Below are 70,713 nucleotides of genomic sequence, written 5' to 3' on the forward strand. Positions count from 1 at the left end.
AAATAGACCAAAGTTATAATTGTGTGAAAAATTCGTGACCATTGTCCATCATGGGTGCAGCCTCTGGGAGGCCTCTGACTGCCCAAGGTGCATCTACTGAAGGTTTTTAATAAATAACTGCTTTTATTCTCTAAAATCTGTTCTGGGCAGCCACTCCAAGGCACCAACAGGGTGGCACAGCAGCACTGCACGATTCCTGCAGAGGATGAAAAGGAGGGACAAGCCACGCAAACGCTGCTCACATTCCTTTTCCCTGCTGTCTCCCAGTGGTTCGGTTTGTGCCTGGTGAGAGCACAGCTCTGAGCTGGAGGATGGCTCCACTGGGGATGAAAGAGCTCTCATTATCGGCACGGAAAGCTCCGAGCTGTCACAACATGCTGAGCTCCAGGGATTCCTGGGAGAGCTGGCCTGACACATCTCATCCTGATTTGCACGGATTCACGAATCTCACACGGTCTTTTTTGTCCAGAGGTTCTGAAGATGTTTAGTCAGTACATACCTGGTGTTAATTCGACAGAAAATCTGTCACATACAGTGCCATGGGACAGGTGATGCCTTTTGGGCTACCAAAAAACAGAGGCCAGACTAAATTAAAGGGATAAAAAGCAGTTCTATTTATTGAAGGGCCTTCAGGAACATTTCGGGATGAGCACACCCAAAATGGACAATGGGTCAGGGGTTTTCACACTTTTATAAGTTTGGTCCATTTGCACATTGGGGTTAATCTCCCAATTACAGCTTCAGGTAATGAAGTCATTTACCCCAAATTTGCTCCCCCCAATCACTTTTGTTTCCATCTCTCAGTGCCTGAGGCAGTGAGGTGTCCTTGATTGCCAGCCTGGAGAGGAATTGTTGTGTGTGCCCAAAATGGGAGAGCAGCAGCTCACACTGGGTGTGGAGTTCAGAGTTCTACACTGAAGAGCTGCAGGATTACAAATATATAAAATATAAAATCCTAGGGCATCACAGGCCCTGCAATCCTGGCAGCCCTGACCCGTTAAACACCCAGGGCAGGGGCAGCAGCAGGATCTCATCACAGCATTTAATGAGTTATCAATAAATACCAACACACTCCAACCCCGTGGAAATGTTACAGCTCTGAAGGTAAATACCAGAGCCAGCAGGGTCCTGAGATCACAGCCTGCTGCCACTGCAGGGATGAGAAGGGCAGAAATGAACTCCAGAGAGCACTGGGAGAAAGCCTTGGAGAATTGGAGATAAATGCTCTAATAGAGCTCCGGTGTTGGCTCTAACTAGGATAAATCAGGGCTTCTCTAATTGCTTTGAATCCTTTATTTTCTTGCTGACAGGAGTGACCATGCCCAGAATGTGGAGAAGAGCCTGGGGGGATCCTCTGTATCCCACTGCCATTCCCAGAGCCTGATTCCCCCATGGGATCAGAGGGAAAAGGGAGGAGGCAAGGACCCCCCTGAGCCCCAGGAGCCCAAATTTCCACCAGCACAGCCTCTGCACGGCAAAAATTGGGACATTCTGCCTTCTCCCAGGGAATTTTCTGCTTCCCTTCTCCAACTGTGCCACTGCAATCTCCCCAAATTCTGCAGACAGGGATTCTGTCTTTTTATTTCAAATTATCATTTGAAATAAATGCATTCGTACTGCTCCATGCTTCTGTTCACTTCATTTTTTTCTTTAAAGCTTTCCTTCTCGTTCTTTTTTCATTTAGCTGAGGTGTTTTTATTGGAGCACAGGCATCTCTTGCCAGAGTCTCCAGCAGAAGGCAGGATGGAATTCCCTCTGTTTCCATCCCAGAGGAATCCTGAGTTACCTGCAGCAACCAAAGCTCTCTTGCTCTAGGTGTAAACAGAGAAAAATGCCAACTTTTGATCTGCTTCCACCTTTCCAGCAGAAGTGAAGGCAGTGCGAGTATCAACATGGGGAAAAAAAGGGGGGAAAAAGGTTTTTTGGGCTGTCTTGAGTTCTGAGAGTGCATGGGAAGGATCCCACAGAAATCCAGGGAGCTGCTTTTCCCAAAGGTGACATTCTTCCCTCCTGGATGCAGCAGCCACTGCCCTGTTCCAGAACATTAAAATTCCTCACGAATAGAGCTAAAGCCAAGTTATTTCTCTGGGCAACCTCTGTGCCCCAGGGTGAGATTCAGCCCTGTCATGAAGACCCCGTGCTGCAGAAATCCATCCTTTCCTATTCCACATCAATTAAACCCCACTAATGAGTTCAGAGCAAGCAGGACCTGGGAGTTGATGAGTCCTGGGCAGCACCAGCAGCCAGGTCCTTCTCAAAGCTCAATAATCAGGAGATTTCTGAGGTGGTGACCTCAGAGTGCTCGGGTTTGGCGAGTTCTTTATTTAGAGCTGGAGTTTCCAGTGAGCCCCAGGCTGTGTGCATGAAACCCAGGCACAGCCAGGAGGCACCTAGCATGCCTAATTAATGAGCTGCTTTGCATATCAAATGAACTTCACGCACAGCAGGATATTTGTACAAGATTTTTACAGGATAGCTTTTTTAAAAAAATTAGAAAAATAAAAAAATCCTGGAAAGCAAAAGCCTGCAACTTAAGCAGCCAACACATCTCCAGCAGCAGCAGAATTTCCCTGATTTCCCTCCCTCCTGCTGCTGGATGCAAGGAATAACCAGAATTAGGCCAGGTTTGGTCATATCAGACCTAAAACTTAGTTTAGACCTTGGTTCCTGAGTTGAAATCTGGTGAAGCTGGGAGGTGGAGAGAGGAGGGGATCCAACCCCAACCCATCCTGACACAGCTTCCCAACCAGAGGGATTCAGCAGGGATGCCAAAATTTAATAAATATATCATTTCTACAAGTCTCAGTGGAGATTTTTTTAAATAAAATCTGTTGGGGGTTGAAATCCAAGAAGGAAAGGGAAGGGAAGGGAAGGGAAGGGAAGGGAAGGGAAGGAAAGGAAAGGAAAGGAAAGGAAAGGAAAGGAAAGGAAAGGAAAGGAAAGGAAAGGAAAGGAAAGGAAAGGAAAGGAAAGGAAAGGAAAGGAAAGGAAAGGAAAGGAAAGGAAAGGATTTTTAGTTTGAAAGGATAATATAAAATGCATAAATTTCTGGAACAGGTGTGTTTGTCCTGCCCACCCAAAACCCTAAGAAGCAGTTACTTGCATGTGACACCCTGGATTTGCATATTCAAACAAGCTGAAAACATCAGTGTTGGATTACAATCTGTATTTTAGTGAAAAGTTCGGAAGGAGAAAAAGAAAATATGCATTTTCAAGACTTGTATTTAATTTTTATATTCTTCACTTTCCTATAATTTTATTCTTGAATTTTCTATCATTTTCATTGCTTTTTCTTTTCTGATTGGGAAAACTGGTAAAAGAGGCACCAGTTGCTTCACACAGGCATTTTGCAGCACAGGAGCATCCAGCAGCATCACTGCCCGTGTCCTGCAGCTTCCCCACATTTTCTCTGGTGTTTTATTCCCTCTGCCTGGCTTGGGGCAGCACAGCTGGAGCCTGCAGAGCACCTTTCAGCTCAGCTGCATGCAAAGGAGGAGAAAACTTCTGTTCTTGCTCTGCTGGCCACCAGAATCACGGTTTAACTGATGATTGGATTGGTGCTGAGGAGGAGAGGCACTGACAGGAGAGGGTGCTCATGATTTAGGGAAGGGCCAGAGCAGCAGGGAGTGTCCCCAGCCCTGTCCCTGCAGGGAAGGCAGGGCAGAGCAGCGATCCAAACCCAGCCCGGGGATGAGGAGGATGATGATGATGAGCTTTCTAAGAGAGCATTCAATTTGAAAAGTAAACTTGAATGTAAAAATGGGGTCAGGGCTCCACGGCTAAATGGAATTACAGGCTGATAAAAAAAGGTTGGGAAATCAGCAGAGGGGTCAAACCTGCATGGAAATGTTTGATCCCTGTTGGATCTGCACTTGGGAGCTGAGTCAGGGCTCTGCAGCCTCAGCATCTGCCCCGGAGGCCACAGAAATCCGGATTTCAGGGCTCTTGGCGACACCAGGGATGCAGATTACACCCAGCCCCTTCACAAAACACGGGGGATTTCAAGGTGACTTCGCTACTTAATTTTTTAATCCCTTCCCAAATCTTCCACTGTGGTTGCTGATGCTCTGGGTGTTTTCATTCTCCCCTCCCTTCCCTGCTTTTGGAGCTTTTCTTCCATTTCCACCCAAGGCAAGGAATGACCTGGGGGCTCTGCAGTGCCAGGTGTGACCTCAGGAAAGGTCCTGAATTCACCTGGGGCAGATTTTCCTCTGGTCCAAGCCTGGTTTGTGTTATCCCCTGGGAAAGAAGGAGGGGATCACCTTTCCTCCTGCCTTTTGTCGAGGCAGAGAAGGAGCTGTGTGCTAAAGGTGCTCCAGACACCCATAAACACAGCTCAATATCCCCCTCCAGACCCATCTCCCTCCTCTTCACACCCACCGAGCTCACCCTCAAATCATTTTCTTTCCTTTTTTTTTTTTTTTTAATTATTTATTTAGAAATAATAAAATAAGACATAATATATAAAAATCTGTACAGTCCACAATTTGTGCAGTACATTAGGAAGACTTCGATACAAAAAGGCTGCAAACAGGAAAATAGTCATGGACAATTGTCAGATGCCGAGATTGTTCGTCTCACAGGAGCTGCAGGCCAAAAAAAAAAAAAAAGTCCTTACAAAAATCAGCTTCTGCTGGGCTGTGGGGTGGCAGCTTTGCAGCACCTTCAACTCCACAGCGTGGTGAGCAGCCACAATTAAAGACATTACAGTACTTCTCAGTTTTACCTTGTAATCCATCGTGAGAAAGAAAACCTAAGAGAACAAATTAAATATTCCCAACCCTTTGTCTTTTTCCGTGGGTTACACAGCAGCGTTTCACAGCTGGGAGAGGGTAATTAAAGCCTGCTAATGAGTGAGGATTCCTACCCTGGCCCAATTAACCCAGGACAACTCAATTAACCCAGGACAACTCGCACGGAAGAAGCAGAGGGAGGGCAGCATCCCCACCTGCCTCTGCTCCTGCCACTGTACACAGAATTATGGGTCAGACAATGTGTCTCATTCAAGTATTTTCAGGGAAGGGCAGAAATAACATATTCCCCCCCAGCCCCTAAGCAAAAGACAGGATAAAATCTTCTGTGCGAGCCAATTTATCCAATTTATCCAATTTATCCTGGATAAAGAGGCTGAACCGAGGCCTGGGGGACGCTGTGGGTAGAGCTCCATCAGTTTAAAAGAGTTTAAAGTTTAAAGAAGTTTAAAGTTTAGCATAAGCTTGGCCCAGGATCAACGGGCACTGAAGGAAAGCTGTCAGTCGCTGTCTAGTCCTCAAAAATATCTTTTTTTTTTTTTTTTTTTAATGATTCCTCCAATTTGCTGCTGAGAAAGCCAAAATTGATGGCAAAAAGAAGAAGGGGACCACTGGCAGGGCTTTTCCCAGAGCCAGGGCTGAAATGTGGGATTCCCCGGGCAAAGACAAAGGGTTGTGGAAGAAAGAAGGAGCAGAGATTAGCAATGGATTACACTCGACACACTCCCCTCCACACGGCTCCGGGAGCTCTGCAAACACGACAGTAACTAGAACGTGTTCTCAAATGAAAAGTCCATGCTTGAAAAATAAATAAAGAGAAGTTCAGAGCATTAGGAATCCTATAAGGCTTGCAAGTAATTTGCTAAAAATCATGCTAACCTGTAGCATCTAGTCCTAGCGAGCCGAGACTGCTGAGCTGAATTGATACTTTTTTTTTTTTTGTGGCCTTTTCGTTGTCTTCTCCTTGTCCTCCTTTACAGACTTCTATTTACATTTGGCTTTAAATATGAAAATACTTGATAAACTTTATAAAATGTACAATTTTTAAAAATATTTCTTGAAAAACCGACTTGAAAAACAAAACAAACAAACAAGAAAAAAGAAAAAAAAAAAAAAAAAACAAAAACAAACCCAAAACCTCTGCACCAGAAACGTTAAAGGGGGAGGGGATTTTGTTTTGTTTTTTAAACTCTCTGGATTTCTTGTGTGTCAAAGAAATGAGACAAATCCTGCATTTTGCATCCCCCCCTGTCTCTCATCCCTCCCTCAAATATCTCAAGTATCATTGAGTGGGAGCACTGTGCAGCTGAGGGATGCTGATCTGGGATCAGGTCCCCTTGCTCCTGCTCAGCCTCCCTTTCCCCGTTGTGTTTTCGTGCCCCCTCTGTGTCACTGAATACTCTTTGGTTTAGTTTTTCCTCCTTTTGCAAGAAACATCACCCATAGCAGCACTAGCAGCACCCAGAAACTGCGACCAGACCTCGGAACCTCCACCCTTCCCTTCCTTTTCCATCCTCCCACCCCAGCAACAGCCTCAGTACTTGCACTTCATCCTCTGCCCTCTCCAGGAGCCAAATCTGTGTTTACAACATGGAATTCCCCCAGTTCCCAACCCTCATCTTATCAGAAACCAGTTCATTGCAGGCATTTCTTCCAGGCAGGGCTGGCAGGGGCCAGAGCCCTTTGCAGACATCCATGTGCAGAAGACACCAGACCTAGAACAAGCTGTTTTTTAATGGCATACAGTGATCCAATACTGCAAGAGTGCTCTGGGATTGCCATCCCCACTTCCCCCAGGGAGCAGGGGCCAAGCTTTGCTGTCTCCTTGAGCTTAGAGGCACAGAGAATTTAAAGCCTTTCTGGGTGAAGGAGCCAAAACACCGCCAAGAGCTTTGCTGAAGGTGACCAAACCTGCCTGGTGACGAGTGATGGGTGGGTGTCACCAGCTGGGGCTCGCCAGGGAGGGATGGAGCTCCCTTGGCAGCCTCACCCTCCCCAAGGAATCCCTCTCTCCACGAGATGGAATCCACCTCCCTTCACAGCCCTGCCCTGCCGAACAGAAGCACCTTTGCACAAATCGCTGCCATCCCTCTGCCACTCCCGGGTGCTGTGCTGCCAAGGCTTTTTCCTCCTCTTCCTTCCTCCTCAAAAAATCTCTTCCCGGGGATTTCTCTGCTGCTTGGCCAAACTCCAGCAGCCTCTGGCATCGGCCAGCAGCTCCATGGCACCGTTTTAAGGGAAAGCTCCTCTGCTCAGAGCTGGGGCAGGCCAGGGAGGACACACAGATGATGCTGGTTTGCTTCCCCCAGCTGAAGTTCCCCTACAAGAAAAGAGGGGTTTTATTCCCCACACAGGGGGAAAGAGGAGGAGGCCCAGCTCGCTTTAGATCCCAGCCTTAAGCCTTTAGAATAAGGTGCAAAATAAAGGTCTTAAAAAGAAAAAAAGAGAAAAAAAAAAAAAAAAGAAAAGAAAAAAGTCAAAACCAAAAAAGTGTCTGAGGTTTGATTTTTTTGTTGTTGTTTAAAGCAGCCTGTTTCTTTTTTTTTTCCTTTTTTTTTTTTTTTTTTAAATAAACTCCACTGTGCAAAACTGTGCATTTTCTTTGGTATCCACTTAGGTAGTTTGAACTTAGTACTTTTTCCTATGTATACATATCTTTTGTCTCACTTTTCCTTTAGACAGAGAATTAAATTCTCCCCCCAAAAAAATCATAATTTTGCTGGAGGCTACTGATTGGCCTGATATTATATAATGCCCCTTATGTAATTGGAAAGAGAGAAATTGATTCTAGCTATCAACTACTGGCCTCAAAAGGAGTTTAAACTTTCTGGCAACATTGGCCTCTCTGAACTGATCATGAGCTTTTCAACCCAAAAGTTCAACACTGACTTTTTTTTTTTTTTTCTTTTTAAATTACACAAGAGAAAATAAAAACTACACTGCAACAAAAATAACCATTTGTGTTCATGTAGTTAGCAGCAGCTTTTTAAAAAATAATTATAATAATAATAATAAGGCAGATTCTTGCCTTTGTTATGCCATTAAAAACATTCTTGTTCCCTAGAGAGAAGCATTCTGGAAAAAGTTGAAAAAAAAAAAATAATAATAACCCAACCAAAGCTTGCCTGCAAGTTCAAGTTTTGTAAAAAAATATATACATAATTTATTCTACAACATATGTGCCTTCTGTTCATACTTAGACATGTTTAGTGCTTTGTGTTTAGAGTCCATTTCCTGTCGTCCCTCCTCTGAGGACAGCCCTAAAACCAGCCTGGGTTCCTCGGGTCTGCTGCCTTCACGCCACTCTTCCACAGTACCGTTGTCTGCAAACTCTTCTGGGCCAACTTCTCAGGTCAACGAGCCCTTGCCCCATGGGCACGGTGGGGATTTCGCCTGCCAGAGCCCGCCAGTCATATCTCGGACTCGCGCCGCAGCGGCCGCGGCTCCAGGGGCACCCCCGCCTGGTTGTGGTGCTCCATGTCCGGGTGGGTGTCCGTGCTCATGCTCTCAGGCACCCCCGTGTCGATCTCGTCCTCCTCCTTGCTGCTGAGGGCCACCTCGTTCTCGTAGCAGAAGGAGTTGGCGTTGGAGAGGATGTATTTCTTCTCCGCTAAGTCCCTGGCACTGCAGATGGGCGTGTTGGGCACTTCGTAGGTTTTGTGGAACCTCGAGTAGTCCACCTTGTAGTAGTTCTTCTCCTCGAAGAGCACGGGCTCGTAGCGGTGGCCCCAGAGGATCTCGTTGGCCAGGTAGGAGCTGCGGCACTGCGTGGTCATGGCCGTGGCCTCCACCATGCCCTCCAAGATGACCACGATCTCAAAGTCGGCATTGTCCATGTCCTGCTTGCTCAGGTCGTACAAAGGACTGTCCTCGTCGATCTCGTGCACGATGGTGATGGGGGACACCAGGAAGATGCGGTCGATGCCGCTGTCGAAGCCCACGTTGATGTCGATTTGATCCAGGGGGATGTACTCCCCCTCCGACGTGATCCTGGATTTCAGCAGCTGCGCCCGCACGTGCGCCTCCACCAAGTGGCTTTTCCTCAGGTTCCCCACGCGCCACATCAGGCACAGCTTCCCGTCCCTCATGGCCACCACGGCATTGTGGCTGAAGACCAGAGTTTCGTTCCTCTTTTTTGGCTTAGCCATCTTTGCCATGACGGCTCCGATGATGAAGGCATCGATGATGCAGCCCACGATGGACTGGAAAACCACCATGAACACGGCGATGGGGCACTCGTCGGTGACACACCTGAAGCCGTAGCCGATCGTGGTCTGGGTCTCGATGGAGAACAGGAAGGCTGCGGTGAAGCTGCTCACCTGAGACACGCACGGCTTGCTGTTCTCCTGGTCCTCCAGATCCCCGTGCAACAGCGCAATCAACCAAAACACACAGCCAAAAAAAAGCCAGGAGAGGATGAAAGTCAGGCAGAAGATCACCAGCATCCACCTCCAGCGGATGTCCACGCACGTGGTGAAGATATCGGCCAGGTAGCGCTGCCCCTTCTCGCCCACGTTGATGAACTGCACGTTGCAGTGTCCATCCTTCTTGACGAAGCGGCTCCGGCACTGCTGCCGGGTGTGGACCTTGCCCTTGCCGTTGCCGAAGCCGTTGGCCACGGCCATGGTGGACAGCTTCATGCCGTCCTCCTCCGAGGACACGATGCTGTAGCGGTTGGTTCGCACGCTGCCCATCACTACTGCCGGGGACTGAGGTGCTTCTGCTTTAGAAAACAGTCTGAGTTTCTGCAAAACCCTTTGGAGAAACAGTTTTGAAAGTTCTACAGGAACACACACAGGCGGAAAAGCCGGGCGGAGGCCGGAGTCCCCAGAAGCCCTCGGATCAACCAAGGACAGTCTTCTGGCATGCAGGGTGAGCTCAGCAAGCCACCGTCATAGAGAGGGCATGGTCTGCAAGAGAAAGAGAAATGGAGCTTTAGGTCCTGGAGGAAAAGCATGAGGAATCAAGGAAAATGGCACCTGTGGACCCGCAGGAAGTTTCCTCTTTCTTAATTTTCGGCGTTTTCAGCCACGCTCAATGTTCACAGCTGTGCATGGGCAGGGGTCACGCATCGTTACTGCAAGGAAGGAATTGTCCTTCCCGAAGGAAAGCACTGAAGGGATCGTGTCACACCACTCTGAGCCACATTCACTTCAAAGCTGGGCACGCAAAGGATCTCTCTGCTATTTATAACTGTGAGTTCTCCTTATTTTGAAACAAACAATTCCCTTTAACATCCTTCTGTTCAAGCACGAATACTGAAGTGGTTTGCAGCGAGTTATGATGTGTCTCGTGGACTGTCTGACCCATGACAAAGCAAAAGGGAAGGTGGAGACAGGGAATAAACTCGAGAAGTGCAGATAGCGGTGATTCTGTGAAATTAAAGCACATACAATTGTTTCAATTAAGCTAAAAGAAGGAGTTGTGTATTCTCAGCAAATTTCAAGAATAAGGGCTCCCTAACTCCATAAACTCATCGGGATCTCTGTAGTTTTTATGCTCAAGTTTGGCCTAAGTTGTACAGAAATTTAAACCCTTTAAACCTCTCACCTGCTCCTGCTAAAGCCACCAGTAAAATGTAGCAGAATCAGCTGAGTGCCTTCCTAACACCTTCAGGAGCCAGTCCCAGCACCTTCCCCTCGGGAGCCCCTTCCATCTCCAGCAGGTGACAGCCCCAAGGGTCCCGTGGGTCTGAAATGTCACCGATCAAGACTCGGCAGAAAGGCTACAAAACCCTCTCCCTGAGGGGAGAAGCCACCAAAAACTTGTTTCAGGGAGGTCTGGCTTAGACCCAGGTCTAGCTTTTAACAAATGCGTCATCCATTAAGTCATGTACTGCATATCAGGAAATGGAACTGAAATACTGCAGAGGAGAAGGGATGCATTAAAGCGACTGCTCCAGCCACACATGGCCCACGGAGGGAATAAAGCTAAAGCCGGGTGGAGAGGAATGTCTGCTGTCCCTTTGGCACAGCAGGGGAGGCTCCAGAACCATTTACAGTAGCAGGGGATCAAATCACGGTGCTCTTCCTAAATTAATGTTATCAAAACTCATCCGAGTTTGTCCAAAAGCCAACAAAACTGCAGCCACCGTGGAGCACAAACCCCTGCCCGGCAGGACCTCTGCTCTTCCTCTGACTGGAATCTCACAACAGCTGGAGATGTTATCTCCTTATCTCCTTTCCCAACCACAGCAGCCCCTAAAGCCCTGCTGAAGTGCTCCAAAAACTTGAGTGATTTCAAACAACTCCTCAAGCCCTCCCACATCCTCCAGCCGCATTACAAAGGCTTGAGCTCAGCAAACACTTGTCAGGAAAAGAGCAGGTGACAAACAGCAACATCATCAGCCTGGTGCAGGCTGCTTTTCCCTCCAGGATCTCCTCAGAGTTTGCTTTCACCTCCTCTTTTCCCCTCGCTCCTGTTTGTTGTGCAAGAATGTGTCCCCATGCCTCCTTGCCAAGATTAGTCATCTGTGACTTCAGCTCAGACAAGACATTTTGGCAGCTCTTGGCGGGTTCTGCAATGCCCCTTTGAGTGCAGCTCTCAGCACTGAACACATTTCTGCTGGAGCTGCCCTCCTACTTACCCTGGGAACTTATTCTTACTTTTACAACTGTCTGGCCTCCACTGTGTAAGGATCCACCTTTTCTCCCCCCCTCACACCTTTTTGTTCCCGGGGTTTCTCATTCCCGTCAGGATATCATGCTCAAAAATACAAAAGAATTCTTCTAATGCTAACTTAAATGATTTGTTTTGGCCAAAACCCCACTATTATTAGAAACCTGAACACAGCGGGGAAGTGAAATTACTGTTAATACATCCCACATAAAAAAAACTTCTTGAAAAGCCATTGCACTGCTCTGCAAATCGATCACTTTCATAAACCACATCCTATAATCACAGTCATGTTCGACTTCCACAGTCAAAGCCTGTTTTGTTCCAAGCTGATGGAAACACACAGCCTAGGAAACAGTTTCTTCTGGAGTTTGGAGGTTTTTTTTTCTTTTCTTTCCTGGATTTCGGGGGAAAACTTTTGGTGGGGGGAAAGATAAGCTGTAACATTTAAAGTGTCTGAATACGCAGCCTGTCCCACAGAAGTCTCGACCTGAGGACACTTGTTTGAATTCCACAAATCCCCGAAATCCTAACGCCAGCGTCCTGTGGCTGCATTTAGAAGTTTGGGACCCGAATTTGTCCTATTCCTCCCCTGGGGGACTGAGCACCTCTTCCCTCCCATCCCTTGCCCGGATTCCTCCTCGCTGCCTGTGCTGGGGGAGTGGAGCTGCATCCCTTTAGTGTTCCAAGGACCCCAAAAGCTGGGGGTGAGCCTGGGGGCAGCTTTGCAGCGTGCTGGGAGCTCAGAGCACAAAGCTCTGGCACGCTCCAGGGCAGCAGAGCTCTCTGCCTGCTTTTCCAGCACAAACTGCCTCTCTCCCTGCGAGTGCTCAGTGGGGAGGAGGATGGGATCAGCCAGAGGGGCTGATCTCACCCCTGCTCATGGAAATACAGGTCCTGTGAAATGCCCTGTGGGTCCCCTGGCTGCCCCAGCACCCGCTCCGTGCTCATCCTGACCCCCACAACCACCTCCACCAAAAGTTCCCCAAAAAAACCCAGAAACAAAGCAGCAGGAAAACCTGATGCTTCCTCTCATTGTGCCAATCCACCTGCTGCTCAAAGGCTGGGGAACACTGCTGCCCCTCACTCCACCCCAGCACAAGTTGCTGGTGGCACCAAAAATTCCAGGCTGGTGTGGGAGCAGCCCTGCAATCCTCACTGGGCAGAGGGAACCGACCCAGTATCACCAACCCAGCCCAGTATCTGCCTGACTGGGCCCAGTGCAGTGCAGCCAGACACACACAGAGCTGTAAATTCAATCATCACCAAGTGTGTTGTTATGATGATGATGATTATTATTATTATTAATAATAATCAGGTGACCTTTCCTCCCGGAAGGGAAGACAAGCAATGCAGTTTGGAATTACGAGCAGTGCAGGGACACGAGATTACTGGGAAGGGATGAGATGGGAGAGCCCGGCTGGCTCTGCTGCGAGGGGATGCTTGGAAGAAGGAGGCAAACGGGGCTGTGCTGCATCTGCAGCAGTTCTGAGCCAGCATTTGGGGAAATGCCACAACGAAGAGCCCAAAGCTTCACCTTCCCCTGAGCATCCCCCTCCAGACCTTCCCCGGGGTCTCACACTGCAAAGCAGAGCAGGAGGGGAATTCGTGCAAAGGTTAAAGACTGAGGGCTAACTCCGGAGTGCAGAGGAGCAGGGCAGCGGCAGAGAGGAGCAGCAGGGAGCGCTTGGAGCGATTATTCCCCGGCTGACGCCACCGAGCCCTGCGGAGCGAGCCGGGCACATGTTGCCAAGAGAGCACCAGCACCGGCTCAGCCAAGCCGAGCAGCCCTCGGAAAGCAGAACAAAGCAGCTTCTCGCCCCAGCCAAGGCTGTTCCCACATTCCTGCTCCCTCGCTGCCGGGCACGGCCACCCCTGTAACCTTTCTCCTTAAAAGTCATTCCCCAGGGCTCCTCCGCGGCTCCGGGCACGACTCAAGTTACACCGAGTGGCGAGCTGCCTTCGGGAGAAGGATCTGACCTTCAGGGACAGGCAGCGCGGGGGGAGAAAAAATTAAAAGAAGAGCACATGATGCAGAGAAATGGGTGCGAAGAAATAGGAGAAAGGGAAGGACAAGTGGCGCTCGCATCTGCTGTCCTGCCAAGGAGACGGGCTCGGGGTATTTGTAGCTGGTGACAAAATAACTCCGAGCGGAGCAGCCATCACCAGGGGGTGTACGCGGCGCACCGGCTGCGAGGATGGAAAAGCAAACAAGTGTAAAGGTAAGGCTGAGCCACGGAGACAAGTGCGGGCAGCCTGCGGGGTGGGGACGCGGCGGGGACAGAGCTGTGGGTCCGGATCAAGCCGGGCCAGTGGCACCTGCGGGTCCCCCAGTGGCACCTGCGGGTCCCCCAGTGGCACCTGCGGGTCCCCCAGTGGCCCCCGCCCCGGTCACTGACCCCCAAATCCATCTCCCTTTGCTTATCAGTATTTTTTCCTTTCACTGTCATGAGCTAAGCTGAAACAATACCGTTCTTCGCTGCCTTCCCAGATGCTGTTTTGGTTTTTTTTTTTTTTCTTTCCTGCTTCCCATTTTTTTGGCAGGATGGTCAAAAAGAAAGAAGCCCTACCGTTTGCATCACGCCGATGAATGAAGCTACAGGTCCATTCCACACCCCTCTAAACCATTCCGGACGCTCAAACCCACGCATCCCAGAGCCGAGACTCGCTCCTTCCGTGCACGAAACAACAGGCGAGAAGAAGGCGAAGGGATGGAGCGGTGCGCTTTGTGCGAGTTGTCATGCGAACTTCCAGCCCTTCCCCAGGATAAAATATCCCGAGGGGGGGAAAAAAGGGGGGAGCAGCTGGTGCATGGAAAGTTATGAGCACAAACAGATGCTGCAAGCAGATGCTCGGGCGCTCCAGCCATACCTATCGAATTATTTTAGGCGCTGAGAATAGCTCCGTGAGAAACGCAGGAGTTCCCCCTCTTCTCCAAGCCGGAGGCAGCGGCCGCTTTATCGCGGGGGGTATCGCGACAGCGCATCGCCTCGGCCGCTCGGAGAGGCGGGCAGGGACGGGGGGAAGGAGGCGATCCTTACCTGCGGCGGCCGCGAGGGAGGTGCCGGTGCGGAGAAAGGGTAAAAGATCCGTGGCGAGGCCGTGCCCGCTGCTCGGTGCCCGCTCCGCTCGCACTGCGCTCCCGCCCGCCCGCGGCCCCTTTTTGCGGGCGGCCATGGCACGTTTAATACGGCCCCGCCGGCCACGCCCCCCGGGGGCTCGCGGCCAATCACAGCACGGGGCGGGGCCGTGTGGGCGGGGTTTCGGAGGGACCGGGCAGCGGCACCGGGAGCGGCACCGGGAGCGGCACCGGGAGCGGAGCGGGGATGGATGGATGGAGAGAGCGGGGATGGATGGATGGATGGATGGATGGATGGATGGATGGATGGATGGATGGATGGATGGATGGATGGAGAGGGGATGCTCCGGAGCGGTGCACCGAACCGGGGTTCCCGCTGCCAGGACGGGCCCGGGAGAAGGCGCTGAGTTTCCCGGTCCCCGCTGCGGAGGCTCTTCGAGTTCCTGGTGTGGAGGGTCCCGGGAGAAGGCGCCGGGTCCCTGGGTCCCGGGATCCCCGGTGCGGAGGGTCCCCGGGTTCCCGGTGCGGAGGGTCCCGGGAGAAGGCGCCGGGTCCCGGGATCCCCGGTGCAAAGGGTGCCAGCAGAAAGCACCGGCTCCCCGGGTCCGCGGTGCAGAGGAACCCCGGGTGCCCGGTGCAGAGAGTCCCGGGAGAAGGCACCGGTTCCGTGGATCCCCGTGCGGAGGGTCTCCAGGAGAAGACGCCGGGACCCCCGGTGTCCTGTGTAAAGGGTGCCGGGAGAAGGCGGCGGGTTCCCCGGTCCCCGCTGCGGGAGAAGCCGCCGTGCAGAACGGGCACGGCCGCGCTCTCTCGGCTCTGCGGGGACGCAGCGCCCGTGCGGTTTCGTGTCCCCGCTCCGGGACGCTCCGGTTGCGCCCTCGGGCACCCGGCACCTGCCGCCGGCATCCCCTCAGCCTCCTCGGCAGCGATAAAGGCTTTTCACGGGGAGTTCGGGATGCTCCCGTGCGGGAGCTGGCTGCCCGTTCCCCTGTTCCCGTGTTTTGGGCTGATGTCCGAGGCCCCGGGCAGTGAGAAAAAAATACCGGAGACGGAAAAGTTTCGCTCTTTTTGTCCCTTTCTTTATTTTAGTGAAAGGAGATGCTAAGGTGCAGGGTGTCCCGTCCCAAACTCCCGAGCCCAGCAGGCACGAGAAGCCAGGCAAACACAGCACAACACCGCTCCTAAACCCAAAATCATTCTTTGTAACTAAATGAAACATCCCTTCCAAAAAAAGAGCTTTGATCCCCGGACTAAAATCTTTTGGAAACAAGGAAGGACGAGCCTGGCTGCAGTGCGTGGGATCCACGGCTTTGTTCCCTGAGTCACCTGTGGCAGCTCGGTCAGGCTGGCCAGGGTTGAAATATGCAGAAATCCAAATGATTTTTAACAGCTTGTCCTCCCTACAGTGGACGTGGCCTAAGACAAAGAAAATAAGGATGAAATGCCTGGCCGGGAGCCTTGCAGGAACAAAAACAGCCTTGTAAGCACAGCCTGAAGTTTGCCAAGCTCCGGCTCTGATGGACAGTGCGGGGCTGTTGGGTTCCAGGGCAGGTGTCAGCAGCAGGACACTGTCCCTGCCCTCGGGAACGGACAACAGCTGAAATCCACGGGGGAGCCCGTGCTGTGCTGGAAAAATAAGGTGACTGCTGAGTGCAGGGGGGGCAGAGCATCCCAGGAATTTAGGAATTGCCGTGAACACCTTGAATTGCACCCAGCACTGCGACAGCAACCCCTGAAACACCCAAAAATGAGAGCTGGGGATGCTCCGGGGAATCAGCAGCAGGTCAGCCTGGACACTGCTCCAAGCGGGTCGGCCTCCAGAGAGCTTCTTACAATGTCCAGAGCAGGCTGTAAATATGATTCCTTACTTTCCACAGCAATGCCAGTGCCTGCAGGCGCTCCTCGTTGCTTAAACTCTCCTCCTCCTCCTCCTCCTCATTTGTTTGCTAAGTTTCCAAGTCTGCCGTGAGCTGTCTTTAAACTCCCGGTGGAAAAGCCTTGCCCAAAGGCTCTCTCCGGGCGCAGAACAGGCTCCCCGCGCTGCCGCTGCTCCATCCCACCGAGTGCCGTGCCTGGCACCGCCGGTGTTTGCCGAGTTCCCCGGATCCCCAATGAGGAAGTGCCGCATTGTTGCAGCAATAAACACGGCGGCCGAGGGCAGCTGGTTCACAAAGCGCCACATTTGTGAGCGCAGGAGGCGCAGAATTGGCGTGGTGGGGAGGGGGAAGCAGGGACGAGCGCTTCTGTTCGTTGGGCAATCTGGCAAGTTGGGCAATCGCGCTGTTTGTGAGCTGTTCTTGGGTGGTTCTGTTCGTTTGCAAGGGGGAAGAGAAGTCCAGAGCTCATGAGTGATGGATCTGGAAAGCAAAATCTATAAGGGGGCATGACTGCAATCAATTTATCCATTTAGTGAGAGGAAGATAAGTAAATCCACAGGATTTGAGAGACACGGGCACAGTTCATGTACCTGTGTCAGAGAAAAACTATCCCTCATGTTTCTCTTTGTGCACTTCCCATGAACTGCTAAAATAGCAACAATCTGAGGCACCTTGAAGTGTTTGCTACGTGTCAGTGAAATAAAGAGCTGTGACCCACTCCTGCTAAGAGATGCTTTGCTGGGGGATGGGTGCAGCAATTCCCTGTGCAAAATCTCCAAGATATTTCAGATTGCAGCCCGGCTTTGGAGCCTCTTACTCAGCCTTTACTCATGCGAAGCGGCTGATAAAAAATACAGCCCCACTACAGATTTATCTGCCCAGATGAGTAAGGCTTACTCAGCCATTCAGCATTTCACACGAGGCAGGGGAGAGCAGATACATCACCACTGCTTCACAGCTCTCTCAAAGCCGGGGCAGCTCTGCCCAGAAAGCTCTTCTTCCAATGAAATATCGATTCTAAATCTATTGCACAGATAATGAAAACCATAACGGAGCCGCCTGCCCGGGCTCCAGCCAGAGGAGCCCTTCCAAACTTCCAAACAGGGAAGCTGAAGTTACAAGAAAAGTTTCTAAAAAACCCTTTCCTGTTGCAACAAGCCAGGACAAAGAGGGTGAGACAGCTGAAAACTTAACCCTCGGCGCCGAGCGAGGGGCTCGTTTTCCTTCTCTCCATGAGTGCTTTTCCAATCTGATGTGGCCTTGCCTCGGAAATCTCTCACTGAAATATTAGAAAAGAGACGTGAAGTGATCATGGGCTGAGAGATTTTCAAGGCAAGACCCTTTATCTGCAGAAAAATTGGTAACAAGGGAGAGGAAGGGCTCTGGGAAGGAAGAACATTGGAGAATTTTTCTCCCTTTTTTTCTGTCACAGTTCTCCCCTCTGTTGTCACCACAGCCACCCTGTCCCTCAGCTTGCAGATTCCCCCTGGAAAGAAATTTGGGAGTTGTGTTGCAGGCCCAGACCTTGGACCAGAAGCTTCAGCCCCTGTCTCGCTCCATGGGAGATGTTATTAAATTGCTTTTTCTGTCTTGGCGCTGAAAGGACCTAATTATCAGATTGCATTAGTCCTCATCTCTTCAAGTGGCCAAATCTGCTTTGGTTCTCAAGGATTTTATTGCCAGCTGAAAATGGCTTAATTGTATTGTACTTGCAAAGAAAACACGGGCTGGGGGAATCAAGGCTTTCCACAAGAGGAGAAGAAATGCCATCAATAACACGCTGGGCTTTTATTTTTTTGGGTCTCACCATTTCCATGCATGTAAACTGGCATGAGTTTGCCTTTCTTCCCTAACCATGAAGTCAACTGGAAAAAATTCCTCAGGAAAAGGTGGTTTCCCCATTCCCAGCAACCTCCTGGGGTTTAGGCATTAACTGGACCTTCATAGGTCCAATGCTGGGATCTCCAAGGGAAAATGAACCCGTGTTGGTAACAGAAGGAGTAGGGAAATCCAATGAAAATCCCACAGAGAGAAGCTTGCACGTTTGATAAGACTGGAGAGAGCAAATAAATAGATCTGCAAGCAAATGGGATCTACAGGCGTGCAGTTCTGCTGGATAAAAATGGGTTTGTCCCTGGGAGGGATGAAATTGGACAGAGGAAATTGAATTTAGGCTTTATGTACATGAGAAGAGTGGAACTCACACCCCCCAACCACATTTGTTTTCTTAACTGTGTCCAAAATCTTCATTTAAGATTTTAGGCTGCCTTAGTTAGGCTTATCCTAAAGGGAAATCACCAGCCAGTCACTGTATTTTGCAAAAAAAAAAAAAAATATATATATATTTTCAGTCCTTGCTGCTGCAGGAGGGGGATGTGGGGTGCAAGGTGAAGAAATCTTGAAATACTGAATTCCAAACAGAAATCCACTTCTAGCAGGAGCTGTATCTAACTCCCAATCCAACAGCAACCCACGAATTCTGCCAAGGAAAACTCCTTTCCAGTGCTATATTCCATGTGGCTGGGTTCTCACCAAATTAAGGCGCTTAATTTAAATCATCTTTAGCTCCCAGCTGAACTTTCAGACCCAATAAAATGTGGTGTTGCTAAAAAGAGAGCTCTGAGTTCTCAATGCAGGGTCAAAGGCCTTCAAATGATCAGGAAATGTACAGCTGATATTTCATGTACACCTGGCACATCCCATATTTTCTCCAAGCAGGCAGGTCCAGCACCTTTCAGGGACCTGTTCCCACAATCCAGGATTTAGGATAATCTTCCAGAAATGCAGAAAATGTAAAGGACATCTGGCATTGTTTGTGACACTGCAATATTCTGTATTTTTCCTTCTCGAGCCATCAGTCAGCTGGGACACTTTGTGCTCAAAGACAGCAGTGGGGAGGTGTTTTCAGATTAATGAGAAGGAATTTTCAGATTAATGAGGAGGAATTAGTGTGAGTGATCAAAGTGACCAAGCAATGACATCTTCCTAAAGCTAAGATTTTCCTGTTAATCTCCCAGTTACTGCTGATCTCCCACAGCTCCCATTCTTTGGATATCTCCAGGGAAAGGGAGTCAATGGTTAATAAAACTTGCCAGAGGGGTGAGAACATGCTTGTGGAGCTGCCATGGGGATGTTGACAATTGCTGGAAGGAAAAGGGTTAAGAGCCAGCAGCACACACACACACAAGTGTGGGACTGACTGCACTTCCATTCTCTCCCTCCCAGCTCCACTTGTTCAGTGCCAGCTTTTCCAAACTCGGGACAGGCTCCTGCTCAGCCCAGCACAGCAGCCTCAGCACGTCTTGGTGTTTCTCTGGTTTTAAATCCTCTGGTTATGGATGTTGCCTGTGGAGCAGGAGGTTCTCAGGACATCCATGAGTTTTTTTAGTGGTTCCCGGCTGTGGGCAGAGTCATAAAATCCCAGAATCTGGGTTGAAAGGGAGGTTGAAAGGGACTTTAAACTCATCCCAGCCATGGCAGGGACACCTTACACTGTCCCAGGGTGCTCCAATCCCATCCAACCTGGCCTTGGACACTCCAGGGATCCATGGACAGCCACAGCTTCTCTGAGAATTCCATCCCAGCCCCTCCCCACCCTCACAGGGAAGGAATTTTTCCCAATATCCCAATATCCCATCCATCCCTGCCCTCTATCAGTTTTGTACCATTCCCCTTGTCCTGTCTCTCCATCCTTTGTCCAAAGTCTCTCTCCATCTCTCCTGGCAGCTCCTTCAGGCACTGCAAAACCACAACGAGGTCACCACGAAGCTTTGCTTCTCCAGGCTGAACAACTCAAATTCTCTCATCTTTTCCAGCCCCAGTTCTTCTCTTTTAGGAGAAAAGGCAAAGAGAATTGGGATTATTCAGCCAAGTCAAGTCACCTGCTCACTCCAAAGCCCTCGTGGTGCTCAGACAACTTCCAAACTTCCCCTGCAGAGCCTGAGAGGCTCAGAGAGAGGGGCTGGGTTGTGTTTTTGTAATTGCACCAGGCAGGGATAAAGCAGAGACCTGAGAGTGCCACCATGGGCAGAGACGTGGAAAGCTTCCAATGGGAAAGGGAGTGGCAAGAAAGAACAAGAACTGGGTTACAACAGAAAGAGCTGGAAAGTTTCTGTCTTTTCTGAGCAAAATTATTGCAAATCACCTGCTTTTCCTGCATCTCTCCTCCTGTTTGTGTTCACACCTGGGGCACCAAGGACCTGGGAGAGCAGCTTCACCTTCCCAGGTGGTTCCTGAGGGGGAATGGGATGGTGTGGGATGTGTGCCACAGGGTGGAACCTGCTCCCAGCAGTGCCCCGGGGAGCCTCTGGTGTCCCTGCACCCTGCCTGCTGCATTTCTGCTGCTGAGCATTTATTACCACTGTAATTCATCACCTATCAGGGGATCCACTCCAGTGAAAACTGCATTTATAAACCTGAAAGCATCTGATTTCTGCTAACACCACATAAATGACTGTTCTCCTCTCTTTCTCACACTTTTTATTCCAGTAGATTAGCTGAGATCAAATGTCCTCAGTGTTTTCTATCACTTTGTACCAGAGCCTCAGAATTCGCCTGGGGTCTGTGGCCACAACATAAATGACAATATCAGCGTTTATTTTCCCTCCTGGAAAGCAAATAAACTGTGCTAAAAACAGAGGGTTAGATCACTGGCCATTGTGGAAGGAAAACCACAGCAGAAAACAAGCCGGAGTTTCCTGAGGAGCCAGCACTGGGGTTTTTAGATCCAGTGGGAACTTCCATCCCCATGGCACTGCAGGACAATGTCCCCGAGAGGGGCTGGGCAGGTTTGGGTGCTTTGTGCTGGATTCTGCCCGTCAACAACAATTGGATTTCTCTACCAGGTGCACCAGGGATAGTCCTGGAGATGCTGGAGCTGGTGGGGAGCAGTCCCAGCTTTTTTTGGAAGCCTCAAGCCCTTCCAGAGCCCTCACAGCATCTTTTCCCCCCTTTGCCTGCCCTTCCCTGCTCAGGAAGCCAAGGAGATGCTGGCCAGGACACCCAGAGCTGGTCCCTGGCACATGTGGAGCTCAGCCCTTCCCAGAACTCCTGCAGGGCTGGGAAGGAGGAGCACAAATTAAATCAGCTGGCACCTCTCAAAATGTCCCTCCAAACTAAAACTGAACAGATGAGCACAACCAAACCGAGCTCAAAAGTGTTGCTTAAACTTCCTGAGATTGTTTTGGGCTGATTACTTGGACCAGCCCTCCAAGGCCCACCCGTTAAAACACCTCTGCCACTTGAAAAGTCTGTCGTCAGAGGGGAAATTATCCTCAGCAAGTCACCGCCACAGCTTCCTTTCCCCTGCTATCACGATCTTGTGCTGCTTGTTTGCTTTTCTGATGCCATTTTGTGCCTCCAGGCCCAGCTCTGCCTTTCACTTACGCACAGGGGAAGGATTCCCCACCCACCCCAGGGCATCCTGAGCTGGAATTTGGGCCATACTGGATGTCCTGTGCCCTGGCCCAGCCTGATCTGGGTGCCAGGAGGGGAAGGATGGTGGCAGGAGGAGCCTCTCTCCTGGTTTGCACTGGGAAATTCTGCTCCTCAGCGTGAGCCATGAGTTTCTTTGTAATCTCCCTAATTCTTCAGGAGGTGGCTTTGATCCCCTGCTAATATTTGAGCTGATGCCCAAACCCTATTAAACAACCTTGTGACAGAGACTGCAGGGGGAAAGGTTGTGCTTTTTCCCATCAGATGTTGAGCAATCAGCCTGGAAAGCTGATAAATGTCAGAGCTGGTGACATCCAGACCTGGTGACATCGTGGTGCTGGGGTGGCACGGCAGGTCCCAGGATTGCTGTGGTTCCACAGGGCTGGGATTGCTCCCCACAGGTGAGATGGAGCTGCAGGAGCATCCTGGGTCCCTTTCCTGGGTCCCTTCCCTGGATCTCTTCACTGAATCCCTTCTATGAATCCCTTCTCTAGATCCTTTCCCTGCATCCCTTTCCTGTGTCCATTCCCTGAATTCCTTCCCTGGATCCCCCCATGAATGCCTTCTCTGAATCCCTTCTCTAAATACCTTCCCTGGTTCCCTTCCCTGGTTCCCTTCCCTGGATCCCTCCCCTGCTGCCCTCTGGGCTGGCACCCAGAATTTTGGGCAGGTGTCCAGAATCCCACCACAGCTCTGTGGCTCTGAAGCAGCCAAGGCTGATCCAAGAAGTTCCCATCCCTCCCCAGAGGCCTCAGAGCACAAACCTCTATTCTCAGCTGTGCTTTGATAGATATTTCATTTTAATCCCAGCACATTTTGGGGGCCAAATGCCCCCTGATGTCACCTGTGCCAGGCAGAGGGGACAGCCAGCACCCGGGCTGGGACTGTCTTGGTTTGTCAAAGGGCAGGGATCACATGTAGGGACAGCCAGAGGCACAGGGGGAGACAAAGAGAGAAAGAGAATGAGCAGGGGCTTGTCATGTCACCTGTGACAGTACTGGAAGGTGCTTGTGCTCTCTGCCACCAAAGGTGACATAAAAAAACCTGTGCAGAACAGACCAGAGCAGGGAACAACGGGCTGGCCTTGTTCCCCTCGCCTGGTGGGGTGACTCCAGAGCTCAGGATCAATTGCCAGCCATGCCAATCAATTCTGGCTCTTTTTGTTAAAAATAAAACAAAAAACCCAACCCACAAATCCATCCTCCAGCTTTCCAGAAGTCAGAACTCCCCCACCAGCTCCTCTTTCCTTCACCCTCGCTGTGCTGCTTCTCCCAGGGCTCCAGGGAAGGCAGGATGGGTGCACAGGGCAGGATTTCACACTGGAGGCTGCACAGAGCTGTTTGCTTTGCATTATTCACACTCCTCAAGCCCTGGCAAATTGCTTCGCCTCTGACCCTACTCCGCTGTAATTTTTTCAAGCTGAAGAAGTGTCTGTTCTGAATCTTCATCTGAAATGGCAATTGACTTTGAGACTTTTTGGAAGGCCCAGAAAGGAATGAAAGGCTTCCAAGCATCTTTGTGCTGTTTGGTGTCTGGAAGTGGCTCCTCTCACGGGGGAGCAAAGACAAGAAGCAGATCTGGGTGAGTAATTTAATCTGCACCAGGTAATTTACTGAGAGGCAGCACCTCAGCCCTTGATGCTTTCGGTTCCCAGCACAAAACATCCTCGACCTCGCTCTCCTCTGCCCTCAGCTGTGCTTCAGATAACTCTGGGAAGGAGAAGCCTCCCCAAGGAGCAAATCCACGAGTCCAAGCCGTGACTTCCTCTGCTCAAACAAGGCCCAGGAGGCTGGGGCAGGGCGTGGATCCTCCCTCTGTGTGGAGAGGCTGTTCCAGGGCTTTCATCATCTCAGGTAAAATTAGCACTGTAGTAATTAGCCTGGGCCAAACACACGGCTGGGGAAAGCGCAGATATTTCACTTTCCAGGGGTGAAACTGGAGCTGGAATTGGCAGGGACCATCCCCTTTTATCAATGAGAGGAAAGGGATGGGAGCTGCTTCAGTCCCAGTCCACATGTGCAGATGTGTTCACATGTGACACTTCCCTGCTGGAGCTGCTCACCTCAGATCCTGAGGACTGTTATCACCACAGCTTTGCCAAACCATTCTCCCACATTTTTGTGGGAGAATCCTTCTGTAGCAAAGGATTTCTGTGGGTTTGGGAGTTCTGTACTAGCAGGGTTTGCTGGAGGGTGTTGGGAAATGCCTCGTGGCTGGTGCTGTGTGGGATTATGAAGAACAACATCTGTCTGCTTTACCTGGGGCTTCTCCAAAAAGGATAAAATGGGAGGAAAGACAAAAACCACCTTCTAACAGAGTGGGAAAAGGGACCACTGGAGAGAAGTTTAATCAGTGCAGTGAGTAATTGCAGGAACTGCCATGAAACACTTCCCAAATTTCACTTCCCACTTCACACCCCAGCACAGGTCACTCTGGAAAGCCTCCCATGGAATTGGTGGGGTCACAATTACTTGCCATGAGTAAGGGCAGGGGAGGTTTCCCTTTGGAGACACTCCCTGGGCTCTTCCTGATTTCCACTTGGAGATCTGAAAGCATTGATGCATAATTCCTATTTTCCCTGCCCCGCTCAGAGCATGGCTACCCCAATGAGACATTTAGCAGCCAAAATCCTTGCTGGGGACACCCAAGAAAGCCGTTGCAGCGAGCCCCAGCGCAGAGCAGGGATGGGGAGGCTCTGGGGCAGCCTCCCCCCTTGCTGCTGCTCTGCACCACGGTCACACAGAGGCCACCAGCTCCTTTTGGCACCTGGGCCAAGCAGCGATCGTGACAGACCAAAAATAATCCCTCCCCCGTCAGGCAGGGCTGGGAGACACCCTGTGATCAAAGATGGGGAAGCACGAGGAGCGAATGCACTGCCCAGTAGTCGCAGCAGAGCAGCTGCCTGACACTTGTGGAGCTTCCTAGAGCCCGGAGAAAGGATGTGAAGGAGGAGGAGGAGGAGGAGGATGATATGGAGGGCTCAGCAGATGTTCCATTGGAGCTCCTCCCGTGCGTGAGAGAACGCACGGAGCCGCTCGACGGAAAATGTGCATCCAGAAGTGGACATGGCACTGGAGATGAGATAATTATTAAGGCATTTCTATTCCGGAGCTTTTCTGCGTGGAGTTTTACACAATAATAAATGTCAGCGTTGCCTTTCTACACGCACACACGTTCCCTGGCCCAAACAAACAGGCGGCTCTCGGTCACTGATATGTCCCCAAGTGTGTCCCTTTGGCCACAAATAGCTCATTGCCCTATTTGAAAGGTTCCTGGTGGAGTGCAGCCAGGTTTGCCCGGCTATATTTACCTAAGCTGGCAAATCGGGCCAGCTCCCTCCCAGCTCTGCTGCTATGTATAAAGGGGAAGGATACAAAATAAACCAGCGAAATAAACCAGGATCGATTCCATAACGAAACGTGTCCTGCGCTGATCGACGGCGCCGAATCCGAGAGCTGTGCCCACACTGGCACACTGGAATGGGAATACTGGGGATACTGGGGATACTGGGGATACTGGGCATTCACTGGCAGCAGGTTGGCCGGTTATAACGCCGCTTTTTGGGGGTGACACTTGGGGACGGGTGGGGGTCCCGTCCCGGGTGGTGCAGAACGGCCCCGAGGGGAGGGGAGGGGAGGGGTGGTCGGGAGTGTCGCGTCCTCTGCTCCGCTGTCGCCGCTGTCGCCGCTGTCGCCGCTGATGCTCCGGTGACCGCTCGGCGCCCGCCGCAGCTCCGGGCGCTGCCGCCAGGTGGCGGCCGAGGGAACGGGATCGGGATGGGATTGATCGGGATTGGATTGATCAGGATCAGATTGATTGGGATCGGGATTGATCGGGATGGGATAGAACAGGATTAGGATTGATCGGGATTGGATTGATCAGAATCGGATTGATCGGGATCAGATTGATCAGGATCGAGATCGGGTTGATTGGGGTGGGATTGATCGGGATTGGGATCGGATTGATCAGGATCAGGATTGGGATCAGGATTGGATTGGTCTACATCAGATTGATCAGGATCGAGAGCGGATTGATTTGGATTGGGATCAGGATCGGGACTGGGATTGGGATCGGAATTGGGATTGGTATCGGGACTGGGATCAGGACTGGGATTGGGATTGGTCCAGACTCTAAAGGGGGATGGCAAAAAATAGGGAGAGTGGCTTGTTACATGGAAAGACAGTGATAGGAAAAGGAGTAATGGTTTTAAACTGAAGGAGGGGAGATTTAGATGAGATAATTGGGAGAAACTCCCCCATGAGCTGCAGCTGCCCCTGGATCCCTGGAAGTGTCCAAGGCCAGGCTGGAGCACCCTGGGACAGTGGAAGTGTCCCTGCCCATGGCAGGGGTGGCCCTGGATGAGCTTGGAGCTCCTTCCCATCCCAAACCTTTCCAGGATCCCATGACACACCCGGGTGGGAAATTCTTGTGCATTTTTGACACTCCAAGGTAACTTTGTGCTGCTTGGCCTGAAGAAAACATTGAGAGGTGTCGAGGTCAGGGTTCCAAACCCTCCAGGCTTTCCCAGACCAGAACTGCCCAGCCTCACTCTGCCTTTGCTCAGTGCTCATCCCCAGCAGCTCCTCAGCCACCAGGACTGACCTCACAAAACCTCTGACTCCTGGAAGCAGCTCCTGCACTGTGATTTTTAAGCTCCATGAAAATACAATTTTCAGCCCGGATGGAAACTTCCAACTTCTTGTTTCAGCCTGGTTCTGTCACACTTCCCCTTGTCTGCCTGGAAGTGACTCTGCTGTCAGATGCTTCTTCCTTTTCCCTGCTCTGGGCTTCTCCTGCCCACCACAGACACCAACTCCTTCTGTTTGCAGGTTCCCAGCTCCAACTAGCAAAGATTTAAGAGATAAAATAAACTTACAAGCCATTTTTTTCTCCTCCTGCACAACATTTCTGATGCCCTGAAGGGTACCTGTTCTTTCCTGAAGTGAGCTCAGACCTCCTGCACAGCGTGTGAGAAACAAGGGATAAACAAGGGGATAAGGTCCTGTCCCACATCTGAAACCCAACTTCACAAAAACTATGCACCAAATGACACATGATAACGGGGAAGGAGATGCCAGCTGCCCTAATGAATGGTGGTGAGCAAGGCTGGAAAAATAAATTATATAATAATCTCTTATTATATCCCCTTTGACATAAATTAATCTTGACCTGGAACAACGGTGCTGCTTTCCAAGGGAAAATAACCAGGGTGAAGTTTAAATCATGAGTCAGGAGGCCAGTGCAGGGTGGTTTGTGTTTGCTCTCTGTTGTTTAGAATTTTGCTTCAGCTGGTAAATTTTGTGGAAAAGTCAGGGACGGGGTGAGCAACTTTCACACAGAAATTCCAATTCCTGCCTCTCAGTGGTGGCTGGGAAGGAGCTGCTGAACCTCAGCTTCAGGAATTGGTTTTTGGAAGCCCCAAGGCTCTGAAAGAGCTGGAAGGTCCTGTCGTTTCACCATGGAACTGCCCAAAATATATCCAGTTCTTCCCTTTGGGCTGGTGGGGATTCTCCTCCAGTGGACTGGGAATGACTGGAGGCTCAGGTGTGTGCTCCTGCTGGGGGATGCACGTGTTGTTACTTTGCTTGGGTTTCCAGGAGCTTTGTTTGCTTTCTTATTGCTCAGCCCTACAGTGGGGATGGAAAAAAAATCCCTGGGAAATCCTCACTGAGAAAGAGCAGATGGGAGAGGAAGAGTCTCCCTCTCATTTATCCAATTAATTTCTTCTATTTCTCGTATTTATTCTATTTATCCTATTTTTTCCATTGTTCAATGTCCTGCAGGAACTTTTCCTAGGGAGGAAGGATTAAGAACTGGCTCTAGCCAGAACACAGTCAGGGCCCACCTAAATATAAACCTGCAGTGGAGAAAGATCCAGGGAGAGCTCAGAGCCCCTTCCAGGGCTCCAGGAGAGCTGGAGAGGGACTGGGACAAGGCATGGAGGGACAGGACACAGGGAATGGATCCCACTGCCAGAGGGCAGGGAGGGATGAGGAATTAGGAAGGAATTGTTCCCTGTGAAGGTGCTGAGGTCCTGGCACAGGTTGCCCAGAGAAACTCGATATGGAAGCTTAAAACTTGTAGTTGAAGAGAAGAAAAGCCCAATGTGCTCTCACAAGGTGTGTGGCAGAGGAATGTTCTTTATTCTGATGTCTTTATTCATTTAAAAAAAAAATAAAGAAGAACTGCATGCTTTGTTATTCATCATTATTATACATAGTGTTGGTATTGGGGTAAATGAAATTAAAGAAGCAAACAGAAAAAAAGCCAGGCTGGTTGAGAGCTGTGGTTCCTCAGCATCCTGTCTCCAGGACAGGCTGGGATCAGAAGCTGGATATCAACATAGGAGAAAATATTAACCAGCTTTTTATTAATTAATATACCCAGGAGAGAAGTTCCTTCCTGACCCTCCCAGCTGACCCAGGCACAGCTCACCAGCCATGCTCATGTGTTTGTATTTATTATTTGTACCTCTCTGTGCCAAAAAACACAGGACAAATCCCATGATCAGCCTCCTGGTACTTTCACTGCCAGCAAAGCCATTCCAAAGGAAGAATTTTTTTTTTCCAGAGGGTTCACAGGGAAGAGAACTTGGGGAGGGAAGGCAGCTGAGCTCCCCAGCTTCACTGGGGGAGCAGCTTTGGCACCTGGAGCACCTGGAATTGGCCCCTTGGGAAGGAATGTGGGGGTGTGGTCACGGATCTCAGGAAATCTCACCTCTCTGAGTGCCTCCATGGTGGGTGAGCTCCTGCAGTGCAGCCGTGTCCGTGGGGACATTCCCTGGGGAGGGAATCACAGAGCTTGCCAAGTCCCAGGCTGGCCTTTCTGCCCCACTCCTGACCCTGTTTCCTCCTCCATCAGGTTTGCCAGAGCCACCACAGAGGTCACAAACCCTCACCTCTGTCACCCTCACCCTTGTTGAGAGTTTCCTAATTATTCTCCCTCCCTTTTTCCCCCCAGTTTAATCCCATCTTTTCCTGTCCCATCCTCACCCAGATTTCCCCCTCTCCAAATGCAATTTCTGTGTTTGAGAGCTCTTTGCCTCCCAACCCTTTGGAGGCATTTCCCTCCTTCCTCACTGACAGCTTTTCCACATCTCCCAATCCCTTTCCAATTGCTTCACATCTTTCCCAAAAAAAATGGGTGCCCAGCATTAAATAAAAGCATCCCAGGCAGGACCTGAGGGCAGTGGAAGGGTTAATTCCCATGTCTGGAAGGTGATATTCTATTTTATTCAAACCCAATGGTGTTTTTTTCCAACACCACAGAAGTACTGAGACCCTTCCACATTTTCCTACATTTTCCTACATTCCTTTCCATTTTTTTCTACACTATTTCCCCCATGTCTGCCAGTGTTTAAATCCAGGATACAAGAAGATGGTTTTTACTGCACTAATAAGTGGTTGCTGCTGATGAATCAGCACATAAAACAGGCTAATTAATGACTTTTGGAATAAGTAACACCCCCCAGGCTTCAGTTTTATCTAAAGGGATCGTGTTTACCCAGAGACAAGCGCTAGCAAAAGAGAAATACATTAAAATAATCCAGCAATCCTACTACTACTACATGGAGTAAATTGCAGGAGAAAAACAAAAAAAAAAAACCAAAAAACAAACCAACACTCAGCAGGCTATTTTTTCTTCATTAAACGTGATGAGCTCATAAAAACCCAATTAATTAGTCAGAATGATGTGAATGACTCGTCAGACCTAATTTTAGCAGCCTAAAGTTAGCCAGCATTTCCACAGCAGTCGTTTCATCTCCTCCAGCAATAAATGGAGAGGGATGAACATTTCCAGGATAAACTCATCCTGCTGCCCTCAGCACCCTAAAAACCCGAGGAAGGTGGGGTGAGCTCCCCTGTGGAGACAGAAGAGCTCCAGAAACCACAGAGAGCAGGCAAACACTGAATTCCTTTGCTGCTAAGGTCGGGTGAGATCAAGCCCACAAACTCCAATATGATTGTTTTATGTTTGCAGGATAATTAAACGCAATGCAAATGAACTGCAATCATCAGGGGCAAGAAGCACGATGAGGCATTGCTCACTAAATAATTACAGAGATGTGCAGAGCACGGAATTTGCACGTCACAGGCACCTTCACAGCATCAACGTTTTCCTTTTTTTCCCAGTTTGAGCCAACAGAGGAGTTGTTGGGTTTCTCTGTGAGGGATCATTTTTACACAGCCATCTGAGACAAGCGTTTTTCATTTTGACAAAATCACCCTGTTTGTTCTCCAGATTGATCTTTGTCTTTGCAAGGAAGTGCAACAAGCTAAAAAGAAAAGCAAAATGAAATGAAAGAGGATTTGATATAAAATATTGCACAGCTCACTCCAGACATGATCTTCTCCTCAAGGCTCAGCCTGATTTTGCTGATTTAAAACTGGAGGTCTTGTTTTGAATTTTTTTTTTTAACCTTCTGCATCCCTCCAGCTGTGAGGAGCAGGGAGTGGCACCTCAGGGAATTGCTGACGATTAGGGAATGAAAACTCTCCAGGATCCCACTGTGGATCCCACAGGACTGGGCAGGGTGTGAACAGGTGTCCAAAGCCACCCAGGGCCACTTATTCCTTTTCTTACAAAGAACAGCCCCATGGATTCCCCAGAGGAGCTCTGGGATGAGGAACCATTTGTTGGGATAATGAAGCTTCAGAGCCTCGTGGAGGGACTGGGAATGAGCTTTCCAAACCAATGAGGCAGCTTTGAAACCCTCCCCAGAGGGCACAGGGCATGGTTTGTGTGCCCTGCCGAGGTCACTCTGAGTCTCTGGGCACGGCCAGCCCTGCTCCCTGCAGGGGAAGGAAGGTCACTCAGGGTCTGCCCAAGGGCAGGGACATCCCAGGTGGAAGCTGCTGCCTTGTGCCCACAGCACCCAGCAGGGTGTGACACTGTGTGACCAGCGAGGGCTGGGATATGAACACTGCTGCACACGAGATCATTGCTGCATTCGAGGAGCTACGAGGGGAGGATTTGCTGGGAGGGGTTTCAGAGGCAGGAAAAGTCAGATTTGGGACTCTATGGAGAGCCTGCTCAAGGTCACAGCTGCTTTCCTGTAGGAAACCTCTTCGGGAGGCTGGCTGGAAGCTGTCACCGGCTCCTCAGGATCCTCACAGCTGGTGACGAGGGCAACAGCGCTGAAGGACTTTTGGTTAGGCTTCATTTCCAGGGCTGACTTCTCCTCTTGCTTCTCCCTCGCCTTCTCGGCGCGGTTCCACTCCTGCTCCTTCCTGTCCAGCTGCATGGCGCTGCAGTGGGGGGCGTACACCTCCGTGGTCTCCTCAAACTGCAGGCAGTCCACCTTGTAGTGCTTCTTCTTGACGTGCAGGACATCGTTGAACCGGTGGCCCCACAGGATCTCCCTGGGCACGTAGGAGCTCCGCGACTGGTGGGACGTCCCCGTGGAGTCGCCGGTGTAGACGAACGTCACCAAGATCTCAAAGTTGTCCTTGGCCAGGGCTTTGCGGTCCAGGCCGTACAAGGGGCTGTCGCCGTCGATCTCGTGCACCACGGTGACGGGTGTGACCAGGATGATCTGGTCGTTGAGCAGCTTGAGGTCCCGGTACTCCATGGTCATCCTGCCCTCCTTGTCCTCCCTGTAGCGCAGCAGCTGCGCGCGCACCGAGCCCTCCACCATGTGGTTGGGCCGGAAGTCGCCGATGCGCCACATCAGGCAGAACTTGTCGTCCCTCAGCCCCACCACGGCGTGGTAGCTGAAGCGGATGGTCTGGGCCCTCTTGCGGGCCGTGGCCATCTTGGCCAAGGCGGCGCCGATGATGAAGGTGTCGATGACGCAGCTGAGCACGGACTGCAGGATCACCGTGAGGATGGCGAGCGAGCACTCCTCGGTGACGCAGCGGTAGCCGTAGCCGATGGTGGTCTGCGTCTCCAGAGAGAACAGGAAGGCTCCCGTGAAGCTGTGCACGTTTGCCACGCAGGGGGTGACCTCCTCGTCCCCAAACAGGTCGCCGTGCTGGACGGCAATCAGCCAGAACACCAGGCCGAAGAGCAGCCAGGACAGCACGTAGGACAGCGAGAAAATCACAAACATGTGGCGCCACTTGATGTCCACCAGCGTGGTGAAAATGTCCACCACGTAGCTCTCCCACTCCCCGAAGATGTGCTTGAAGTAGACGTTGCAGCTGCCATCCTTTTGGAGGAATCTCTTCTGCAGCCTTTTCACCTCCTTTCCCGGGCTCTCCCGACAGGCGCCGCGGTAACTGACCTTGTTTCCCTGGATATTGACGGGCCTGTAGCAGCCACTTTGGTCATTCATCTTCCTCATCTCTGCCTCAGCTCACACAAGGTCCCAGGGCTTGTTTTCTTTGGTCATTGGAAATCTGTGAAATAAAGGAAGAAGTCTGTTTGTATTTGGATTTCCAAATCTGATCCCATTTACTCTCTGGCCATCCCAGGTAATTTTTGGAAGGGTACAGGCTGTGACATCCATCACACAATTCTGCTCTAAACCAGGCCTGGAAATATGAGACAGTTACAAATTCAACTAGTTGGAAATGTCCTTATCCACCCCAAAATTTTGTCTGTAGATGAAAAGAGAAATCAAAACCTTTGTGGTGACCCTGTTGTGAGCAACTCCTTTAATGATCCCATGAAGCAACATTAAAAGCAGTCACATATGGCACAAACCACTTAAATTTGGCCAAATATTGGAGGTAATTAATTGGTTTTTTGCAAATTTCCTTATTTTCCTCCATTAGTAAAAACAAATGGGAAACCCCCCCCTTATTTAGAGCTAAAACTTCAGTCACATGAGCAGGGAAATTCAATGCTGGCAAGTTTTAACTAAAAAATGTATCAAACACATGATCATCCATCATTATTTATGTTCTAGCATTGCCTAGAAAAACCTGCTCTAGTGAAGTGAACTTGACCGAGCTGGTGCTACAGAGACATGTTTGTTCAATTTGGAGAAAATTATTTACATTTCAAATGAAAAAAAAAGAAACCCCTCTGAGGTCCTGGAAAACCTCTGAAATCCTTCCTTAAAGCAAACAAAAAAATATCCGGCTGCCAAAAATATTTAAATCTTGATTAATGAGTTTGAAACAAACATGGAGGGTGTTAATGGAAGTTGTGGGTGACACAAATTTAGGAAGTGATGTGGATTAGGAGATTCCTCTGTCAGAGCAGAGAAAAACTGAGTTGTGCCAGTCCTGGGCCATATTTAGTGACCAAGAAGAAGAATTAGAAATTCAGACCTCATCACCTGGAATCCAATAAAAACCACAACATTTAAAAAGGCAAATCTTTTTCCTGCAGGTCTCCAGCTCATTCCATGACACCCCAACCATTAACACACAAACCAATCAGAAGTGATGGGGACACAGCAGAAAAATTCCAATTTTTTTGCTAATTTCATGCTTCTAACTGATATTTCTAAAGGGAAAAAAAACCAAACTAATATTTTTGTAGGAAACCTGTCATTATCCTTCCAGAAACTGCAAGTTTTTGATGGAAAAGTGACAAGCTCTTTTCCCATTTTCAAGCTGGTTTCAGAGTTCGGATGTAAGTTTTCAATGGAGCCAAGAAATCCATGGAAAATGAATTTAAGAAAAGCGAATTTCAGAAAAAAAAACAACTTTCCTAGGGGAATTCTTTTCCTCAGGTCTTCACTCCCTTTGCCTGAGCAGAAATGACTGCACACACTTCCAGGCAGAGGAGAGTCAGGCCCATGGAGTATAAAATATATTGGATGGACTGGATTAACAGCCCAAGAACTCTCCCCTCATCCAAGGAACAATGACAAGCATGCAGACACATTCATCCAAAAACACTTAAAAGCCAAACATAGTTTCCATTTCTTTTTTTTTTTTTCTCTTTTTTTTCCCTCTTTTTTTTTTTTTTTTTCCAGTCCAGAAATGAATGTGACATATGGTGTCGTAGCCTCAGAATGTGGCCTTCATTAAAAAACACAACATTAATGTTTCCAAAAATACTTCTTGGAATAGGGTCTTTGGAAACATTCATAGGACTTGCTTTACTCAGAGTTTTAAACAAACAGTGCAGCCTGGTCGATTGAAGATGCTTGACCCAACATTTTCAAAGCCATATTTAACAACAAACAAAAACTGGAAACTGTTGAGGGTTGGGGGTTTTTTTGGGGGGGTGTTTTTTAAAGGACCTCATAATGTGAGGTGTGAAAATGGAGTGAGCTGTAATCAGGAGCCAATGTGATCTTAAATAAAAACATTTGGAGGACTTTGTGTTGAGGGGCAGCTCTGATCTCAGCTCTCTGACAGGGACAGGGAATGCTGGAGCTGGGCCAGGGGAGCTTTGTTGGATTTTAGGGAAAGGTTCCTCCCCCAGGAGGTTTGGGCACAGCCCCAAGAGCTCCAGGAAGGTTTGGACAGCACTGCCAGGGATGCACAGGGTGGGATTTTGGGATGTCAGGGCCAGGAGCTGGACTGGAGGATCCTTCATCCCTCCCAACCCAATATTCCATGATTCTACTGATTACTGACTGCTTCAAACCAGAGCTCCTTGAAAACACTCCCAAAACATCCCAGGTCTCTAAAGGGGACCCAACTTCATGAATCAAAGACTCCTGAGTGGATCCCACTCTCTGCTGTCACCATCAGGAAATCTTCACATTCCCAAAATTGTGTTTTGCTGGCACCACCTTCGGATTTTGGTGGGGAGAACCTTGGGTGGTGACACAGATTGTGACTCTGATTTCCTGGGCACCTGCCACAGCCAGGAGACAGCTTCGATGTGCAGTGACTTGTCTTGGGAACTCTGGCTCTGTACAGGATTTCTCCTAAGTACAAGATGGGATTATGGAAATGCTCCCGTGCATGTCTGAGATGAGTTTTTGGTATAGGAAGCCATGGAACAGGTTGGGATTTCCCAAAATAATCCAATGTCTGCAGTAAGAAAGGGAATGTGCTGCAGAGCTCCCTAAACCAAAATCAAGTATCAGCCCTGGAGCTGGATGGAGCAAAAAAGAACCAGGGCAGGGCTACCAGACAAGGATTGCTCCCAGGACCTGAGTTCAGCTTTCTTGGTTTTGTTAAAACTTGTTTTTCTCAGAGGCATTTGGCATTGCACAGTGCAGACTGCCCCAGGTTACCTAAACCCCAAAATGCACAGTGGGGACTGCCCCAGGTGACCTAAAATCTCTGGAAAGAACCTCCTCAGCCACTCCAAAGCATGGAAAAATGTTGCCCAGTATTTTGGGAGTGCTTGAACACAATCCAAGCCTGCACTTTCCAAGGCCACCTCTTCAAGTCTATCTCGAGTGCAATAATAATCATAATAATAAATAATCATGCATCGTGATTAATAACTCTCTGACATTGATGTGCTCAGGACATTCAGGTCCAATGAACCCTTCAGTGTTCCTGGATTATGTAAATCAGGATTAGGATCTGTCCCTCATTCCTGGGGACACCACGGAGCAGACTCGTGATTTCCCTGTTCCAGACAAGCTCAGGGAATTTGGGAGCCCAGATGTTTCTTCCTCCCTCTGCTGAGGCACTCTGACTCCTGCAGAACACTCAGAAGAATCTGATTATTACCAAATTATTACCAAATATCAGAGAGTCCCAACCAGACTGATGACCTTCAACCCTAGAGTCATTTCAAAAATCTGATTTTCTGAGATGGAAATATTTGACACATCCCTAAGAAAGCCCCACGATTCCATGAGAGGTTCTATTACCTGGTAAAGATTAACAAAGGGAGAGGGGAGGATTTAAAAACATTCTCTACTCACTAAAGCTCAGGGATCTGTTGTTGCAAATAACTCTCAGATGTTGCCAGGAAGCATTTTCACCTTCCTCTAACACTGACACAAAAACCCTCCCCTTCTTCTGTCTTGCTTTTACTTTCTGTGGGTTTTTTCCTGGATTGCTGGGCATGTTTGTGCACATCGTGAGCCTCCCCTTGCATTGCAGCACAGCTGAAGTTCACAGGATTTTTTTCTGCCTATTCTTATAAATAAAATTGTGATTTCATTTACAAATACAAATGCGTATTCCCCCCCTTTCAACTGAAAGTTTGTCAGAGATAAAAATAAAGCAGCAAAGCCAGGCAGGGTGGTAGGAAGGCAGAAACAGAGAAACCTCAAAGGATTTCATTAGGGTAAATTGCAGAGTTGTTCTAAAGAATAAATGTATTAGAGTTCAGAAATCAGAATAATTCTTAATTATCTAAGCCAAGGCCAGGATTTTGCTGACCTGCTCATGGAGCTCCAGAGATCTGTGTTCAGGGGCCTCCACACTGAACCCCAAATTCAGAACCTGTTCTTTAACAGTTTTCACCCCAATCAGACGTGGGAGGAAATTCCTGTATTTCAAAGCTCATGAAGGAGTGCAGTGGCAGAACCAGGAACAAACCCAGCACCTGCTTTTACCCAGAGCAGAGCTGCCACAAAGCAAACACCAGCAGGAGCAGATTTTCTTGTCATATTTCTATTTTATATTTATATTTTCATGTAGCTCCTCTCGAGCAGAGCAGCTGTGCCAGAACAACTCCTGATCGTCAGCTCGCTCAGAGCACTCACTTCAAAGCCTCGAGCATCAAGCTGAGCCTTTCAAAGACTCTCAGTGGATGTAATTGTCAATTTAATCCCGATATTTGGAGTTTAGGGCTCTGTGTTTTGTGAGGATAATCCCTCTTGCACCGTAACCTAATACCTAACAAATTGCTGCTACACCCCTTTTATGACTCCCTTTTCCCATTGTGTAAACAATAGGGGTGAATTTTTGTTCGGTGACAACTCCACTCAACAGCCTGTTTGTAAAACATTAAGCAAAACAATGTGAAGATCTGGGTCCCAGGATAATTCTGTTCTGAGATCAAATCGAAAAGAAAACAACCCCAAACTTCCAAATTAAACTGGGCGCTCACTCTCACCCCCACGCACAGAAGCGGTGTCTGTCTCTCCAGGGCTCCTTTAGCAATCACCTCCGTTTCCTGCTTCATTTTGGGAATGATCTGAAAGCTTTCCAGTTTTAGTCATTGTTGTGTAACCCTGGAAGGGTTTCAGCTCAGAGACCAGAAATGTGACAAGTCAGAACCTTTGGAGCTGCTTTGGGATTGGCTCCAACACTTGTTCCCTTAAAAAAATCCACCACCCACAAAAACCTAAATAAATCTATTGTAGGGAAACATTAGGGCTCTTCCTTCTTTCTTTCCTTCCTTCCTCTCACTCTTTTAGTTGCAAAGGGATTTCTCCTGGTGCTTACAGCCAATCTTTCTGTTTCTGATCTGTCCTTCCACTGTCCCAGGCTGCTCCAAGCCCCAAAGTCCAGCCTGGCCTTGGACACTTCCAGGGATCCAGGGCCACCCTGTGCCAGGGTCTGCCACCCTCCCAGCCAGGAATTCCTTCCCAAAATCCCATCCATCCCTGCCCTCGGGCAGTTTAAACCAACACATTTAATGTTTGTCAGCTCAGATCCCCACAGGGCACTGAAGGGCAGCTCTACAAGGGGAAAGGGAACACAAAAATCCCCAAAACTGAACCTGGAGCAGGGATGTAGGACAGGGGTTCCCCAAACACAGCATGACCAGGAGCACCCCAGTTGTGCTGCATTTACAGATGGAGCTCATCCCAATGGAAGCTTCAACCCCAAATCCACTGTGACAGCTTTGATGCCACCAGAGTGAAGCTTTTAGAAGGCTCCAATTTCCCTTGGGAGCAAAAATTTTGTTCTTCTCGTGCTTTCAGCTGAGCCAAATGAGTGCTGCAGGTCACCAAGGGCTCCACCAGCCTGGGGCACACAGCTCTGCAGGCAGATGACACCTGTCCCCTCCAGCACTTTCTGTACAAAACCCTTTCAGCAGAAGAAAATATTGCAAGTAAAAAAAATTAAAAATGAAAAAGAATAAAATAATAAAATGTATATATATATTTGTACATAATATTTATATGTTACATCTATTTTATATAAAAAATAAAATAAATAAAATAAAACACTGGATGATCTTTAAGATCCCTTCCAACCTAAACCATTCTGCTTCTAATACACCAAACCCAGAGCAAAATATTACTTATTTCTTACTCCTTACTCAGTGTCTCCATACAGACAGAGGCCTAAAGTATCAATATCAAAGTGTTTATTGAACATTTTAAAGACCAGACATAGACACCAAGGAGCAGCAGAGCTTTGCAGAGATTTTTGAGTCACGCAATGGTGCCGTGATCCCCACTGGAACAACTCACAGCAACAGATATATTGACATTTAATTCATCTAAGTGAAACCAGATCTGCTGACAACAAAACCAATAAAAACATAAAAACAAAAATGAAGAAGTTTGGCCCCTTAAAGTCAGAGAAGACAGACTGGAAGCTGCTCCTTGGTGAAGGCTGGTTGCCCATTTCAGAGCCACAGGACAGGTTCAAAGGGAAGCAGCTCCCTGATTCCCACTCAGAACAATTCCCAAAATCCGTAGAAAGCTGTGAATGTCTATTTTAATTTATTTGCACTGTATGCACTGCATGGCTCCAGCCAGGAGCCAGCAGTGGAAACACTGAAATACCAGGAGAAATGGAAAGTGCTGGCAACTGGAAGCTCTGGATTTGGGGCCTCGCTGCCATTCTTTGTCCCAGACACTTTGGCAGAGGGGAAACCTAAAACTGTTCCCTCTGGGGAGTCTCTTCCTCCTCTTAACCCTCAGCTCCCAGCAGCTCCTGCACGGAGGGGACTGGACCCAACTGGGACTGGGCACAGCAGGGACTGGGGACAGCAGGGACTGGGGACAGCTGGGACTGGGGACAGCTGGGACTGGGGACAGCAGGGACTGGGGACAGCAGTCCCAGTGCAGCCTCCCCTCATGGAGCTGGGTGCCCCAGGCTCCCCCAGTACAGCTGAACCTGAACTGGGACTGAACTGGGATGGCCCAGCAGGGATCAGGAACACCAGAGGTGACCCTGCTGTGTGTTCCACACGGGAATTGGGCAGCTGGACCCTCCCAGGGCCACTGTCATCCCCTCCTTCTGCCTGGAAATTCCCTGTCCTGGTTCTCTTCCCATCAGATGAGAACCATTTGCATTTTGATCCCTAAGAGTCTCCATTTCTGCTCCAGCCTCCAGCAATTCCAATTCTTAAAGCTGCTACAGCTGGGACACATCCTAGAGCTGAAAATCATGGAATGGTTTGAGGTGGGAAGGACCTTAAAGATCATCTTCTTCCATGGGCAGGGACACCTCCCACTGGACCAGCATGCTCCAACCCCCATCCAACCCAGCCTTGGACACTTCCAAGCCAGTCAGAGATGGAGCAGCTGACAAAATGTATTTTCTATCCAGGCTTCTCCCTTTGGAAATCAGTAACCAACCTATTCCTTAATTCAGCAGGATTTAATGCAAATTAGTTGTGAGGCAATCAAATAGCAGTGCCAGCACTAATTAGCATTTCCTGACTCACGGGTGTCTGTCCTGATGCCCAGGCAAGCCTCATCCCCATCCTTCTGCAGCTTCCACCCCACACTGCACGTCATGGATTTCCCTCAGCCTTCAGAGCCCCAGCAAAATTCCTCGAGGAACTTTTCCCCCCTGGCCCTTGTTGGCCAGGAGCAGGAGAACAGTTTGTTGCAGCTCTGAATAGCCATGATGTAATTAATGAATTAATGCAATCAGCAGTAGGTGAGTGGCAGGTCAGGAACAATGACAGAATGGGATCAGAGAGTGCTGAGCACTCATTTACCAGAGCCAACACCCTCAGCTCCGTTATTTGCTGTTCTGTCCTTTCCCAAAACACAACAGTTATTAATAATCTGGGGATCTGGGGGCGGGCAGGAGCTGATATTCCAAAAGGGCTCTTCCAGGCTCAGGGACAGCTTCCTTAACGTCACCCAGAACAGCTCTGCTTCCTGAGGCAGGCAGAGAACTCCTCTCCTTCCTGTTTGCTGCACCAGGAGCCAGGAAAGGACTGGGACAGCACAGCCTGGAGCTGCTGTGTTCCCAGCTGGGTCCCTTATCCAGGCATAGTCGACATTCCTGTGTCCCTTATCCAGGGGTATTCCAGTATTCCTGTGTCCCTTACAGCATTCTTGTGCCCTTTATTGGAGGATATTCCAATATTCCTGTGCTCCTTATTGGGGGGAAATTCCAATATTCCTGTGCTCCTTATCCAGGGATATTCCAATATTCCTGTGCTCCTTATTCAGGGATATTCAATATTCCTGTGCTCTTTTTCGGGGGCTATTCCAACATTACTGTGTCCCTTACCCAGGGATATTCCAATATTCCTGTGCCCCTTATTGGGGGGAAATTCCAATATTCCTGAGTCTTTTATCCAGGGATATTCCAACATTCCTGTGCTTCTTATCCAGGGATATTCGACATTCTTGTGCTCCTTATCCAGGAATATTCCAATATTCCTGTGCCCCTTATCCATGCCTGTAGATGTGAGATGTGTATACCTAGAAGTTGCCTTTAATTAAAAAAATTTGATGCAGGGATTGTTTTAAACGAGATTTTTGCCTCCCTGTGACTTGCACAGAGGCTGATTTGTGCCCCTCAAGGCCCGGGATTGGAAGTGTGTGGTTTCCCTTTTTTTTGGAGATTTTGCCCCAGCCCTGCTGAGTGAAGGAGCTCCTTGATGGCAATCCAGCCCATTCCAAGCTCTTTGCCACCGAGCTGCTCAGCCAGCCGTGTTTTTCCTGTTTTACTTCTCCAGGCAAACAGTGTGAAGGAGCGAGCAGATCTTATCAGAGCCCATGTTAACAAAAATACATCAAATAAAAACCTGCTACATTGCAAATGTCAACACTCCACACACACACAAAAACGATACTTAAACTGCAGTAGGGTTGATTTTATTGCCAAAGCAATTCCCAAAGATTGTTTTGAGAGACAACTTTTCTGTTTGGCCTCACAGGTGCTGTGAGCCTGTGAAATAAATGTCTCTCATTTATTCCATGTTACCTTTACAGCAGTGCTGTCACCAGAGACAAGAGCATGGCTAAAGAGAATTTCACCCTCTGGTTTGAAATTTACTGCCACTGTCCTCTGATTCACTCCAGAGTAGTTGGGAGTTGGATAAATGATCGGCCATCAGAATTAAATTGAATTCAGGAGTGATGTGCACAGCCTCAGTGGGAGATTTATCCTATTTTGTATCCTATATTTTTCCTGGGTCGTTTTTACTCCTGTTTTCACTGAATAAAATGGAATTACAGCATCACTTGCTCCTGCTCAGAGCCAGGGTCCTTCAAAAGTCACACAAATCCAAAGGTGATTAACGAAACCCCAAATCTCTTTCACTTTCAAGGCCTGCCCAGCCCAAATCCCAAGCTCAGCTCATTCCTCCTCTGGAACATTCCCCATGGTGCTGAGCTCCAGCACCTCGGGGTGAGAGGAACTTCAGGAAGTGAAGTCTTTGAAGAACCCAAAGTGGTGCTTCCCACGGGAAAAAAAAAAACAAAACAACAAAACAAAACCAAAACCAAAAACCAAACAAACATCACTGAGGTGTCTCAATTTGAGCTCAACCACAAGGCTGGTCACCAGAGGGGAAGAAAATTCGGATTAAGAAGAATGAAAAAGTGACCTCAGAGGTGCTGGAACAATGCCAGGAGTGCTGGAACAAAGGGAAAACAATCTGAGAGCAAAAATGGCCAGAAACATCCCTGAGGATGAGCTGATGCCTTTTGGGCTACCTAAAACCAGAGGTCAGACAAAATCAAGAGAATAAAAAGCAGTTCTGTTTCTACATTTAGGGCAGATGAAGCTCCCAAGGGCTACACCCAAAATGGACAATGGGTCACAGATTTTCACACTTTTATAAGTTTGGTCCATTTGCACATTGGGGTTAATCTCCCAATTACAGCTCCAGGTAATGAAGTCATTTACCCCAAATTTGCTCCCCCCAATCACTTTTGTTTCCATCTCTCAGTGCCTGGGGCAGTGAGGTGTCCTTGATTGCCAGCCTGGAGAGGAATTGTTGTGTGTGCCCAAACTGGGAGAGCAGCAGCTCACACTGGGTGTGCAGTTCAGAGTGATAGAATGAAGAATTCCGAATACACGAACGCAGGGATGCAGGGATGTCCCTGCAGGCACCCAGGGCTGCTCCTGCTGTGTGAAGGAGCTGCCAGGGCCTCCAGCCACGCCGTGACGTGTGTTGATGATTATGATAATCATGACCTTATGCCATCGAGCTGCTCTCGGGGTGTTTTTCCAATCAGGCTCCGAGATCTCTTTGTTCTGCCGTGTAAAACCCGGCTTTGAGGTCACTCCTCGCCTTCCACACCCTTGGCTGTTGATGGACGCCCAGCTCCGAGCCCATTTCCCACCGAGGAAGACAAGAAACAGGTTGTGTCATTGTCTGGCTCAATTGTTGTCCAGGACTAATTCCAAGGAGAGGAATTATCGGGGCTTTGTTGTTGCAAAAGCCTCCTATCAACAATGAAAGGATGTGCAGGGTACCAGCCCGTGTGACTGAGAAGAAAGAAAATCTGCTTTTCATATCAAAAAATGAATGGGAAGCACCTCCATTGATTCAAAAGGAAAATTGGTAAAAGGTTCATGGGCCACCCACGTGAAATGAGTGCTAAGGGCCATTTCTGATGCCAGCAAAACAGGTTGCTCTGGGTTTTTATGTGTGACAGAGGTCTGTGGGGACATCCCAGGGATGCCAACCTCCCTGTGCTTTTGGTTCAGGGTAGAGGGACAGTTTTTGGCACCCTAACCTGCATTTCCTTAAAGCTCCAGGCAGCACATTCTCCTGTCCAGGTCCTGGGCATTGTATCCCTGTAGACAGAACCCTGGGATCTTCCAGAATGAAAGGATCCTTATTGCAGGAGTTGGGAAAATGTCCAGGCAGGAGGGATGAAATATTTCCCCTCCCCAGCGAACAGGAAACCTTTTCTTCCAGTGCTGCTTTAGGACTTGCTCCTGCAAGGTCTTGTCTGTCAGCAAATGCAATCAGGTTTAAGAGCCTGAATTACCATCCTGGAAATCACTGGGAATTGTTCTGGTGATATAAAACCCAGCAAGTGCAGAAGGTCTCAAGCAGCTTCGGGCCAGCACCCTGCAGGAAGGAGCCTTTGGTTCTCAGAACCATTGCTGGTGTCCAGGACAGCCTCTCACCAGGGCTCTGTGCAGGGAGCTTGGCTTTCACTGGCTTGGAAGATATTCCTGCCAACCCCCGGGGACACGCAGGATCCGGTTGATTTGGAAAACAAAATGATTAACGGCATTTCCCGAGTTTTTCCGCGGAGCAGATTTGAGCCGGGGGTCTGTCACAAGCTGAAGAATTTGCAGGAATGGTGTCAATCTGATGTCACAGCGGCAATAAATCCTATTGTGCTGGATTACATCCTAGCCATTAAAACGCTCTGACCTATTGTCATCCAAGTGGAACCACATTCCACTGGCTGCTCCGAAGGTTCTGATTTCACTCCCGATTGTTGCCAGGGCAACTGCACCTCCATCCAAAACTGCCCCACCAATCACTGAGCTCCATTTGAACGGGCTGGAGGTAAAGCAAAGCACTAATTACTTATTCCCACTGAAAAAAAAAATCCAAATCAAGCCTTTCTGAGGCCTGGATAACAGAAACTCGCAGGACTTGTTGGAGGGTTATTGGGGTTTTTTTGTATGAGGCACCAATTGCCTCATTTCTTTGTGGAATAACTGGTTGTGGTGACAAAATACCATGAAAAGATTAATATTCAAAGTCTATCCAGAGCAAGAGTGCACTGGAAATCTCACCACAGGCCACTCCTGGAAAGAGTCCTCACTCAGTTGTGGAAAACTGAAAGGATTTTCATGAATAGTCAAACAGCTGGTGAAGGTTTGTGAGTGGAAATAGAAATATTTGAATTTCCCCGTTGAGATTTCTGGTGGAAAGTGGCCTGTGTTTTATGGCCTCCACTTTTATGAAGTGAATATCATCTCCGTGGCTCAGATTTGTCCTAATCTATCTCTGAGTAGGACAGAGCCAGGGAGGAAATTGCTCTTTCTCCCAGGATTGCATTTCCTGGAGAGCAGAAGGGGCCACTTGGCCATGCAGAGCCAGCTCTGTAAAGTCAGGAGGGAGCAGGGCCAGGGGATGCAGCCTCTGCCACTCCAAACCAGTGCCCTGATGCTGATCAGTTGGTGCCAATCTGAAACCACTTCGGGAGAGAATATTCTAAAAGGAACTGGAAACGTTCTGTGAAATTGTCTCAGGAATGGAGATGTCTTTATTAAACATGGAAATTTTCCAGCAAAAAAATTCTTTTATCCAGGTGAGTCCTTTCACACAGCTCTGTGAACCCGTCTTGGTTTTCCCTTGAAGGAAATTTGCCTGAAAAAATGGTTGTTCACCAAAATTACTTTTTTTTTTTTCAGTTGTTTTCCAGACTGTTGATTTTTATCAAATGAGAGTCCTTAGATTTTTATTTGGAAGTGTTGACCCACTCTCCTGTGCCATGACAGCAAGGAGAACCCCAAAATTCAAAGGTTCCCCTGCTGAACCTTTCCACAGGAAATTAAGAGCTGAACTCCTCTCCACCCCACCATGTCACCACAAAGAGCAGCTGAGGAGATGAAGATTATCCACCCCTGTGTGCACCCTCAGAACACGAATTTATCTGCTTTAAAAAGAGGAACCAGTGATGGAATCATGACTGGAAAACACAAGAAATGAACATTGTGAAATGCAGCAGGGCCACTTCCTGAGCTCCAGCTTTGCCTCCTGCCAGGCAGGACAGACAAATCCCCTTTTACAACTGAAGATGGAGAGATGGAGAATCAAATCAAGCCCTCACCCCTGTTTAAAAGCAGGCAGAAATGTGAGGTGGTGTTTGCTTGCTGTGCTCGTTTGCATTTTTCACAGAACAGTTTAATTGCACAATGAATTACTGGAAAAGGTTGTTCTCTTACCAAACTCGATCACCAAAAGCTCGGGGTGAGAATATTGGGCAAGAAAGGTGACTAATAACAGAAAAAGGGACAGAGTATCAGCCAGCCTCCAGAATTTCAGTCACACCAGGGAACATCGAGGTGAGGGAGCAGCATCCTGGTGAAAGGTTTACACAAAACCCCCTCTAAAACACGTCCTATAAACTCAAATTCAACCTGTCTAAGAGAAAATATTTTAGGATAAAAAGATGTCAAGCTATCCATTCAAGCCTCTCATCAGAGCATCTTTGTTAATATGCAAATTTACAAGGTCTATATAATTATATATGCAATGTACCATATATGTGCATTTCAGCATATTTTTAGAAAATTGTTGCACCATAAAAATCCTTATCAAATACCGAAATTAAAGCCCTTTATCCCTTAATTTGAAAGCAGAGGTGAGGGAGCAGCGTTCTGGTGAAAAGCAGGAACTTTCTCACTGTGAAGTGTTTCCCAGCTGACCTTTCCAGGAGCTGCTCTGAACCTCTGCTGGCAGAGGGGCTGCTCAGATTTCAACCTTTTTGTCTGGCACCTCGTCCTTTGCTAAAGTTTATTTCTTTAGGAGAAACTCCCCGAACAAATGACCCATCCATCAGTCCCAGTGACAGGTACAGAAATCCTGGGGAGGGCTTGGCAGGGAATTCCGAGTTGTTGCTGCACTAATGAAGCTCATCAAAAATACGGATTGCCTTGGTATTAGGTGAATTTAGCGAGGTTGCAGCTGGTTAACTCTGATTGATCAGCTGGCATTTGCCGAGTGCTGCCAAACCATCCATCAGCAGGGCCTGTACTAATTCTGGTTTTGTCTGTAATACATGAACTGTCCCAGCTCTGCGGGGCTCGGCTGATTTAACAGCACCGATCCCCTTATATCACTGCATTCACACCTTTCCCAGAGCAGGAATTAGGAGACGGCACCAGAACGTTTCAGAAAAGCCCAGAAACATCTTGGAGTGTGGCGAGAAAGAGAAGAGAAGAGAAGAGAAGAGAAGAGAAGAGAAGAGAAGAGAAGAGAAGAGAAGAGAAGAGAAGAGAAGAGAAGAGAAGAGAAGAGAAGAGAAGAGAAGAGAAGAGAAGAGAAGAGAAGAGAAGAGGAAGAGAAGAGAGAAGAGAAGAGAGAAGAGAAGAGGAAGACAAATGCTGTGAGGTTCATTTGTGAAGTCCTTGCAGACCACGAATGTTAATTTTCCTCCTTCCCTTCTTTCAGTGACTAATTTCTGTTACTGTAACAAGGAGTAAAAAACGTTTATCGCCACCAAAACTTAAATATTCACTTCCTCTTCTCCACCCACTACATTCACTTGAAAAAGCACTTCCCTCTCCAGTCCAGCTCTGGCAAGAAAGCTCACAACAATATTACAGAAAACACTTTAAAAGAAGGTTATTCTGTTTGTTAAGTGTTTATAATCACTCGGTATCACCATCCCCGCAGGGAATGAGTCAGGGCTCCCAGGAGAACACGATCCCAGAAGAAAGGAAAATGATGGAACACCAGGAATTTGCAAAGGTTTTTATCCGGACAGAGCAGCCCTCAGAGCCTGGATCCCCTCTGGATTTCCAGGATGTGGTGGCCACTGCCTGGAAAAGAGCTTTGATCCACAGCACAGGCACAAGGATTTGAGGCAGTTTGATAACAGGGAAGATGCAGGAGCTGGGATTGAGGAAGCAAAGCAGAGGCATTCCAAGCCTTTCAGTGACAGCTGCCTTGTCTTTCCCTGCCACCTTCCAGCTTGCTCTGTGTGCCAGGTGAGCTGCTCTAGACAGGTGAGCTGCACCTTGCATCCAGCAGGAGTGAAAACCCCAAAGAGACAGCAAGGAGGGGAAATCCTGCCCCCACTCTGCCCCTTGTGCCACCTTCCCAGATCCTCAGCCTGCTCAGAAAGGTGTTACAGAGTTTGTGGGACAGTTTAAAAATGTTTGCTCGGGGTTTTGAAATATGGAAATAGAGGGATTTCCAAGGGGGATGAGCAAGATTCTTGCTTTCTCACTTTTTTTTCCTGTGGATTTTCATGGCATAAGAGGGAGGGAAATCTCTCAGCTCCTTGCACAGACACATTTGGGTACAGGTCTGGGGTCACACAGGTGCTCATGCCCTGACCCTCAGATCCGACCAGCTGTGTCCATTCCTGTTCCAATCGTCCCAACAAACCCTGAGCAGGCTCCCGAGGCAGAGTGATCCCTCTGACTCATTCCAAGCACCCTTTCTCACACTCTGCAAGCCTCAGTTTCCTCGGGGTGAGCCGAGAGTGCCTGTGCTGCTCTGCCCTCCTGGCTCAGGAATCCTCAGGGCAGCTCTGGGAGGCTGCTGAGCTCCCCCAGAATGGCACAGAAAGGACAGGAGGAGATGCCCAGGTGGGTCAGGCCCAGGTCTGGGTGGTCCCACAGCCCATCCCCACCGGGGACCCATCCCAGGTGCTCCAGGAGAAGGTGGCAGAGCCCTGCACTTGGCAGCTCTGGCAGGATTTCCCTCCTCTCTGACAAGTTCTCACCCTGATCTGCGGTAATTAGAGCCTGGCTCAGCCCTGCAATTACCCAGCTTAGCACCCTCCCTAAACATGGGCTCGAACAAGCTCTGCCTCTCTTCAATATTCAAATGAACAGGAATTCCAGGCACACAAATCGTGTTTCCAAACAACACCTAAGGAGCTGCCAGGTTACACTCCAAACACCCCTCCAACTGAACCATAAGCAGTTTATTCCCAGCCGGGATGTTTAGTTCGTTTACAGCTCTCTAAGGCAACAGAATTTCTGTTTGCGTGTACAAACACAGGGAAAAGGTTAATTAAGGAAGGGAGAAATGCTTTACCTTAATGTCCCGCTGAGCTTTGAAAGAATCTCTGCTTCACTCCCTCATTTCTTTTGCTCTGTCTCTCTCCCTCTCTTCTTGCATGGCTGGACTGACAGGTTGGCAGAGCTGAGAACGACAGGTTGGGTTTGTTTTTTTAGACACAACTCCTCCCCTTCTCAAAGAGAAGGAGAAAAAAAAAAAAAGAAAAAAAAAAAAAAAGGCAAGACTGTTTGGGAAAAGTTCACAGAAAATCCTGTCCTTTCAGCACATTCAAACTGGTGAGAAAAATGCTGCTTTGGGGAGCCCAGCAGTTTTCCAATTGTTTTTCTGAAAAAGGCTCAAGGTCTGCTTTGCAAGAAGTGTGAAGCAACCGAAGGATTTACACCAGGAACCGACTTGACCCCAAACCTTCCCCATTTCCCTGATAACTGATCCAGAGGTGATTACAGCCCCTGCAGTGCAGCCTTGACTCAGGGCTGCTGGAAAAGTGCAAAGGGCTTTTTGCAGGCAGCACAGGTACCTTTGGGCCTTGGATTTTATCCTGGCATCCCAGCACCAGTCTGGGTAATAAATGTCACCAAGAGGTGTCTGAAAACCTCATTTTTCTCCTCAGAACGCCGTGCTGCTGCTCACCTGCCCTCACTGCAGGTTATTTTAAATTCCTGGTTTACTCCAGGCTCTGAATTGGTCACATAGAGAGCAGCTCAGCTTCTGTCCCTGTCACCTGAGAGGATCCCAGAGAGCTGGGGGAGGTTTTTAACAGGTCACAGTGACCACAAAAACGAGGCCAGTGTAAAAAGCTTCCACTTCCACAGACTTTTCCAGGGATAAAACTCATCCCTGGGAATGCTCTACTACAATGCTTTCAGAACCAGGCACTGATTTTACCCCGGGGTTTATCAATAAATTCTTAATTAGGACTGTGTCAGATTCAGTGCTGCTGGTGCCTGTGCCCTGCTGGCCATGGAGCTTTGCTCCTGGCAACCCAAGGCACGAGCATCTGCCAATAAATGCCAGGAAAGAGCAGCCAAGAGCTCGGTGGCCGGTGATGGAACAACTTCCACCCTCCCAGTCCCCTGAAATCTCCAGCAGAGCTGACAGTCAGACTCTTCCAGGCTCTAAAGCTTTTTTAAGTTGGCACTTTGGGCACAAATCTGCCATTTCCAGGCCTGCTCTCTGCAGAGCCTCTTCCTTACCCAGCAAGCAGAAAAAGAAGCACACAGTAAACTAATGACTTCATCTGCATAAATTTGCATCACAGACTCCTCGAGTAGCACCCCCAGATTTGCACCTGGGCTGGAACCAGGAGGATTCAGAGGCTTCCTTTACCTGCCTCACTGTGCTGAGCACCTGCAGCTCTACAGAGCCAAGAGGGATCCAAAACTCCGGGAAAAACAAAACAAACAAACAAACAAAAAAAAAAAACAGCAAACCAAAACCCAACCAGTTTAATTTAATTAACATTACAGGGAGCTAGAGCAGAGGTGAAACACAGTCAGTGTGACATCACACCCAAAAAATGTCCCTTTGCACTTCGTGCAAGCTCAGCTTTATCTCCTGCACCAGGGGAGGGCCACATCCATCTAATCCAGATTTTCCAGCTATTCCAGGACTGATTCCCAGCCCTCCTGCAGAGCACATTCCCTGCCTCTCTCACCAGGCAGCTGCTCTCAGTTGTGCTCAGCTCCCCACTTCGGATCAGCAGAGATAATGCAAGAAGCTCAGAAATCCTTCCTGCAGGTGGAACAAGTTCCCAAATCCAGACAAAACTGGGCAAAGTTCAGCACTAATGGATGATGCTGGAGGCAGCACTGCCTGCTGAGGGAAGTGAGGAGCTGTTCTTCAGGTTACAGCAGGGTCACAGACTGCAGATTCCTGCCTGAATTTCCAGTGCAGATGGATGGGGATAAGGATCCAGCAGCATTAAGCACACAGCAGGGTCAGCACTGCTGTATCAAAGGCAGATTTCCCAGCAGAGATCCCACTGCAGCTCCCTTTGGCACTGATCTGGATTTTTCTCAGTCCTCCCTCCTCAGCATTATGAGGTTGGAGATTCAAACTCTTTGAAAGATTTACAGCTTGAAGAATCTTTAAGATCTTTTAGCAAAGGGTTTTTTTTTTCTCTTTATTCATTCAGGTTACTTGCTCTGGCACCAAGAAACCACCAAAAGCATGCCCAGCATGATGCTCTTGCTTTTCTTTTGGCATTTTCATCCCACATGGGAGTTGTGGAGAGGGAGAGAAGCTGAACAGCATCACAGGGAGAAGGAAATCTCCAATCTGCAGCTGCAGCTTCCAGCCCTGTCCCAGTCCAGCCCTGGAGTGTGACAGATTTTTGTCAAGGCTGTGTCTGCTCAGGGTGAATTAAAGCCAAGAGCCCTCAGTTCTCAGCAAACACAGTTGCTATAAGAGCTTAAAAGCAGTCAATAAATGCACTTCAATTAAGCACTGCAGTGAGGTCGGATTTCTTGTTTTTCCTGTTTCACCAGCGAGCTCCAAGACAGCCTCATAATGAACCCTGGGAGCACAGCTCGTTACAGCATCAGAAAAGTTGCAAAATTGCACCCAACTTTGGGTTGTTATGTTCTGGTAGTTACACTCCCTAAAGGGAAAAAAAAAAAAAAATCAAAGAGGAAGGAACATGTCTCAAAATGTAGGAACTTAATCCCAAATGCCTTGATGCCAGTGACAAGATTCCCATGGTTTCAGTGGGCTGTGGATCAATACTAATGTGTGGAAAATTAAATGACTCAAACTGCTGTTTGCAAATGGATGGCAGTGGAAAAGTAGTGAAATAAATAACAAAGGGAATTAAAAAGTCAGCTCATGTGCTGGAAAAGATGAGAATGGGACGTGTTTTCATGGTTACCTGGTGGACTATGGGTTAAATTAATTTTTTTTTTTCCTCTTATGTGCTGTAGCAACTCTCATCTTTTTGCCATGCATGACCCCTTGCTAAGTGCAGCTTATTCAGCAGGTGATCAAAGGGATGCAGGTGGCAGCTGTGCCTACCAGAAATGGCTACAAAGGACAGAAAATGATGTCACCGTGAAGAATTGCAAAACCAAAAAGGACCCAGGAACAAAAGGTTAAGCCAATGTCAACTGAGGTTTGTAAAGACAATTACTGAGAAAATAAGAAGAGGAAGGGGTGAAAGGAATGAGAAGGAGGAGTTTTTACAAACTGTGGGTCTGATGGTGGGTAAGGCCAGATAGGGAGAAGGGAAAGAAGCAATGGGGGGAATCATAAATTCCACAGGAATTCCACTGACACAGACTGTTCTTCAAGACTGTGCTACATCTCTGCATTTAGAGAAAAAGAACAGAGACACAAAGAAAAGAAAAACAGGGAGGGGCTTTGCATTAGAAGGGGGTATTAGGCATTTTGGGAAGTCTGTACCTCTCAAGTACCTCAGCCAGTGTGGAAATAGACAGGGAAATGTGTCTGGGAAATTGGGATAAAAAGGAGGCTGCAGCCTCTAAAAATGTTGAGAGACCCCATGGGGAATGCCCCATAACCACTCCTTTTATTCCCATAAAGTTACAGGACTCCTCTGTCTCCTTGTTGGACATAAACCTCTGGTGTTTGTGGATTAATTTTCCTGCCATTAAGATAAATCCCATGTTTTCACATCAGGCTGGTGTTTCCCACTGATTTCCAAGTGGATCTGTTCCCTGCTTTTCTGTCCTGCCTGGAAAACCCCTCCCTCAATGCCTGCACCCCTCTCTTGTCCCCACACTTACTTGGGCTGGTCCTGCTGAGCAGACTCTGGAGCCACCCATGGATTGCAAAGGGAGAAAAAGCACATTTCAATCCCCAGCTTTAATCCTTTGAGAGTGAGGATCCCCCAGTGCAGCCTGCATGGCCACAGATCCCACTCCATCACCTCAAACCCCATCACCTCAAACACGTGCAGAACCCTTTTTGCAGCCTAGCTGAGGTCGTAGCTCTAAATTTCCACCCATTCCAAGCTCAAACTCCCTTTAAATTCCATTAAAACTGCAGGTGCTGAAGGTTGGATGGGGCAGGGAGGAGGTCCCTGCAGTGCTTACAGAGTGGTGGTCCCACAAAAATCAGCACAGAATCCCTGTCTGGGGGCACAGAGAAGCCCTGGGGGTGTCACAGAGCCTCTGGCACACCTGAGAGGTTGTTCAGGGTGTTGGGAATGACAGGAGGGCTCCAATCCTTTTCCATGTGCACAGGGACTCAATAATTCACCAAGAAATCAGCTGGCCAGTGTGGAAATAATTTGAAATTAACGGAGCCCTTAGGTATTAGATGAAGTGGATCTCTAGGGAAGGATGTGGATTACTGCAGCTGAATGCAGCCCTCATTTATCAGATGGGAAAGGTTAATGTCATTTCCTTTCCTTTCCTCCATGGTTTTCCTCACCACATCCCCATTTCTGGCGAGCAGGAGGTGCAGACAGTGTAAGAACATGTGCTTGATTGTTTAAATCACCAGAGCTGTTACTTGGGGCAGGGAGGGGGGTCAGAAATTAAGATTTCTGCTGGTTTCCTGGGGAGAATTACAGGGCTAGGAAACATAAAACACCGAGGAAAGGAAATGGGTTGTGGAGCACCTGGGCTTTGATTTGACATCCAAGAATCCTAACTCAAGGAGGGGATTTGTGCATTCTCATCTACTGTGGTGCCTAATAGGAACAGGATCAAACTAATCTAATATTCTTAGTCCATACTTTATAAAGCAAGAGTGCATTAAGAATGGTCTTTTTTTTTTTACTCCTTAATGAAGTTTGAATACAGTTAAATTAAGTTCTACTAATAAAGAGTCTATGCTTTTTTCTAATTTCCCCCTGGAGTCTCAAGAGCTGTTGACCTAAAGATAAATATCAGAGCAGTGCAGCAATCTATTATGTGCTCTGCTAATGATGTCAACAAGTTAATTCTAATGTCAACTGAGGAGAAAATTTCCACGTCAGGACTTAGCTTGGGCTAGGAGGAAAATAAAAGCTCTTTCTGTGGTGAAAAGCTCAGGACACCCAGGTTGATTTCCCTGTCTCTGGCACGGGATATCCTTGCACAAACCATGTGGGGATATTCCCCTTCTGCAGTAACTCAGAGGGACCCAAAGCACACTGAATTCACACAAATGTTTGTGACCATTTGGGAATGTCAGGGTTCCAGTGCTGCCTGTCCATGAGCAAGGATGAGTGTGGCACTGGGGTTTGGCTGCTGGCCACAGCTCTCCTTCCCCCCAGGGTGTGCAGGAGCTCACTGGGAATCTCCTGCACATTTCTGCTCGCCTTGCCAGAGGTCAGGAATGCTTTGAGCTCCTCACCACCCTCTTGTTTCCATCAGCTTTTAACTCCACTCCTCAGTTCCATCAAAAGGCACCTGAATGCAGCTCTTGGTCTCTCAGACTACACAAGATGTGAAATTCCCTCCCAGTTTCCAGCTCCAGCTGTTTCCCTGTATCCAGCTCCAAGCTGGACAAACCTCAGGCACTCTCCTTTCCTCTCCCCACATCCCAAAGCCATGGAAGGAGATCCAGGCTGAAGGGACAGCGAGGGCCAGGATTTCTGGGTGATTCTGAGGTCGCCCTTCCAGCCCCAGCTTTCCATCCCTGACCTGAGTCAGTGGCTTTACCTTACCTTGCAGAGGTGCCTTGAGGACAAAAAAATCCATATTTCAGGGCATGGCAGCAGGGCTGGCTAATTCCAGCTCTGAAGGAAACGGGGGCTGAGATGCCCATTGACTCATGTGGGATTTACAATGAGCCCTTATCCATTTTACATTGGCCCCGAGCAGCCATCTGAGGATAGCAGGGACTGACTATTAATTCCTCAGCGGGTAAACAATCAGCATCCCAGTTAGGATGGAGTAAATTAATGGATGTAGCCAAGGCAACCCCAGCGTGGCTCCTGAGTTGGCTTCATGGGCTATTTGTAGGCTATGAAAAGAGCTGAGTGGCTGAGTGCATCTGCTTTCTTTTTATTTATTTAAATTTTTTTTTTTTTGCTTGTCCATAAAGGAAAAGCTTTCCTGGACAACCAGGCAGCAAGGATAAAGCAAACAGCCTTTCCCAGAAAGCCAACCTTGACTTTGTTATAATTGCTGTGTAAATATAATCCCACTCATCAATTAAATGCTGCTCTCCAGGGCTGGAACATTATCCATGTTCATGGGGATGGAATCCCTGTCAATTCGCTCAGCTAACTCCATATTCATGGGCATTAGCCTTGGGAAAGAGAATGTGATTGCTTGAATAAATTCAGCCACCACCTCCAGCACCCCTGGATCAGCTGACAAGAGTCAGTCTGGCTGGAAGAGGGGCTCAGAAATTGGTTGCCATGGAAATCCTAAATATTCAGCCCTCATCAGGGGGATGCAGATGGGATCTTTGATAAACAGAAATAGCCCAGCCCTTGCCAACCTCAGAGCTGACTCCTTGGTCCTACAGGTGTTACCGAGAATCAGAAACTTGGGGTTTTTTTCCAAAAGTACTTGAGTAAGAAAAATTCTGAATTTTCACCAACATTCATAATTCCAGGTCCTGTATTCCTTGCAGATCTCTCCCAGAACCTCCCCCTGCCTGTGCACAGCCTGTGCAGTGGGGTCACGTTATTTTTATTTCTGAGCTGTCTGCATGCAGGCAGTGGCACAGGGCAATCACTAATGGGCTCTGCCCAGGAGCTGTTGTGCTCAGCAGCCACCCTGGCCCTGGGGGTGACCTGTGCTCCCTGTCCCTGCCCACCCTGGGGCCAGCCAGCACCTGACCCCTCACTTTATGGCCCTTGTTCTGTGTGACTGAACATTCTTAATAATTCAGCACGTGGCTCTGCTGTTTCCCCAGCACAGTTGCAAACTTTACAACCCCCAATACAACCCGTGAATGGATTTCCCTCTCGGGCAGGATCCAGCAGCTGTTCAACAACAGCCAACACCCCCCTGCAGCAGTTTAGCACCAGGCCTGACCTGTGTCCTACCTCATTAGGCTGAGGCAATTCAGCCTGGAGACCAATTCTTGGCCCTGTGCTTCTAGAGCAGAACGAGAGCCCAGTACTGGGGGCATTAAGCATTGCTGGTGTTTAAAATCTCAGTATTTTTCACAAGAGAGCATAGAGGACATTGTCCATGGACATTGGGGTGCTGGAGTGACCCCAAAGAAGAACAATTGAGGTAGAGAAGGGTCTGGGGCACCAGGAGTGGCTGAAGGAGCTGGGAAGGGGCTCAGCCTGGAGAAAAGGAGGCTCAGGGGGACCCTCCTGGCTCTGCACAACTCCCTGACAGGAGCATGGAGAGAGCTGGGGTCTGTCTCTTCTCCCAAGTAACAAGTGACAGGACAAGAGGAAACAGCCTCAAGGTGTACAGCAGAGGCTTCGGTTGAATATCAGGAAGAATTTCTTCCCAGCAAAGGCTGCTCAGCCCTGGAGTCCCCATCCCTGGAGGGATTTACAGACCGTGGCAGGGCGGGGGGGGGGGGGGGGGGGCAGGCACAGATCGGGAGCGGGGGAAGGGGAGGGATGGGCAGGATGCGGGAGGGGGTCGGGCGGGGGTCAAACACGGGATGGACACGAGATAGAACGGGATGGACACGGGATGGACACGGGATGGACACGGGATGGACGCGGGTCGGACACCAGAAAGGTGCGGGACAGAGGCGGGGATGCCGCAGGGACGAGTGCGGGCCGGTCCCTGGTGCGATTGGACACGAGTTACACACGGGATGTGCGGTCCCCGTCCCGATCCCGGTTAGGGTACACGCGGGATATGGGGTCCCGGTGCCAGTCCCGGTGCGGGTACACACGGGATGGATGCGGTCCCGGTGCCGGTGCTGTCGGGCACGCGGGATGCGCGGTCCCGGTGCCGGTGCCGGTGCCGGTGCCGTCGGGCACGCGGGATGCGCGGTCCCGGTGCCGGTGCCGGTGCCGGTGCCGTCGGGCACGCGGGATGCGCGGTCCCGGTCCGGCGCTATCCCTTCAGCACCACGGCAGCTCCGGAGCCCCGAGCGGGAGCGGCTCCGGCAGCGCTGGAAGGGAAACCCCGACATCCCAGCGGGATGAGCTCAACCCTCCGCCGTGCAGAGCGAAAATAATAAAAAAAATAAAATAAAATAAAAAATGCCCTTCTAGCGGCTTAGGTTTCATATGGGTTTGTGCTGGAAAACAAATTAACCTAAGAGGATTTGGGGAATTCGAGCCGGGAACAAAAGACAAGGTGGAAGTGTCTGAGTTTTGAAAAAGTGCCCAAGGCCCCGGCAAATCCTTTTTCTGAATGCTCTTGCTGAACCCTTTCATCAGCACTAAAAGAATACGGAGAAAGGTGCTTTTCTGCTGCAGAAAAGATTACCTGGAAATTATTCTCAGTAAAATATCGATTGTGCTTTCTCCTTTTCCCAAAAAATGTTTCTGTTCATAGAATTATATCGGAAAAAAACTTAGCAGCCACTAAATCTGTGGATCTGATCTGGTAATTTAATAAAACCATAATTTAATTTAAGGAAGGTTAGAATTAATTTGTCAAAGACATATATCTTGAACATTAATAATTAATTCTGGGCTGTTTCATAAAATCATGGAATCATTGGGTTGGAAAGGACCTTAAAGTTCATCCCATGGGGAGAGGGAATTTCTAAACACTGGTGGAAAAGTTTGCTTAAAGGACTGGATTTCTCTTCCTCCAACACTTTGTCATTTACTTTTGGCAACTTTCAAGCCTTTGTGCTGAACAAAGCAAAGAATTGTGCAGAGCAGATTAAGAATTTTTTAAAAAATCTCCTTCAAGGAGGGCTGAGAAACAGGAGCAGAAAAATGTTCTTGCCAGACAAAGCACCCTCACATCATGTGCACAAAAACTCAACACTTCACGTGTTCCAATCCCTTCAGGCACTTAAAAAAATCCTAATTTTTGAGATCTCTAAATGACATTTCACTGTTGTGTAATCTGTGCATGGCAGTGGCTTTCAAGAGGATGTGAGACAATCTTATCTGCTTTGATAGTTTGTATTTTATTTATTCTGCGTTTCCAAATACAAGAATCATTTAATGCTTTGTTGGTTTAGCGATGGCATCTGAGCAAAGGAAGTGTAGTAAAAGCTCCAGATGCCCTCCCTGAATACTCCAACAATTTCTGTCTCCTCACCCAGGTGTTCTCAGCCTGTCCCTGCATCCACAGCTACAGGAGCAAACAGGCACAGCTCACACTGCACAATCCCTCCCTAAATTTCTTTAAAACCCCTTCCAATTTTCCTGCTTTCCACCACCCCGGAGGTGTCCTGGGTGCTTCACCCTCGCATCGAGGAGTGTTCCTTGCTCTGGGATTCCTGCAGGGATTTTTTTTTTTTTTTTTTTTTTTTTTTTTTTTTTTTTTTTTTTTTTTGGTAGAGCTCTGAGCTCCTGTGCAGCTCTGCCAGCAGAGGGGGAGAGGCAGAGACACAATTGGGATTTCATGCAGCATCCACCCAGTCCCGTGGGAATATCCTCAAAAAAAAAAAAGGAAAAGCTTCCCACTGGAGGGATATTTTCCAGCTCCTGTCCACAATCCCACCTTTCCTTGCTCTTTGTTGTAAAGCATTTATCACTTTTTCTGAAAAATTAACAAAACCCAACAACCTGCAAAAGGCCACGTCTGGCCTCGGGAATTACAATGAAGATGGGAAAAAAAAACTCCTGGAGCAGAACAAAAAGGCCCTGAGCAGCTCAGAGCCCTCATGCCCATAATAAATCTGCATTTGATCATGAGCTCTAAGTCCTTAAGCACATTGTAGAAATGGGGCAAATCCTCTTTGGGAATTTACTGACTTAAAAAAAAAAAAAAAAAAAAAGGAAAAGCAACATAATTCCATTTATTTTAACATCATTAGATGCTGAAAAAGAAACGCTGATCTTATCATGGGATGTATTTCTGTTGTTATCTGTGTGTTTTAAGACTTGATTTCTGGACACAAAGGAGTCTTGTGCTGTGGAATTTTGTGGGAATAAGAAACTGAGGTGAGGAATAAAAACCAGTTCCTACTTTGCACTTTTTTCCCCAAGGAAGTCGAAGCTATTTATTGTCAGGATAATGGCACTGAGCTTGGATGGGGCAGTGGTGCTGGGAAATGAGGATTTTCTGCTCTCTGTTCCTGTGTCCAGGAAGGAAAATAAAGTGAAATCCAATGTATCCTAATGTTCAGTATCAGCAGAATGGTTTGGGGACAGCTTCCCAAAAAAACCAAGCCAAAAAATCCCCCCAAAACCTCAATTAAACCTCAACCAACCAAAACCCCTCCAAAAAGCTCCAGGTCCTGTTGAACTGGGAATTTTGCTGCTGGCTCTCACATCCGACACAAAAAAATCCCAAAAACCCAACTAAACCCCAACCAACCAATGAACCAAAACCCCTGCACAGCTCCAGGTCCTGTTGGAGTGAGAATTTTGCTGCTGGCTCCCAAACCAGCAGAGCCAGAAGTTCACTCAGGCACGAGGAGTTTGTCTGCTTTTAATACGAGCAAAATACAATTAAGCCACTTCTCCTTTCCTTATTTTTTTTTTCTCCAGAAGATCCCTCTGGGAAGTTCCTTTCCCACTTTTTTTCCCTTAACCACCAGAGCTGTGAAGCTGAGGCAGCTGGGCTGGCCTGAGGGATTATCCAGGAGAAATCCATCAGTTTTTTTTGTCCCTGTTCCCTTCCTGAGGTGTGCAGGCAGAGTCCTCTCCTGAGCATTCCAGTTCTCCCTGGTCCATTGGCTCCCTGACAAGATCTGCATCTCCCAAACTCTCCTTGCCCCTTTTGATGCCATCATCTGTGCTTGGATTTCGTGGCACCCAGAACAAGCCAGGCAAATTCCTTTAAAGTCTAATTTATGCTTTGTAGAATTGCCAGATTGGGGGGGGAAAAAAAAAAAAAACAACGGTCAGGAAATGGAGAAATCTCTGGGCCCTTAACAAACATTAAACTTCTGATAAAAAACGGTGACAAATTCGTCCTCTGGTGCCCCAGGTCACCTTTGAACAGACACAAGGTTCTTTATCACTTTGCCAATTCCCCCATTACTTTAGAGGCCAGGTTTGTGTTCTGTTCTGTTTTCTTTGCTTGTTTATCTCTTAATCTTTGGGTAAATTGCAGGGTCTGAATCTGGCCATTGTAGAAGGGGGTTCAAAGCTTCTCATTTAATTCATAGCCAAGGTTTCCATTTCCTCAAATCAGGCAACTCTTCATTTAATTTTTTTTCTGTGTTATGATTTAGATTTTCAGGGTCACTCGGACCTGTGCTGACAATATTCCAATAAATACTAATTTATACCACCAATACTGCCATTCATTCCAGGATTCTTCAGTGGGGCAGTAATGACTGAACCTCTCTAGGAGCAGTGGAAGGTCTGGAAATATTCACTGGCCACATTCTCACCCCTTGCTAATGGAGCCATGATCCCTGAAATAAACAGCTGGCTGGACTCAGAATATCAGAGTTTCCTCAGCAGGCAGAGGACAGAGAGGAGAATGCCCAGGTGTCCCAAAAGGATGAATTGGGGCTGGGATGTTCTCTGCCTTCCTGGGCATCACCCCTGTCCTACAGGATTTACTCAAGGAGCAGAATGGAATTCAGAGCAGCCAGAGACAGGAAAGATTTGGTTACTTCACTGATTTTTCTATTAAAATGCCATTGTTTTCAAAAATGTGTAATATTTGTCTAATACACAACACCACGATCAGCCACTTCCTGGGTGTCTGCAAATACCTGTTTAAACTTTCATTCTCAATCATCATTCCAATTCCCTTCCTTGCCCTGCTTCAGCTAAAGTTCCATTCTGTTATTTCTCACATCAATTGATGTCACAACAAATAAAAAGAATACATTTGAACAAGTGAATCCTTCCCCTCTGCTGACCAGTTTTGAGCCACCACAGAACACACACACACGAAATATTATTTAAAAACAAATATTCACTATTTAAAAACAATTATTCCCACCACAGTGACACGGCAACCAGAACAAATGTGAGATGAGTGGCCCTGTCCTTTTCTGTGCTGAGGAAATTTGCCTCAGCAAGAAGTTTCCTTCTAGAATTCACTTTATCCAAGAGCAGAGAGAAAAAAATCAAAGGTGCAGGATGAATGTAAAATGGTACAGCTGGACTGGGTGAGCTCAGTGAAAGGACTGATGTAAAATTAGATTTTCCCAGTGCAGTTCTGCCTCTCCACAGGGAGAAAAAGACACAAACCTTCACACACTTGAGCATAAAACACAATATAAAAATTATTAGGAGAGGAAAAAACCAGCTACAGACACAAGGTTGTTGTTGTGGAGAAAAAAGCAACGTAAAGGGTGAAGCAGGGAATAAATAAATTCACAGTGCATACTCGATGGGTGCAGACACCTCAGTTTGGATCAAATTAGGATGGAATCAGCCTCATTTACGGAGTGATTTAATTAAAAAAGACAGAGTGAAGCCAAGCTGGCTGCTGCCAGGTCGTTCTGCCCCAAGAGAAGAGCAGAGGCAGCGATGTGCAGCAGCCCTGCCCCGCTCTGCAGGGATGGGAAGGACACGAAAGGAGCTTTACCTGTGCTCAGGCTGCCCCCAGGGAGTTCTCTGAAGGCTCCTCTGTGTCTCCAGCTCTGCAACTGTGCAGAAACCAGGGGCTGGGTTAATAATAAAGGAAGGCACGATCTGAGCTCCAAAGGCTCGGGTTAAATATTGACTCTGGATCTTGGGAGAGCTCTAGGAGGGGCTGCACCTTGAGAAGGGAACAGCCAGCCTGCTCCTCTGCAGCCTCTTCCCGGCTGGGACACACAGGGCAGGAGATGGGGACACCCTGCACATCCTGCTGGGGCTCTCCAGGGCAAGGAGCAGGAAATTCCCCCAGGTCATAAAAGCCCTTCATCATTCAAATGGTTCTGCAAATATTTACCTGTGAGACCGGGTTTGGAGTGAGCCACTGATAGACAACTTGAGAATAAACAGGTTCAGATTTCCAGTAGAGTCTATCTTATTTTTTTTTTCCTGTAACAAGTCTTTTGTTTCTAGATTAGTATGAGGTTAAGGTACTTCCAGCCTTCACAAGAAGTGCAATCCCATTTTCTGTTGAAGTCACAGACTGTGTCCTTTCCTGTGCTGATGGAATTTGCCTCAGCAAGAAGTTTTCTTCTAGAATTCACTTTACCCCAGAGCAGAGAGAAAAAATCAAAGGTGCAGGATGAATGTAAATGGTACAGCTGGGCTGGGTGAGTTTAGTAAAGGGACTGATGTAAATACAGAAATTCCCAGAGTCCTGCCTCTCCACAGGGAGAAAAAATACCTGGGAAAAGGTCAGGATGGGGCAGAGCCTTCATCCCTCCACAGCTCTGCAGCATCCTGACCTTTCAGGGCTATTTCAGCTCCTGCTCTTCCCTTTTCACATCGTGTCCAGGCTTTCATTGAAGATTCATGCAGGCACTTGAAGATGGATTTCAACCATTTGAATTTCTGGGTATGGTTTGTGCAATCCCTGCACAGGGACCCTGTCTGGAGCTTGGATGTGAAATGAGAGGAGAAACCCAAATCTAAAGGGTTGAACAGGAACGAGTTGCTCCAAGGTGAGATGTGTCTAAATCCATGGTGGGTTTGTATTTGGATTTTTAAAAAAAAAGGCAGATTTGACTCCTTTGATGCCAGCTCAGCTCTCCAGCACTGCCCTGACCCAGCAGAGGGGAGCAGGACTCCCCAGAGCTGCCCAGCCCAGGGAACAATGCCCTTTTGTGCCTGCTCTGGTGCCACTCGGGTTCTGTGAGGTGACACCAGACCTTGGGCATTTTCCCAGCCCCAGGTACACTGCAAATCCAGCCCCACTTTGGTAGCTCTGTAATACAAATTAATAACAATAACTAGACTTGACTGCTTGACAAAAAGCAAATAGTTCGGAAAAAGCTGTCTTAAATCTTTCTATCCCACTTCCCCAGACCAAAAAAAATCTCCAAATGTTATTTCTTTTGGCAGCTGAAACCTAATCCTACCTTGGTTAACATAACAGAGAGAACAGGAAGCGCTGAGAAGGAATTTTTCATTCCCTGGGACGTCTTTGATCCCACTCCCCTCCCTTTTCCTATCAGGTAATTTTCAAATCTCGATGTTTCCAGTTAGTCTACGGATCTTCTTGTTTTGTCTACTCCAGGCAAGCCTGATTTAACTTCCATTTCAGGGATGAAAAGCTGCCCTGCATTGAGACTCTGCTGTTGTGTAAGCTGGAACCTGAGAACTCCAGAATCCAGGAGGGAATTTAACTAAAATTCACAATTTTTTTTTTTGGTGGAAAACCAATCATGGCTTTGCTTTAGCACAGGCAAGGGGCATTCAAATATTACAGAAACCCTAAATAAACCCTTTGAGCATTTTTCTCCACCACTTTTTGTCACTCAGTTCCTGACATACAGAGGGAATTTATTTTCACCATTCTCCATCTCAATTTGTGCCCATCTAAAATCTGCAAAGTTCCAAACAAATTAATTGTTAATTAATTAAATGTCTGATTGATATTTGGGGTTCTGGAGGAATGTATAGACCCTTATTCCAGTCCCACATGGAATGCAAGGTTGCATCTCTGCTTTGGGCAACAAAACAAGTGAGAATTAAAATATTGATGATCCTGAAAGGGCTTCATTACCCCAGAGCAGCCTCCTGCTCGTAGCCAAGACAAATCTGGAGCACTCCAAAGCAGGAGAGGACATAAAAAATCATAAAAATCATAAAAATCATAAAAATCATAAAAATCATAAAAATGACACCAAGGTCATCTCAGAGCAGATAACACAAGAGCCCCTCTGCCTGCAGAGGGATAAAACACACATCTCAAACAATGCAATATTTCTGTGGAAGTGAGAATGTTTACACCTTTATTTACACTTTTTATGCTCTCCATCTACACTTTTGCTGCTATTGTTTCACTTATTCCACAGATTTCCATGAAATAGAATTTCATCCTCAGCTCCTCTCTTTTTTTTTCCTGTTGAGGAGTTTGTTTGCCTTCACCTTAGAATGAGTCTCTCTCATTCCCACCAGGTCTCTCCTCGGGTTTTTAAGGCTGTGAGAGAAAGGGAGATCAGAAAAAAAAAAGATATGGCAGCTTTTTGTTGTTTTTTTTTAGTGAAGGAATAAGCTGGGGAAAAAAAAAAAAAGCCCCAGCATCTCCAGGACCATCAGATCCTTCAGGTGCCCTGCAGGTCCCAGGGTTCCATGGGATCCTCTAATATCCTTCTGGGGTTTAAGACAGCACAACTGACAGGAAAAAGAATTTTAGAAAATCATCAAGGAAAACAAACAAACAAAAAACGTTGGCGTGACTCTACAGATATTAAAATTAATGATTTTTTTATTTCCAATTTAATCTTTGTGCTTTCTGATGGAAACGGTCTATTGGGGGGTGAGAGTTCTTCATTAAATTAAAAAAAAAAAAAAAAAGAAAATAAAGAGCAATTAATGGAATGACACTGTGCTGCGTTGTCAGATCCTTTGACACAAGTCTTGCAGTAGCCCCGATGAGTTGTGGGCTTGTGTTTTCCTGCCCGTGTCCCTTCCTGGCTCTCAAAGGGCCAGGAGAGGAATTGTTATTCTGAAAAGGGAATTGTTATTCTGAAAAGCGACACAATAAAGTTTTATTAGCCAGAGCAGGCGGGTTCTGTGCTGGGCTGGCCCAGTGGCAGGGCTGGAGGGAGGAAGCCCCAGGCCAAGCACAATAAGGAGAGAAGCTCAGGAATGTGACACTGGCATCTGTGGATTCCTCACCTTGGGAGGAAGATTTCACTCGGCAGGAAACGCTTTCTCCTCCTTCATTGACGGCTGCAAAATAACAGATAAATTGTTCATCCATCACTTGTAGGAGTGCAAAATAACCCTGAACTCCCCCAAAAGCCCCTTGGCAGCCCAGGAGAGCTCCCCTCTGCTCTGGGCTGCACTTTCTGATGCTTTGGTTAAACTTTCAAATATCCCGAGAGATGTGACCCCTCTCATTTCCCTCTGCAGACTCCTGCAGCCTAAGAAATTGTTTAAAAACTTTTCCCTGCTAAATGCTAAATACTCTCACCCCTTTACAAATTGTTGTTGAGATGTTTCCTCTCCCTTTCACCTGCCCGATTTTAATTTTTCTAACTCCTTGGCATAACCGGTGGGTGGAAAATGTTATAAATGAATAAATTCCTTTCCTGTACGGAGCTGAAAAAGGAGCCCAGGGTCAGCTCCAGGTTTCACACGACTGAGGCCAACCCCGGTGCTCACCAACATATAAAAATGTAAATTATATTTCCCTGCCATGAAGAGGTAACATTGAGTAGCCAAACTCCTTTTTATGAGCATCCATAAATGCTGTTTGCCTAACACGTCACCATAATCAGATTTTTTTAGTCGGGCCTGTAATGAGATCTTGTAAATTGGCTGTTATCTAAAGGGTTTATTTTTATTAAACAAGTAAATAGCACAGAGCAGCAACTTTCCTGAGGCCAGGCTGCCACCTCTTCACATGTTTTATTTTTTTTTTTTTCCCTTCAACAGCCTCCTTTTGGTGCCTTTCTCCACAGGGAATTCCTGGCTCTGTGCAAGGAGTTCAGACACCCTTCCCAGGAGAAAACTCCAGTAGGTGAGACCACATAAATCCACATTTTTCAGGGATATGTGACACAGTTTATCCCCAGGCTAGGCCTGATACCCACATGTTTCACAAAAAGGGTACTTTGGGATTTTTTCAGACCTTTAAGATGAGGATACAAAACCCCAACCCGATGTCACCGAATGAATGTGCAAGAATTTCTTGAAGAAGCTGTTTGTTGAATTTAACATCACTTTAGTCATTGCATTTCTAATAAAAGTAATTAAAAGCTACACAAGAGCATATTTATAACATTTAATTTCTAGTAACTGCTGCTTTAGTGGTGGTCATGACTGACAAACTGGAGAACTCTTCAGTTTATTTTTCTGTGGGAACTCAAGGCTTGTCTCAACAGCAGAGACCCAACCCAACAGCTTTTCTTATCAGAACAAAACACACCTACAGAGCTGTAAAAACTGACAAGGGGTGGGGAAAACTGTTTTCTTGTGAACTGGAGGAGATTATTCAGATTATTCACCTGGATTCTGAGCAAACGTGACCTGAGCTTTCCCACGGAGGCTGCAGCAGCTCCTGTACATCAAATTTTGTGCACATTTCCGACAGCTTTGAGGGCTCTTGCCCAGGGAGGGAGTTTTTGATTAAAGCCTGAGCTAGGCTAAAACCACAGATCCCAAAACCTCTTCAACTTTCCCCAAAATGCAGCTTTTATGGGAATTCAACATGTGTCTCCACAATGAGCTGAGCTCAGCCTGACCTCCACCACCAGTGATTTTTTCCTGTTCCAAGCTGGGTTTGCTCCCTCCAGAGGAGCCATCCCAGGAAATCACTGGGGCTGTTGACAAACCCACAAATAATTCTTCTAGGTGTTCCCTAGCCAGGCTGTTTGGTGCCAGAATGTTGTATCCAGCTCCCTCCAGATGATATCTATTTAGAGAACAGCCATGTGCAGGACCTCTACACATAAAGGGATTAACAGCAGTGGAAACTATTTGAGGAATTGCAGGTGAGGCATTTCAGTGTGCCCAGGGGGATTTCTGACCTGCTGTTCATAGTGGAGATTGTGTTTTCACAAGGTCACCAACAACATTCAGACCTGTCCCAATAAATGCAGCCAGCAAAGAGCTGGGATCAAGGAAGGAAACAATAGGAATAATATTATTGTATCCCTCACCCCGTGGATAAAGCAGGCTGGGTCTCCACCTGCAAATATCCAGGGGATGACTGAGGATCACAGGGATGCTGCATCCCCAGCAGATCCCAACCCTTTCCTTCAGGATGCTGAGGTGGGAAGGTTCTCCAGGAAATTTCATATTTGTCTTGCATGGGGTGTGTGATTTTAGAAATGTTTGCAGGCAGAGCCCCTGGGCTGCTCTGCATCCTTGGTGTGGCTCAGCCACAGCAGAGAGCAGTGCCCTGCAGGCAGGAAAAAGGTTTAGCAACCACAGAGAAGTGAATAAATAGAGATAAAACAAGGCACTGAGTTCTTCTGTTGGCAAATCATTTAATTAATACCAAGATTCCAATCTCCCATACATCACAGACATGAGTGAGCAGACAGGCACTGTGCAGTGTGACCTCCCTGAGCCTGGAAAGAGGAATTCTGTGCCCTAAGGAGCTGTTTGAATATCCTGAGGTGGGTGCAAACACGGGCTCGTTATCCAGCAGTGAGGAATCCCCTCCTGCTCTGGGGAGGGAGGGTCTCTGCACCCCAAGGCACAGCAGAAGGGGAGGGCAGAGCATTCCCTGCCTGCTCCTGATCCCGCTGGAGCTGCATTAGTGACACCCAGCCAATAATCCCCACTGCACTGCCATTTCCATCCCATAATTGCACAATGAGACACCCCAGGCCGTGCTTTTCCAGGGGATTATTACACTCCACTGAAAGCTGGAGTCACTTGGCCTTTGGCCTCCCAGAACCACCCAAAGCTCTCAATAATCTCCAGGGCTCTGCTCCCTGTTGTGTCTTTCTCAGACAAATGGAAAACACATTTTCACTTCAAACTAATCCCCATTAAACAGCACCGAGAGCAGGCAAACCCTTGAGCTGATTCTAATAATAATAATATTTTTTTTTTAAAAAGAACATATTTAGAAACAAATTAGCCTGGTAAGTGAGGCTCTGCAGGATCATTCTGTGAAACCACCACTGGACAGATGGGATTTGCTGCTCCCAGAGCATTCCTGGCCCTGAGTGACACCAACCACGGGAAAATCAAACACAGGGATGGGCTGGGCTCCCCACAGCCAGCTCAAGGCATGATGTAAATTGGGGTGGGGGCTTCTCAGTGCTGGGAAATGATGGAGCACTGTGGGGTTTGGTGAGAGAGAGGAATTCTGGACAGGCTGATGCAGAGAAGGGAGCTCTGCATGGCCCCCCTGGGTACTCAGCATGGAGAAACTCCAGAGCAGGCACCAGGATGATCAGAGGGATGGAGGAAGGCTGAGAGAATTGGGATTGTTCACCTTGGAGCTGTGGAGTGACCTCACTGCAGCCTGCAGTGCCTGAAGGAGCTGCAGGAAAGATGGAGAGAGACAATTCCCAAAGAATGGAGGGACAGGACACAGGGAATGAGGGCAGGGATTTTGGGATGGAATCCTTCCCTGGGAGAGGGGCACAGGGTGCCCAGAGCAGCTGTGGCTGCCCCTGGATCCCTGGCAGTGCCCAAGGCCAGGTTGGACATTGGGGACAGTGGGAGGTGTCCCTGCCATGGGGTGGAATGGGATGAGCTTTAAGGTCCCTTCCAACCCAAACCATTCCATGATTCCACGTTTAACAAAGTGTGTGCAGTGATTTACTGAGACACTGAGCACAGTGCTACGAGTAAGAACCTCAGCTTTGGGTTTTTTGTTAATGAAGCCCAAGGAAATTATTTTTCCAGCCTTTCCATCTCAATGCCAGTTTTTCCTGGGCCACCTCCACTGCTGCATCAATGCTGCCCCAACAGATGACAGCTTCTGGTGTGCCAGGTCTGGAATCCAGCCCCAGCAGCACCCACTGCTCCACAGAGGTGAAACATTCCTGGGCAGTGTGGTCACTGTGCTAAAAAGAGAGAGAAAGGACAGCAACACACACGGGGCTCTTTGGGGAAAAAAGGCCAATTTATTGTATTTAAAGTGTGTCAGTGCAGCCAGGACAGGACAGGAGCTCATTGGACAATTGGGAAAAACATCCTTGGGACAGCACCTCAGGATGTGTCCCACGGGAAAGACACCAGGGGTTAATGTTGATGATGAATTCCACTCTGTTTGTCACCATGTTCTCACCCTGGGAGACTCCTCCCTAACTGAAGCTGCAGTCAGCTTGTCAGCCTGGGAATGGAGCTGAGAGTCAGGAGAAATCCAGGCCTGAAAAAGAATTCCCAAGCTGTGATTCCCCAGCTCTGTGAATGTGTGTGTCCACAGGGCAGCACCTGTCCCAATGTGCCACCATTGCCCATGGAATCCATTTCTCCCTGATCCCCCCACTCAGGGAGCATTTTTGGGTTTGTGCCTCCAGCTGTGGCTCTTGGAACATGGAGCAGAGCTCTCCTTCCTCGCCAAGCATTGTTTTTGAGCATCACTTGTGAGGGCTGGGCTGTGTTTGGGGCTGGCTTTTTTTCTGTTGCTGTTTTCGGGAGCGAAGGGCTCTGCATGGAAAATGGCTGGGTGAGCTCTCTGCTCTGCTCCCACTGCAGCTTATTTTTAATTCTCCATTCTCCACTCCAGGCACTGGTTACATCCAGAGATCATTTAGGATGTGTGAATGTCTTAACAGCCCATTCCAAAGCCCACTGAGGCTTTCTCTTTCCTTCAATAGACTTTGATTGGGCCACAAGTAAACAACCAGGAAATCGGAGTTGTTTTAACCTTTGTTCTACCTTTCTCCTTTCCTGCACTGACTGTTACTTCATTTGTTACCTCACACCTACTTAATGATAAAACTTCTTTCAGTTAAGAGTCATGCCTTGAATTTTTCTCCTTTTAACTTTTACTGATTTTGATTTATTAGTTCTAACCACCTCCAGTGGCTTAGATTTGTTGGGTAAGTGCAAATGCTGACACAGAGCTAATTTTTGTCCCCACGCCTTTGCAGGAAACAAGAACGTGGAGGATGAATCTCTCTGGGGTTGGGTTTTATTTCCCCTGGCTCAGGAGATGGACAGCACATTCCCCCTGTTATCCCAGGATGGAGGAGGGTCTGAGCTCTCATTTTTGAGGAGGTGAGGAGCAATCCCCACCTCCTTTGACCCATGGAAGGCGTTTGGGAGCCTCTTGCAGGTGAATTTTCCAAGGGTGTCCACCTCCATTCCTGTCCCTTCCCTGCCCATTCTTGCTCTTCCACTGGGCAGCAATGCCCAGGGTGATGCCATGAGGTGCTCAGGGAGCAGCAATTGGATAAAAATTACCCCAAAATGCCAAATTCATTCTGCCTCACCTGCCCTGCTCACCACGAGCAGTGGCCACCACCACGATCAGCTTTGTATTTTCTGTCCCTCTGCACAGGGAACTTTTCCACTCATCCAAACACTGGCTCACATTGTCCCATACATTTCAGAAATTCGGTGCCAGATATTTGACAGTGTCTTCATTCATGCTGCAAACAGGAGAATGGATTACAGTGTGTCATGTTACCTGCAACCCTGCTCAGCCTTCCCTGGGCCAGAGCACTTTTATTCTTCAAGGCAATCCTGGCTGGAAAGCAGAAAAGTTTCCAGCTCCCAAAAGTCTGTGAGGGTGACAGGCTTTGCTTTGCAGTGGGTAAATTCAGATCAGGCTCAGTGTTATACCCTGCAGCTACACTGGGGCCACTTACTTGGGATTTAATGGCTTTTATGATGGTCTTGAACAGAAATAGTTAGCAAATAGTAGTTAAAATTCAAACAGCCATTAAAGTCTGGTCCTGACAAGATGCAACTACTCTGTTACTAATGGACTTTTCCCCACAAGGACACATTTGTTAGAGGAAAATGTTTGAAATATTTGGCTGGCTGACAGTGGAAAAAACAAAACAAAACAAAAATTTTAAAAAAAAAAAGAGAGTGCAAATTCTAAAGTTCTGAGGAAGCTGTGGTGGCAGGACCAGGCTGCACACATCAGCAAGATCCCTGGGCAGGACGGGCAGCAGTGGCCCAGGAACGTTTTCCATGAGTTGTCCTCATTGAAGCAGATCTGCACTCCCACATCCCCCCCAGCTGCTGGGGAGCACGGGGAGGAAAAGCTGCTGGCAGCTCCAGCAATAATGTTTGAGCACTCACTCGGTCAAATAAAGCCCCAGCACTGCTCTGCCACGCCAAATTATCCATTTCGGGAGGAGAAATGGACTCAGAAACACTCAGGGGCTTTGAAGTTTGATGTCTAGAGGTGCACATGGTGTGGTAAAAACAGTACCCGGAATTTGGGGCAAGATTTGGGAGTTTTGGCATCAATTCATGGAGGCAGAAACCTGCACAAACTGCAATCGGTGGGTAAAGATAATTTTGGTTTAGCTCTTCATTTAGGAACGCTGAAACTGGCAACAAGTGGATATTTTCCATCAGATTTTTGGTTTTACACTGGATTTACTCCCTGTTGCTCCACGTTAAGGTTTGGAACAACAATTCCCTGAATGGATCAGCACCTGGAGCCCTCCCATGGATGAGCAGAAGGGTTTAATGAATTTTCATTATTTGCCTACACAAAGACATATCCTAGAGGTGACAACACTCAGAATTTTCCATCTCACCCACCCAGATCTCCCAGCTGTTCCAAGAGCTTCGTTGGGTTAAGTGCAGGAAGGGCTGGAGGCCAAGGTGTGCTTTGTACTCCACGGTATCAATTAAAAAAGAAGAAAAAAAAAAACCACCTCGGAGTAATTAAACTTAATTTTGTTTCTGATTATGTGCTGGTGCTGGAAACCACTCCAGAACTCCTCTTTGCATGGTGTTTGCAAATTCTCTTTGCCAAATGAGCTCTTGGAGTGACAAGTGGAGATCTAATAAACCTCCTGATCCTGCTCTGCCCCTGGAATAAAGAACTCCCAATGCCTGTCATTTGTTGATATTTTTAATTAGATTTTTTATTCATTGTTCTTGCTCCAGTTCATCTCTCCAGATATCCACATCTGGATTTTTTTTCCCTGCCATTCAATTGCAGTTTCATGCTCTCAGCTGCCTGTACCTGATCTCAGTGTGTCGTTTTCAGACTCATGCTCAAATTTCTCAGAGTTTTAGAGCAAAACCCAAAGTTCCTCATCCTTCCTTTCCCATTACATCCACATTCCAGAAACCTCAAAGGAATCTGAACACCTGGCAAAGTGAGAACCTCTTGGTACCTGGTTTGTATTTGAAATATCAGTCCCTACATTTTGGCCAGGTTGAATGTGATTTAAAGCTCATTAGGCAAATTAGCATCAATATTAATGAGAGCAGTTCTCCCTCGACTCCAACCTTAACAGCCACTTGCTTATTTCTTAATTTTACTGTATTTCTTTATTGATTTACTTTCACTCAACAAAGACATTGTGCACATACAATATTAAAAAAGATGTTTTTCTTAAAGAAAAACCTGATTTAAAGATTTTCTTGAAGAAAAACCTGATCCTGTGCACCAAGGCCACTTTTTTTCTTTAAATATTAAAGATTTTCTTAAAGAAAACCCTGATCCTGTGAGCCAAGGCCACTTTTTCTCTTCTGTATTCTGCACTGTGCTTGCCCACACTGATCCATGTAAGTCATGGGTGATAATAAAAACACCTGGAGTGGCTTTCTGCATTTCATATCACATCAGCTGGAGGCTAGAAAATAAAATTTAGCCCTGACAGGCCACCCTCAGCCCTTGTG

General features: G+C 48.0%; 2 protein-coding genes across 4 annotated transcripts; both read right to left on the reverse strand.

Annotated features, from left to right (window-relative positions):
• Positions 1-7,284: 7,284 nt before the first annotated feature.
• Positions 7,285-14,511, reverse strand: KCNJ2 (potassium inwardly rectifying channel subfamily J member 2). 2 transcript variants are annotated; one of them, XM_014882778.2, is made up of 2 exons: positions 14,408-14,511; positions 7,285-9,661 (listed from the first exon to the last, which is right to left on the reverse strand). In XM_014882778.2, exon 2 carries the CDS (start codon positions 9,443-9,445, stop codon positions 8,162-8,164), a length of 1,284 nt encoding a protein of 427 aa, XP_014738264.1. In that variant the 5' UTR covers positions 9,446-9,661; positions 14,408-14,511; the 3' UTR covers positions 7,285-8,161. The 2 variants fall into 2 exon arrangements, with proteins under 2 accessions (XP_014738264.1, XP_088032519.1); XM_088176393.1 differs by lacking the exon at positions 14,408-14,511 and adding an exon at positions 13,937-14,310.
• A 14,867-nt stretch (positions 14,512-29,378) lies between these two features.
• On the reverse strand, positions 29,379-47,575 carry KCNJ16 (potassium inwardly rectifying channel subfamily J member 16). 2 transcript variants are annotated; one of them, XM_014882764.2, is made up of 2 exons: positions 47,418-47,575; positions 29,379-32,095 (listed from the first exon to the last, which is right to left on the reverse strand). In XM_014882764.2, exon 2 carries the CDS (start codon positions 32,038-32,040, stop codon positions 30,760-30,762), a length of 1,281 nt encoding a protein of 426 aa, XP_014738250.2. In that variant the 5' UTR covers positions 32,041-32,095; positions 47,418-47,575; the 3' UTR covers positions 29,379-30,759. The 2 variants fall into 2 exon arrangements, with proteins under 2 accessions (XP_014738250.2, XP_088032546.1); XM_088176420.1 differs by lacking the exon at positions 47,418-47,575 and adding an exon at positions 35,491-35,534.
• Positions 47,576-70,713: the final 23,138 nt, after the last annotated feature.

Source organism: Sturnus vulgaris, chromosome 20, assembly GCF_052056855.1.
Source record: "Sturnus vulgaris isolate bStuVul1 chromosome 20, bStuVul1.hap1, whole genome shotgun sequence".
In the NCBI taxonomy this organism is placed as follows: domain Eukaryota; kingdom Metazoa; phylum Chordata; class Aves; order Passeriformes; family Sturnidae; genus Sturnus; species Sturnus vulgaris.

What these genes read in the sequence shown, in the direction of transcription:
- KCNJ2 (XM_014882778.2), bottom strand. Translation starts at nt 9,445, where the DNA reads ATGGGCAGCGTGCGAACCAACCGCTACAGCATCGTGTCCTCGGAGGAG.
- KCNJ16 (XM_014882764.2), bottom strand. Translation starts at nt 32,040, where the DNA reads ATGAGGAAGATGAATGACCAAAGTGGCTGCTACAGGCCCGTCAATATC.